A 57,996-nucleotide genomic window follows, 5' to 3' on the forward strand; every position below is an offset into this window, starting at 1 on the left:
AGGGACCCAGGCTTCTTCCATATTGTGGTTTCATCGTCTTCTAGGGTCTGAGTCCTCCACTGGATCCTCTCCATCCTCCAGCAAACAGAGAGATCATGGAGAAAGCAACGCACTCCTAACTGCCTTGCCCAGAAGTAACTCATATCGCTTTCATCCACATTTTATGGGTGAGAACTAGTTGTGTGGTCCTACCTAAATGCAGGGAGGCTAGAAACGGGGTCGTGCAGCATGTCCAGGAAGAAGAGGACAGCATGATATGAGTGAATCCTAGCAGGCTCTGCCGCAAAAATATAAATGATTTAAAAAATATAGCTAACAATCTCTGAATTCTTTCCATGGGCAAGGTCTGTGCTAAGTTCCCTATAGAGGTTACCTCATTTAACTCTCACTTAATCCTTGCAACAACCCTATGAGGTAGGTACAAATAGGGAGGGCTCCCCACTTACAGCCCAGGAAACTGGCAACCATCAATCTGCTTTCTCGCATTGAAGTTTTGTCTTTTCTAGAATTTCATAAATGGAATTATATAACACATTGTCTTTTATGTTTGGATTTTTTACTTAGCATGTTTTTGAAATTCATCCATGTTGTTGGTATGCTTAGTCTTTTATCCTTTCTAGTGGGTTTTGTTGTGGTATTTCATTGTGGTTTTAATTTGTGTTTCCTTAATTACTTATATTATTGAGCATCTTTTCATGTATTTCAGTTTACTTTTGATGAAGTCCCATTTATTAATTTTTTCTTGCATGGTTTGTGCTTTTTGTGTTCTATCTAAGAAATCTTTACCTAATCCAAGTTCACAAATCTTATCCAACCCAAGAATTTATCTTCTTTTTACTTCTAGAAGTTTTTTTATTATTAGCTCTCATGTTTAGGTTTTTGACCTACTTAGGGTTAATTTTTATGTATGGTGTGAGGAAAGGGCTCAGGTTCCTTTTTCCCCTCCATATCCAATTGTTCCAGGACCATTTAATGAAAAAAAACCATCCTTTACCCATTTATTTACCCTACATCTTTGTCAAAAATCAACTGACACCATATGTGTGGGTTTATTTCTGGATTTTCTATCCTGTTCTGTTGATCTGTTGTCTATTCCTATACCAATACCACATCTTTTTGATTATAGTAGTTTATAGTAAGTCCTTAAAATAGGTAGTGTATGTCCTCCAACCTACTTCTTTTTCGAGGAATATTGCATTTTTAACTAAGTTTCAGTCAGCTGGATAATTTCTACCCAAAAAGCCTGCTGGGATTTTAAAATTGTGATTGTATTTAAATCTATATATATTTAACTTATGTTGTATTTAATCTATAAATCAGAAGAATCAACATCTTAAAAACAATGAGTCTTAATATCCATGAATCTGGTATATCTTTTATTTGTTTAGATCTTCTTTAATTTCTCTCCACAATGTGTTGTACTTTTCAGGGTACAGATCTTACACATGTTGTTCAATTGATCCCTAGTTTTTCATAGTTTTGATGCTATTACAAATGGTACTTTAGAAATTCCAATACCAATTATCCTTTGTGGTATATAAAAATAAAGTTGATTTTTATACATTGACTTTGTAAGTTGAGATCTCATGAAATTCACTTATTAGTTCTAGTATCTCTTTATTTTGTAGATTCCTTAGAATTTTCTAAACGATCATGTAATCTGAGAATAAAGACCATTTGACTTCTTTCTTTACAAAGATGTATACCTTTTTTTTCTTGCCTCATTGCATTGTCCAGTAAAATGCTGAATAGAAGACATCCTTGCCTAATTCACCTTAAGTATAATGTTAGTGGTAGGATTTTTGTAAACATGCTTTATCAGATTGAAGTTCTCATCTATTCTTAGATTACTGAGAATTTTTAATCATGACTACATGTTGAATTTTATTAAATGCTTTTCTTGTATCTATTGAAATAATCATGTGGTTTTGATTTTCTAGTTACACCAAACTTGCACTTCTGGAATTATGCCCACTTAGTCATAATGTTCACTTCTGATAGAGGGGTATTGAAGTTTCCTACTGTAATAGTGGATACATCTTTCTCTCCTTGCAGTTTTATCAGTTTTTGCCTTACATATTTTGATGTTCTGTTAGATGCTTACACATTGATGATTGTTATATCTTCTTGGAGAATTGTTCCTTTAATTGTTATGTAATGCCCCTCTTTATCACCAGTAACTTTCCTTGCCCTGAAGTCTGCCCTGTCTGAAATTAATACAGCTGGTCCTACTTTCTTTTGATTAGTGTTAGCATGATACCTTTTTCTCCATCAACTTATTCTTAATCTATACTTAAAGTGGATTTCTTATAGACAACATATAGTTGGGTCTTATTTTGTGATCCATTCAGACAATAACTGTCTGTCTTTTTTCTTTTTGGCTGTGCCACATGGCTTGCAGGATATTAGTTCCCTGACTAGGGATTGAACCTGGGCCCTGGCAGTGAAGAAACTGAGTCCTAATCACTGGATCACCAGGGAATTCCCAATAACTGTCTTCTAATTGCTGTACTTACACCATTGATGTTTAAAGAGATTATTGTTATAGTTAGGTTATTATCTTCCATATTTGTTACTCTTTTCTATTTGTTGCCCTTGTTCTTTTTGTCTTCCACTCTTTTTCTGACTTTTGTGGTTTTAACTGAACAATTTTTTTGATTTTAATTACATTTTATTTAACCCCAAATATTACCATTCCAATATGTAAAGATTATGAAAAAAGTAACAAGATATTTTACATTCCTTTTTTATACTGTCTTTGAAATCCTAACTGAACATTTTTTTTTTTTTTTTTTTTGGCGGTATGCGGGCCTCTCACTATTGTGGCCTCTCCCAGCACAGGCTCTGGAGCACAGGCTCCGGACGTGCAGGCTCAGCGGCCATGGCCCATGGACCCAGCCGCTCTGTGGCATGTGGGATCTTCCCGGACCGGGGCACGAACCCGTGTCCCCTGCATTGGCAGGCGGACTCTCAACCACTGCGCCACCAGGGAAACCCCTAACTGAACATTTTTATATGATTCCATCTTCTTTGTTTTCTTAGCATATCAGTTATATTTCTTTTAACATTTTTTAGTAGTTGCTCTAGAGCTTGCAATATATATTTACAACTAATCCAAGTCTACTTTTGGATAATACTATGCAACTTCATGGGTAGTATGAATACCTTATAATAACAAAATAATCCTAATTCCTCCCTACTGTTCATTGTTTCGTCACTTTCATTTATTTCTCTTATGCATAAATGCACATACACTCAAATACATATTTGCTATTATTTTTGAACAAACTGTTATCTGCTAGAGCAACAAGTGTAAAAATAAGTTTTTATTTTAGCTTCACTTATTCTTTCTCTGATGCTATTCCTTTCTTTATGTAGGTCTGAGTTTCTGGTCTATATAATTTTCCTTCTCTCTAAAGAACTTCTTTTAACATTTCTTGAAAGGCAGATCTACAGGCAACAAGTTTCCTCAATTTTTGTTTGTCTGGGAAGTCTTTATTTCTCCTTCATTTTGAAGAATAATTTTGCTAGGTACAGAATTCTAGGTTGGTAACTTTTTTCTCTCAGTACTTTATTTCACTTTACTTTCTTCTTGCTTGCATAGTTTCTGAGGAGAGGTAGATGTAATTCTTATCTTTACTCCTCTATAGGTAAGGTGTTTTTTCCCTCTGAATTCTTTCAGGATTTTTTCTTTGTTTTTGATTTTCTGCAATTTGAATATGATATGCCTGGGTTTAGTATTTCTGGCATTTATCCTGCTTGTTGTTTCCTGAGCTTCTTAGGTCTGTGATTTGGTATCAGACATTAATTTTGGGGAAATTCTGAGTCATTATTGCTTCAAATATTTCTTCTGTTCCTTTCTCTTTTTCTTCTTCTTGTATTCCCATTTTGTGTATATTATACTTTTTGTAGTTATCCCATAGCTCTTGGATATTCTGTTCCATTTTCTTTTGTTTTTTCTTTGTTTTGTTTTTCTAGTTTAGGTTTTTTGTTCTTTTTTTCATTTTTGGAATTTTCTATTGAGGTATCTTCAAGCTCAGAGATTCTTTCCTCAGCTGTGTCCACTCTACTTATAAGCCCCTCAAAGGCATTCTTCAATTCTACACTTTTTTTTTAATCTCTAGTATTTCTTTTTGATTCTTTCTTAGAATTTCTGTCTCTCTGCTTACATTGACCATCTGTTCTTGCATCTTGTCTCTTTTATCCAATACAGCCCTTATCATATTAATCATAGTTGTTTTAAATTCCCTGGCTGATAAATCCGACATCCCTTTCATATCTGTGTCTGGTTCTGATGTTTGCTCTGTCTCCTCAAACTGTATTTTTGCCTTTTAGTATGCCTTGTAATTTTTTTTTGCTAGCTGGTCATAATGTACTGGGTGAAAGGAACTGCTATAAATAGGACCTTAGTAATGTGGTGGTAAGGTGTGGGGACAGGGAAGTGTTCTCTACCCCTATGATTAGTCTCAGTCTTTTAATGAGCCTGTGTTTCTGGACTGTGAGCTTCATAAGTTCTTCTTAGATATTTCCTCCCTCCCTCCCTTTGGTGAGACAAGTTGGCAATAAGGGGCCAGAGTTGAGTATTTCCCTTCCCCCCAGGTCAGTTAGGCTCTGATAAATCTCCAGCAGGTTAGCCTCTGGTTAAATCGTTTCTCCTGAGGTCAGTCCTTGATAAGAAGAATAGAATGCTCTGATGTATTTCGAAATGGCTACTTTCCCCCTCCCTCTGCCAGAAGGGGGACTTTTTCTTCTGATATTTATTGTGAGAACCTAGGTGAGATCCTGAATGTAAAACTCAAAGGAGTGTGAGGACCCTCCTTCCCCATGATGGGTTCCCCTGGTTTTTGACTCTCAGACCTGTCTACACGGAGACTCCAGGATTCATCAATTGCAGTTTAGGTTTCCTACCCCAGCACTGGTTCCCTCAGAGGTTTCAGCTCATGGGTCTGGAATGTTGTGATTTTTCTATACTTGCCTGTTGGTCTCTCCTTTTGTGGGGATAGTGGTTTACTTCTCTTACAGATCCAGGAAGAGTCGTTGATTTTTCAGTTTGTTCAACTTTTTACTTGTTGTTAGGAAGGAGTGGAGCTCTAAGCTCCTTACATACTGAATAAGAAACCGGATGAGTGGAATCCAGAAGTCTCACTTATTTTTGAAATATATTTTCCCTGGGATTAGAGTTCTAGATTGATCTTTTTAAAAAAACTTAAAAAAACTATTGCTCCATCTTGTTTTGGCTTGCTCAGTTTTTTTTTAACTTATTTATTTTATTTTTTATTTATTTTTGGCTGCATTGGGTCTTTGTTGCTGGTGCGAGCTTTTCTCTAGTTGCGGCGAGTGGGGGCTACTCTTTGTTGCGGTGCGCGGGCTTCTCATTGCAGTGGCTTCTCTTGTTGTGGAGCACAGGCTCTAGGCACATGGGCTTCAGTAGTTGTGGCACGCAGGCTCAGTAGTTGTGGCTCACGGGCTCTAGAGCACAGGCTCAGTATTTGTGGTGCATGGGCTTAGTTGCTCCAGGGCATGTGGGATCTTCCCAGACCAGGGGTCGAACCCGTGTCCTCTGCGTTGGCAGGTAGATGCTTAACCACTGCGCCACCAGGTAAGTCCAAATGTCTTCCATTGTTGTCTTCAGTATGTTCATGTTTTTCTTTATATCCTAGAGCATAATTTTTATATATATATATATATACATATATATATATATATATATGTATATATATATATATAAAATAACTCTTTTAACTTGCTTTTTGCTAATTTCATCATCTCTGTCATTCTTGGGTTTGTTTCCTTTGGTTAAATTTCCTCCTGGTTCTGAGTTACATTCTCCTGCTTCTTTGCATTTCTGGTAATGTTTATTGAGTGCTGGACATTGTGAGTTGTACATTTTGGATGCTGGATTTTATTGTATTTATTTTTAAAATGTTAAAATGCCCTAGCATGGAACTAACTTACTTGGGATTAGTTAGAACCTCTTGAGGCTTGTTTTTAAGTTTTGTTAGGGGAAGTCCAGAGGATCCTTTAGTTTGTGGCTAATTTAGCCCCGCTACTACATGATACTCATGTCAGGACTATTCAACACCCCATATATTATGTGGTCTCTCACTCTGGCAGGTGGGAACACAAACTATTCCCAGACCTTTGGAGCTCCAGGATTTGTTCAGCTCATAGTTTTCCAGTGATTCTTGCTCTGTCTTCATGGAGTTTCACCATGGACTCAAGGGGAATTTTCTAAACATCTCTGGAGCTCTCTGTGAAGTTCCATCTTCTGTGGCACTGTACCCCAGAAAGTCTAATTGTCTTGGCTTTCTTGAACTCTGATCTCTTTCTCTTCAATTCAGCAAGACTGTTGGTCTCTGTTTGGGTTCCCCTTCCCTGCTTTGCAGCCAGGAAACTGTTCCCACGTAGTAAACTGGGGTAATTGCAGTGCTCACCTTGTTTATTTCCCTTCAGAGATCATAGCCCTTCGCTGCCTATTGCCCAGTGTCCAAAGGAGTTATTTCATATATTTTGTCTGTATTTTCTAGTTGTTTATGATGGGAGGAAAATTTTCATAGCAGTTAATCCTTTGTGAGTAGAAGCACAGTTCTCCATTAGTTTTAAACTTCAATAACTTCTAAAAATTTTCTGTAAGTTTGATTTAGTTCTTTTTCTAAAATGCATGGACCTTTATTTCTTAAAAATCTTTCTTTCTCACTTTTTTATTCCTTCTTTTTTTCTTAGTCATTTAAAACATACTTGTTTGTATAACTTAGCTATTTCCATAATAATATTGGATAACACATCATCCAAAAAAACTCAGTAGCCTACAACAAAAATCACTTATTCTTATGCATCTGTTTATTGGCGTGGGCAGCTCTGCAGAACTAGGCTAGGTTCAGTTGGGAGCCTCTGGCAGCTGGCATGGCTCTACTTCTCACTGCAGATCTGTGGTCAGCTCTGCTTCTAGAGTGTTAGTTCAGGGGCAACCACCACTCAGGGGAAAATCTCATAATGATCGCAGAGGCACAAAAGAACAAACAGAAACACTTGAGGCTTCTTAAGGCTTAGTCTGGGGACTGATCTATGGTCACTTCCTCCCCATGCCTCTGGTCAAAACAAGGCATCTAGGCAAGCTCTAAGTTAAGGGGTGTATAAACACACTGCCTACAATGAAACCATAGCAAGGGTATGGATGCAAGGAAGGATAAGTACTGGGTCAGTAATTCAGTCTATCACAATTCGATCTACTGAATCTATCCCATGGTTCAATGATTCGAAGTTTTTGGAGGTCAAATTCTTCTGTATGTTGTTTTGCTCACCCTTATTCATAGTGCATTACTTTCTTGTGTGTTTTGTAATTCTGTGTTGTGTGTTCGTATATGGTGGTGCTATTTTTATGGGACTTCCATGTGGCTTTGCTTGAGGAAACATTCCTCAAGCATGACTTTCTTTCAATTTCTACCAGGTGCCCTAAGTTTCATTAGCTAAGGACTACTTATTATGTTAATTTCTGAGCTTAGGGGTACCTGGATATTGCAAGGAGAACTCCATACTCATGAGAACAGGTTTGTGGTTACTAAATCTCAAGGGAGGCATTTTTTTTCCTACTAGCACTAGGGCTGAGAGAAAGAAAGTACTGGCTTTATGCAGGAGTCTCAATTCCAGCTCTGCCACAGGTGGGCCCAAAGCCTTGTCTCCTATTCCCACATCGTTGTTAAGAGCCAATCCCCTGTTACCAAAAGCAGGACAACAAAAGCATTGGTACGCACATACTCACTTTGATTTTAAGTTTTCCTCCTTACTTTTGATGTCTCTTTTCAGCTCAGCTCTCCACTTGAAAAGTTGTTTGTAAAATTTTATCCAGCATTTCTGTTTTATATTGTATCGCATCAGCTATATTGTCATTTTGTACAAGCTTTTCTCTTCCCCTGGATTTCTCCTTTCCTGTTCCCCAATCCTTTGGCTGATACCCTCTTATCCTTCAGGCCTCATTTCCTCTGAAACCTCCAGTAAATAAGATATCCCTGTTATTCCCCCTTATAGGGAAGTTATTTTCCTTTATAGCATTTATTCACAATTTGTAATCTTATATTTATATGCTTTATTTAACTTCTGTCTCCCCCATTAGACTATTAAGTTCCTTGTAGACAGAGACTAGATCTATTTCATTTTCTACTGATCCCCAGAGCTTAGTTCAATGTTTGGAATATGGCAGGCTATTTATTGAGGATAAATATTTGTTGAATGAACAGTCATGATATTTGCAAATACCATATTAAAGTCGTGTATGTGATATTATGTTAGTCAAAATAACTTCCAAAGTGTTCATCAAGTGTGGTTTCCCAAAGCTTGGGAAATATGAATGAGGGAGGGGCTCTAGTGGCCTGCTGTAGAGCTGAATCCTAGACTCTGTTCTGGTCAACATTTTAACCAATGATGGGATGATGACGTCTATGGAGTACGTCAGAGAATTATATAGGCTTTGTCAAGCTCTTGGTTGAAATCAGTATTTGATTAATTATTAATTATTAAATCATTTATGATTAATCTAAACAGAAAAGGAATTTAATTGGGAAGGTATTAAGTAGCTCATAGAATTGACCCAGAAGGCTGAGAACTGCGCTTGAACAAGCTCTAGGGAAGACAAAGCCCAGCTAAGATCCAAGCATGGAAATGGTTTGCTTAGGACTCCTCAGCTAGGGCTGATGTGTCACTGGACACATCCTACCGTTGTTCTTGGATTCAGTAGTCCCTGGGCACTTACCATCTGCTATGGACTGAAAGTTTGTGTCCCCCCCCAAAATTTATATGTTGAAACCTTACTCCTGAAGATGATAGCATTTGGAGATTGGGCCTTTGAGAGGTGATTAGGTCATGAGTGTGGAACCCTTGTGCTGGGATTAGTGAACTTATAAGAAGAGACAGGAGGAGCTTGCTCCACACCCACTCCCTACTCCTTGCTACCCTCTCTCTGCCATGTGAAGAAACCAGGAGGAGGGTTCCCACCAGAAACCGACTGTGCTGGCACTCTGACCTCTGACTTCCAGTCTCTAGAACTGTGAGAAACAAATTGTTGTTTAAGCTACCCAGTTTTTTAGTACTTTCATTATAATATAGCAGCCTGAACTAAGACATCCTCACACCAGTGGGCTCATCTCTAAGTGCCCTGTGTCTTGGCAGCCCTTCCTGAAGAGTCTTGGGTAGAAACATCTGATTGGCTGAACTTAAGTCATGGGCTTAAGCTCTGCTTGCTAGGTTCCAGGAGCGAGGTCCTATCTCCTCACTTCAGCTTCCATGTTGGGAGGTAGACCCTGCCCTCAATTTATCTTAGGACTCCTTCCCCACTGGGAAGAGGTTCAGATGCTTGTTCAGACCCCGCTGCTGACCCCCAGAGAAGATACTTCCCTTATCTGCCTAGGTCTCTGTTTGCCACATTTCCTCAACCCCTGCTCCAGGCTCCAGGGATATAGCTTCATTTCCTTTTGTGACACTTACCTGCCTTCCAGGCAGCATTTTGGAGCTTTCTTCTCCTAAATTGTCTGTGGATTGGGTAGGTCTCCCCTGCTCTCTACTTCTTCATATCCTATAAATAAGCTCATGGACTTTACTCTTTTGAAAGTGTTCTCTGCTGAGCCCTACCAGAATCTCTGAGTTCGGTTCAGTTAAATTCTATAAACCTGAACGAACCCATTCTCCTGGTTCAAAACGTGGTTACTCTGTGTGAGAGTTTCCTGATTCTGGGTATTGAGGATGCATACTCCAGGCCCTTAGGGAACTCATGGGCCAGTGGAGGAGGCCTCGAAAACCAGACTATCAAAATATTTAGTCCAGGTTTCTCTTTTCAAAGCCTTTCAGGTGTTGAAATGCTTGGGCCACTTTCATTTTTTGAGGCTCTCACTATATTAAATAGCTAAGAATTGTATAGAGAGAGTTAGAAAAATTGTGGTATGTTTCAAATATGTCAATATTGAATGCTTTTTAACATACACACTGAAACGCAATTGTGTGTGTAACCTCATTTGGAAGTAATGTCAAAACTCCCATTGATGTCGCTGCTGGGTTGGTAGAGTTCTCCGTCTTGGTTGTCCCTCGTTATCTCTACTCCAGGCATGTCTGGCTCTGACACAGCTTGCTGTCATCGCCTCAGTCCTGGAGGCCTCTCTAGAGCCAATCTTGGGAAGCCATCCTGGGCTCCCTACCTTACTGAGTTCTGTTCTCTGCAGGGACCAACCACTGTAAGGCTGAGAATGGGGCTTCCAGTGGCTAACACTTGGCTTGTGCACCTGTGGTCCTAACCTAACACCTGCACGTCTCGTCTTGGGAAGCTTTTGGGCCCTGTGCTGGACTTGGCTTCCTGTGTCTGCCCCTCATTCCCCCTTGTAGAATTCACCCTCTGTCCACCCTCGAGTTTCTGTTTCTGGTTTTAGAGCTCCTCTGGGTCACAGCCAAGCTGGACTGACTGCCGTTCTTTGAGCTCAGGGCATGACCTGGGTAATCAGGTCCCCCCACACACTCAGGTTCTCTGTGATACTTTGCTCTGCTGCCTCCCCACCTGTGGAGTGGGGTGGAGCAAGGAATATGTGTTTTAGAAATAGCAGTTTGCACTTAACAAAGACCCCAAACATACAGATGCAGGAATAAACATAGTCTTCACCAGGAAGGGCCACTTAATTGCATTAAACTCTCAGATTTGCCAGATGAAAAATAAATCCAATTTATGGAAGCTAGAAGTGGCTAATATTCCGGATGACAAGAGTCCAGATTTAAGAGGATGGTTCTTGTCAGTTGGAGCAATGGGCTGAAGTGGACATGACGGAATTTCGCTGGTACAGATATAAGTCAGATGTGTTATTTTTAATTCCCAAATTCCCAGTTACATAAGCTCATGCTTAGTAATAGCTTAGTGGCAGGCCACATGTAAATGGCTTGGGGGTTTTATCTGGAAAGCTTTCCAGTTATATTTTACCAAACTAGCATGACCCTGATTATGAAACGTCTCCACATGGCACACAAAGAAGCCAAGGAACAATTTTACTAAGGCTTTTAGTTGAAGTGTAAGCAAAGTGAGAATATATGGTCTGATGACAAAAGTCTGCTCAAACAATCAAATAGGCAAAAATTTTTTTGTGGGAAAATATAAATTACTAAGATTCATGGAGAAGAAAATCTGAGTAGACAAATAGTCACTGAGTGACAGTGAAAAAATTTTTAAAGAATGACATAGAGAAGGCATTGAATCCAACTGGCTTTACAGGCAAGTTTGTTCAAACCTTCAGGGAATCATGCTGTTAAAACAATTGCAGAGCACGTAGTCTGCTTTAGTTGATCATTGTCCTGGATATAGAATTTCTGTTGCAAATCACTTTACTCAGAATTTTGAAGGCTTTGATCCATTTTCTTGTAGCCTTGAGGATTGCTGCAAAGTGTGATGCCATTCTGATTCTTGAGACTGTGTTCTCCCTCTCTGGAAACTTGTAGGCTCATCTCTTTGTCTCAGGTATTTTGAAAAATTTCAGAGGTGTGGACCTATATTGTCCATTGATCTGGGCACTTAGTAGCCCTCTCAATCTAAGATTTTCTCTGATTACTTCCACTCCTTTTTTTTTCTTCCTCTTCCCCTTTCTAGAACTCCTGTTAATTGGACCTCCTGTACTGATCCTCTAACTTAAAAAATTTTTTTTTGTAATGTCTATATCTTTGTCTTTTACTCTATTTTCTGGGGTGATTGCCTAGCTATCTTCCAAAATGTTTATTGACGTTTTCAATTCTGCTCTCATGTTTTTCATTTTCCAAGAACTTGATTTTGTTGTTATTCTCTGCATATTTCTTCTTCTTTTTTTTTTTAAAGACTCATTTTTAAAAAAATTTATTTATTTTTTGGCTGCGTTGGGTCTTTGTTGCTGCACGCGGACTTTCTCTAGTTGCGGGGAGCGGGGGCTACTCTTCGTTGCGGTGCGCCGGCTTCTCATTGCGGTGGCTTCTCTTGTTGTGGAGCACAGGCTCTAGGGTGCGCAGGCTTCAGTAGTTGTTTGCACACGGTCCCAGTAGTTTTGGTTCGCAGGCTCTAGAGTGCAGACTCAGTAGTTGTGGCGCACGGGCTTAGTTGCTCTGCGGCATGTGGGATCCTCCCGGACCAGGGCTCGAACCCGTGTTCCCCGCATTGGCAGGCGGATTCTTAACCACTGAGCCACCAGGGAAGTCCCTTATTTCTTCTTTAGAGCATCATCTTCTTTTTTCATGGATGCAATACACTCTTTTATCTTTCTGAAGAAAGCAGTGATAGTTAAAAAAAGTTTTATTCTCCATACATAATCTCTATTTCCTCTAGAAAACTTTATTGTTTGTTTCAGACTCTTTCACATAAGGCGCTTCCCTTGAATACCTGACATCCTTGGCTGCGCACTCATATTTGAGAGTGGGTCACTAAAAAGCTGCTCTGAGTGAATGGGTGGGGCTTGGCCATCTAGCTGTCAGTTTTCTTGGGGAACATCTAGTGCCGTATCTTTAGCTCTTTTCTTTTGGGTCTGTCAGATTCCACTTAGAAGACTCTTTCAAACACCTGCCCCGAGAATATATACCTGGCTTCCAAGATTCTCAAGAAAAGTAAAAACAATAAAGGGAGAATGTATTCTAGCAGACATTAAAATGTGTTACACAGGCACACTCATGAAAAGGGTGGTAGTATCATATAATTTGACAGGTTGATGGAATATAATTTTAGGAAGTCCAGAAATAGACTGTTTTATGTATAAAAAGGTAGTATACAGTCAAGCTGATATCACAAATTAGTGTGGGAAGGATTATTCAATAAGTGCTGATGGAATCATTAATTATTGGGGGAAAAATTAGCACCTCAGCTTACATTGTATGCTAAAATTAATTTATTTGTTCATGCTTTATTTCATTCAATAATTATTTATTTGTCTCATTATTTTCAAGACAGGTTACAGTATTAAATATCAAAGAGGAAAAATAGTCTTAGAAAGTGGGAAACAGTATAAGTATAAAAATATTGTAAAGGAAAAAATTGACAAATTTGACTACATAGAAATTTAAAAGGACAAAATCACACACTGTGAAATTTTAAAGATAATAAATATGCCAGATAAAGAGTTGAAATCTCTCTGTAAAGAGGTTGCCCAAGTTAATCAGAAAGCACCAGAACATGAGCGAAAAATGGGCAAAAACATTCACAGAAGAAATGTATTAAAGACGCACGTGTTAAAATGTTTAGGCTCACTAGTAATCAAGGCTTATGCATTGAAAGGTGATATATATTTTTTTCTGATTAATAAACATGGGAATTGAAATTTTTAATAGTGCTAGCATGGGTGCTTTGAAACGGGCACTTTCATATGATGCTATTGAATATACAAGACATTTTTACTGGAAAGAAGCTTGTTTCATATCTAAAATAATCCTGAACAATGAATATGTCGATCCCCTTTGTTCGTCAGGTCCTTTCTTCTTCAGCTGTTCCCTCTATCTAGGATGCTCTTCCCCATTCCCCATCTCTTCCCTGGAGCCTTCCTCCTCACCTTTCAGGTGCTGAAGCTCACCTCCTCAAGGAGCCTTCCCTGCCTGCAGTCTTATAGTCTTATCTATCATCCAGCGCTCTGGGAGCCATCTCAGGGGAGATGGCTGAGCGTCTTCGCCATTCAGTATGTAAATTTCCACTTCATTCCTCCATGATCTTCATGGCGCTGCCACCCTCTACTCGGCGTGGTGTTTCCCCGTCCATCGCTGTTCTATCCTCTCCAGAGAACGAGCTCCCATCGCTCCACAGGGTAGGGGAAGGGTGGTCACCTAGCTGCTCAGAATGGAGGAGGGGACCCATGAGCCCACCGCCTTCAGTCAGCTCTCCTGTTTTCAGCTCCACCTTCTCTCCACCCTCAGAGGTAGCTGATGCCTTCACTTATGATTTGCTTGTGCTTTTCTGAATCATTCACAATGGATTACTTTCATAATCAGTAATCCATTAAAAACATTTTTTTAATTAAAAAAATTAAATTAAAAAAAATTTTGGGCTTCCCTGGTGGCACAGTGGTTGAGAATCTGCCTGCTAATTCAGGGGACACGGGTGCGAGCCCTGGTCTGGGAGGATCCCACGTGCCGCGGAGCAACTAGGCCCGTGAGTCACAACTACTGAGCCTGCGCGTCTGGAGCCTGTGCTCCGCAACAAGAGGGGCCGCGATAGTGAGAGGCCCACGAACCACGATGAAGAGTGGCCCCCACTTGCCACAACTAGAGAAAGCCCTCGCACAGAAATGAAGACCCAACACTGCAAAAATAAATTAATTAATTAATAAAATCCTACCCCCAACATCTTCTTTAAAAAAAAATTTTTTTTTTAAATTTAAAAAATTTTTTAAATTTTAAATTTCATGCCTTTTGACCCAGTAATTTCACTTCTTGGAATGTCTTTCTTTTAAGGAAATAGGCAATTTGGAAAACTTATGTACATTCACATCACAGTACAATTTTTTTTTTTTTTTTTTTTTTTTTTTTTGCGGTACGCGGGCCTCTCACTGCTGCGGCCCCTCCCGTTGCGGAGCACAGGCTCCGGACGCGCAGGCTCAGCGGCCATGGCTCACAGGCCCAGCCGCCCCGCGGCACGTGGGATCCTCCCGGACCGGGGCACGAACCCGCGTCCCCTGCATCGGCAGGCAAACTCTCAACCACTGCGCCACCAGGGAAGCCCCACAGGACAATTTATAATAGAGGATAATTAGTTGCAAACACTCTAAAAATCCAATATCAGGGTCATGGTTAAGTAGATAATGATAAAGCCATATGATAAAGCCATTAAATGGTGTTTCCTAGGATACTTGATAACATGGTGAAAAGCCTTGTGATTTAATGTAAAATTTAAAAAGCAGAATACAAAATTATAGGTACACCTTTACTCCGATTTTATTTAAATATATGCATGGAAGAGTCTGGAAGGAGTTACTTCTGAATATTATCAGTTGTTACCCCAAGATGGTGGGATCTCATTGTCTATAATGAACATGCATTACCTTTGTTATACCCCCCAAATTCTATATATGAAAAAGAGACGAAAAGAGAAAAGCTAATGTAACCCTAGGTTGCATTAATAGAGGTAGAAGTTTTGAGACAAGAGAGGTGATAATCTGGATTCTGACCACCTGGAGTATCATGTCCAGCACCCAGGGGAGTGTGGCACATGTTGAGAGGAAACTAGACTAACTGCAGGTTGGCCAGAGACTTCTGGAATCAGAGTCAGCTGGAGGAATAGGAGAAAAGCAGGCTCAGGACCAGCCTGGTGGCTATATCTGTGTGTGGCTTGGATGAGAAGGGCAGAACTGTTGAGCCTCATGTGACCCTTGAAGTCTGAGCCAGGACTGGTGGGAGAAGCTGTAAGGTAGAAAAAGAAGTTCCAACAATCCTGAGATGAATTCCTCTTCCTGCAAACATCAGTAGTCATGCTGACGTTAGTGTGAAAAGGAAATGAAGGACCTCCAGTCAACGCACTGGAGGTCAGTGGTAAATTCATGAGGTCAGCAACCCAGTGGTCAGTGAGCCAGCATGTTAGATGGGGAAGAAGTTTTGACATCACCCAGCCCACGAGCTCTCTGTCTTGTTTATGTGTGGCCCATGACGTTCACTGCTCCCATGGGCTGCAGATAAGATGACCTTGGGTTATGAAAAATTCCCAGTGCCCTCCACATAACCCCATCCCTTTCTTTTCTACTCAGGAAGGCAATGTGGATTCAAGTGACTGGAATTGACCTTATAGAAATAACCTTGAATCTGTTCTGATTCTTGAAAAATAGCACATCGCTTGTGAGCTGCAGATCAATGATCAGTGGCAAGTTATTCCTTGCGATGCTCCTCATGCCTAGTTGCCACATGCCTGTTTCTCATCCAATCCTTTCATTTCACAGTGGTGACACTGAGGCCCAGAGAGGGGAAAGGACCACAGTCAAGTGAGGGGGTGGGGGCGGGGAGGTAGGGGTCAAGCCTCCTATGGCTTTTTCTGTGACCAAGAGTTGCCTGTTACCAAGTTGAATTTTGGTGGTGACGAGGGATAGGCTGGTGGGAGGAAGAAGAATGTGATGGAAGACGTGAGATGTGAATCTGCTGTGTTCCATCCAGGCCACATCAGAAAGGAGATGCCTGAGTACAATATATAGTAGCCTTCTCCTTGACCCCCCTCCACCAGTGCTTGGAGGTGAAGTGGGGCCCATGGGGTGGTGGTATGGGTTGAATTGTGTGCCCCCAAAAGGTATTGCTAACCCCCAGCCACTCAGAATGTGACTTCATATGGAAACAGGATCTTTACAGAGGCGAGCAAGTTAAAACGAAGCCATTAGGGTGACACTAATCCAATAGGAATGGTATCTTTATAAAAAGAAGAAATTTGGACCTAGAGACAGACAGGCACACAGGGAGAATGCCATATGAAGATAAAGGCAGAGATGGGGGTGATGCTTCTGTAAGCTGAGGAATGCCAGGTATTGCCAGCAACCCATCGTAAGTCAGGAGAGAGGCATGTAACAGATTCTCCCTCACAGCCCTCAGAAGGAAATAACCCTGTGTACACCTTGATCTTGGACTTCTGGCCTCCAGAACTGTGAGACAATACATTTCTGTCATTGGAGCCACCCAGTCTGTGGTACTTTGTTATGACAGCTTTAGGAAGTGAATAGGGGTGGGCTGGGGCTTAGAGCCACTCTTCATTTCATAAGTCTTCACCGCACTGCCCCTGCCCTAATCTGTGTGGTCCCGTCCCCACTACACTATCCTCATCCTTAAACCCCCAGCCCATTTGCCCTTGTGTTTGAGTGGCCACCAGTCTAGGACCCAACCCCAGCCTTACCAAAGGCCCAAGTCCCAGCACCAAGCTCAGAGTGGGTAAGCTTTGAGGGAGGGGATGGACGCCCTCCTCACTCACCTAAACCTGTCTTCTCCCAGCTTTCCAAGCCAGGACAGGTAGGGGATACCAGAAACACAGGCTCCCAGGGCCCCCAGGTTGGGTTGGCTCTAAGAGACCAACCTCTGACCCCACAGATCTGGCCTCTCAGCCTGGCTTGGGGAGAATCCCTGGGAAGGGGACCTCAGCCTCCTGGAGTTATGCCCTTCCAACGTATGAACAGTCTACTTTCTGCCCAGTCTAACTTAATCCCTCACTTTATAGTCAAAGTGAATGCAGGGGCCTTCCCTGGTGGTGCAGCGGGTTGAGAGTCCGCCTGCCGATGCAGGGGACATGGGTTTGTGCCCCGGTCCGGGAGGATCCCACGTGCCACGGAGCGGCTGGGCCCGTGAGCCATGGCCGCTGAGCCTGCGTGTCCGGAGCCTGTGCTCCACAACGGGAGAGGCCACAACGGTAAGAGGCCTGTGTACCACAAAAAAAAAAAAAAACACTGAATGCAGGGCTAGGCCCATGGTAAATGAAGAACGTCTCCCCGGCGGTCCTTCGAGACTCACTGGGGAGATGAAATAGGCTCATACCAAGCAGTGATCCAGATTGCCGAAAGGTAGAGATCATCACTGGAGACTGGCTGGAGAAGTGGGGGAGGGCTTCCTAGAGGAGGAAGAACCTATGATAGCCTTGCTGGAGAGGGTGAGCTGAATTTTATTGCATGGCATTAGGAGCCAGGTGCACTCATATACTTTCTCTTGTTTTTATTTCTTGCACCTGTGAGGCAGGCAATATTATCTGCATTTTATAGCTGAGAAAACTCAGACTTGGAGAAGTGTAATGATTGACTTAAGACCACATGGCTTTATACGTATTACAGGCAGCATTTAATTTGAGGACCCTCTAACATCAAAACTCATCTTACTCTTTCTTCTGCTTCAGGCTCTGCCTTTTCCAGGGTACGGAAGTGTATAAAGGACTGGTGGGGTTTGGAAGTGTGGGGAAGAGGCACTCCAGGCTGGCAAAGGAGCAGGGTGAGAACATACCCAGTGAATCTGGGGAGCTGTGAGGAGGCTGGTCTGGTTGGATCTCAGGGATTCAGAGGGAACAATGGGAACCAAAGCTGGAAGAGTGAGGGCTGTAACTTATCAGGCCGAGCATTCAGACTTGATGGGTAAGCAGTGAGTGAGTGAATTCTGGGGTGAAGGATACAGAGCTGGTGTCTTGAAGACCTATCTTGATGGGACAGGGGAAGGTTGTTCACCCGCTATAATGGTTCTCAAGGAGAAGCATGTGGCCACGTGAGATGGACCCCATCCCCTCCTCCAGCCCCACCCCCAGATCTCCCTGGGTAGGGGAGGACAACCAGCAGGCAACAGCTTGTCTCCGAGGGCCACTGAGTGTTGCCTCCATCCGGGTCACCTTCCACGTCAACTCTGCCAACACTGGGCTTATCCTCAGCTGTACTTCCCACATCCTAGATGGCTCATCAGGCCCTAAGCACCCCCTCAGTCCCCAACGGTTCCCCTTCTCCATGCCTTTGCAGTTTTCTGTCCAAACAAGGTGTCCTCTTCCCTCCCCAGCAGACTCCTATTTATCTGTCAAGATCTAGTTCAATTGCTTATTTTTTTTTTCCTGCAACCTTTGTGACTCAGAGGCAGGATTCGATTCCTCCACTGGACCCTGGCCGTCCCTTCCACCTCTCTACACTGCCATTGTCTGTTCTCACTGTGTGAGTTTTAGGTGCATGGGGAGGATTTACGATGCAGGTCCTTGAGTTGCTCCTTCTGGTGGGCAGACTAGACAGGGCCAAGGTAGGAGGGGGCAAGTGATCTAGACCTGCCTCCCCAAATACTGAGGGGTGCAGGCCCATTTGAGCTGGACTCTGAAGGGCTTGGCTGGCATGCAGGCAGGGTGGGGAGCAGTGTCCAGTAAGGAAGCACACTGCAGTTGGGAGCGTGGCCGGGGCACTGGATGGCCATGGGGCAGGATGGGGACAGACTCTGCTTTGGCCACTGATTAAGGGGCAGGTTGAGGGGGCTGGTGCTGGGGCATTTCAAAAGGCAGTGTTTAGGACTCAGAGCTGCTGAGAGGCAGTATGTAGGAGTTTGAGGGTTGAAGGTGCTGCCTGGTGTTGGGATTGCTAAGGCCAAAGACAGATTATGCAGGACCAAAAAGGAAGCCTGGGTAAAGCAGCTGCCCCCCCACCCCAGGCACATCATGACAGTATCAATACACACCTCGCTTGTGGCCAAGTCCTGTTTATTTTAGAAGGATAAACAGCAGAACTAGGAAGGAGTGATGAGAACAAGACCCCAGTCCCCTTGACAGGGCCAGATCCAGCACAGGCTCTGTCTGTGTGTGGGATCAAGGCTGACCCAGCAGCCTCGACCAGCCTTCTTCTGTGAGGACAGGGTGTGTGGACAACCTGGGCAGAGGTGAATCTTCCAGGGGGTGGGGGTGGAGGAAGTTGTCTCCGAGTCCCTTTGAACACGGTGAAAAAGACCACAGGGCCCAAACACCCTTGGCCAAGAGCACCCCAAGCTGCCTCTGTCTGTGCCTGGGACAAAGCCACATTCTGGAGGGGAAACTATGGTGCCCTCTGGTCACCAGGAAGGCCCCAGGTGTTCAAGAACAACATGCAGTGAGGCCTTCTGGCCAGCAAGCACCTGCTTCCCCAGCCCCAGTCATCTCTGCAGAGTCTTGCACTAAAGGCAGCAAGACGTCCCGGGCTCTTATACATACTGTTTCTTGGAAGCAGAGCTGCTGGGGCGACTGGGGGATTTCCGGCCACTCTGGGGGGGCGGGTCCAGGAAGAGGGGGGGTCTGGAAGAAGCCAGCCTCTCCTCCGTAGTCAGGTTGGCCCAGTTCTGCTCACTGGACGAGAGCCCATTGTACGTGGGGCATGGCGGGGATGAGGGCCCCTCACCCATGGGGAGGTAGAAGAAGACCTGGTCAGCATAAGGCTCCGAGGAGGTGCCCTGGGCTGGGGGCGTGTCCTGGCTCTGCCGGGCCCTCATCCCCCGGTTGAGGCAGCGGCACAGCAGGTACGCCAGCTCCAGCAGGTTGAGCACCAGGGAGATGAGTCCAACCACCAGCATGAAGATGATGAAGATAGTCTTCTCCGTGGGGCGTGAGACAAAGCAGTCTACGAGGTAGGGGCAGGGAGAGCGCTGGCACACGAACACAGGCTCCATGGTCCAGCCATAGAGACGCCACTGGCCGTACAGGAAGCCTGCCTCCAGCACACTCTTGCAGAGCACGCTGGCCACATAGGTGCCCATCAGCGCCCCACGGATCCGCAGGTGACCGTCCTCCGCCACCGAGATCTTGGCCATCTGTCGCTCTATGGCTGCCAGTGCCCGCTCCACGCGTGGGTCCTTGGCCGGCAGTGCCCGCAGCTCCCCTTCTTTCTGCCGCAGCCGCTCCTCGCGCCGAGACAGGTAAATGACATGGCCCAGGTAGACCAGGGTGGGCGTGCTGACGAAGAGGAACTGCAGCACCCAGTAGCGGATGTGGGAGATGGGGAAGGCCTGGTCGTAGCAGACGTTGGTGCAGCCTGGCTGGGCCGTGTTACACTCGAAATCCGACTGCTCGTCGCCCCACACTGACTCGCCAGCCAGGCCCAGGATGAGGATGCGGAAGATGAAAAGGACCGTCAGCCAGATCTTGCCCACCACGGTCGAGTGCTCCTGGACCTGGTCCAGCAGCTTCTCAAGGAAGCCCCAGTCGCCCATGGCTCCTGGGCCTCCGTCTGCAGGGAGACAGAGGACACTGTCAGCATCCTTCTCAGCTGTCCTAGCAACAAGCCTGCAGGGAGGCCGGCCACACCCATTTTACCTACAGGGAAACTGAGCTCCAGGAGGGGAAGGGACTGGGAAGGGACTCATACCCAGATCTTTGGATGATGACTGCTAAGCTCTGGCAAGGGTACAGCTAGGGTCCCTGTCTAGTCACATCTGTGTCCCTCTTGTTCCCAGCTGCAGTCCCAGGGTGACCACAGCCGAAGGAGGTCTGGATCAAGGTGAGGCTCCTGAGCCTAAGGGAATAGAGAATTTGAGGAACTTATCCAAGGTCACAAGGCTGTGCCTTGCCCCTCCTCCCTTTTGCCCAGGACAGGCTGTCCCCCCCCAGCCAGTGGGGGAGTGGGTGGTGGTGGTGATATCTTCAGCTTCTCAGGGGGCCGAAAGCCTCAGGTCCCCACTCCCCACCCCACCAGCTCTCACCCAGCTGGCCTCACTCTAACCTCTGAGTTTATGGTGGGGTGGGTGAAGGCATGCTAGACACTCAAGGCAGCATCCTGCATTAGCTCCACCTGTCAGCGATACTGACCACCTGCCGCTCAAGTACCGACACTTGATCCTGTCCCCTTTCTCCATCCCCTCCCCCTGCCAAAGCTGTCGCTGCCAAATTCTAGACTCTTGAAAGGAATTGTCATGGCAGGGTGGAGGCACAGGCCACAAAGTTCCCAGAACACCACGGGGAGAGTGGGGGGAGGAAGGTAGGGGAAAGGGGCAGGGGTGGTGCTTCTCCCCAGCAGCAAAGCTGTTTAGAGCCAGGCTCTGGAACCAGGCCTGGGTTCAAATCCTGACTCTTCTACAAACTGGGACCTTGGATAAGTGACGACCTCTGAGCACTCCTCTCCTGTAAAATGGAAATGATACTATTCCTACTAACAAGGGTTCTAAGGATGCGACCGAAGGAGGCAGGAGCCTGGCTTAGCGCAGAGGCTGGCCCAGCAGGCTGGGTGAGCGCGGCCGCGGTGGGTCCCCCAGCAGCCACCCTCAGCCCCTGGCACGTGGCAACCTGTCCCTGCCCGCTCGTCAGCTGGCAGGTGGCGCCCCAGCCCAACTCACCGCCTGCCTGCCGGCGGCCCAGGTGGCAGTGGGGACGCGCGTCGGCCGGAGCGGCGCCCGTGGGAGCCCTGCCTGCTGGACGGCGCCTGGCGGCGGGGGCGCCTTAAATAGCACGCGGGGCGGGGTGGGGTCAGGAAGCGGCGGGAGGGCGGCGGGCGCTGTTCCGAGCCGAGCGGGGGCGGGACGGGAGGTGCAGGCTCCCTGAAACCACACTCAAGGAAGGGGCCCGGGAGGTGGCGCTGGGGGTCGAAAGGGAAGAGGATGAGAAACCGCTGCTTTCCATGTCTGCCCTCCGAGGTCTTCAGGCCGACAGACTCTCCCAGCCTCAGCTTCCTTGGCTGTGGAACAGGTTCTCGCGGAGGGGGTTTCGGGGTTGTGAGTTTCCCAGGGTGGCTACATTTGAAAGGATTGCAGCCAGAACTTTCTGATCTCAGGCAACTGGCCTGAGAGGCTGTGAGAGATGGGCGGGTGGGGATGAGGGTGAGGGGGCCTCTAGGGAAGGACATCTCCTTGACCCCTTGGTGAGAAGGGAGAAGACCCCTCATTTGTGGGGTGGCCACGGGGTGCCCCCCGCAGTGCCCCCCCCCCCGGGACAAAGCCACATTCTGGAGGGGAAACTGTGGTGCCCTGCGGTCACCAGGAAAGCCACACTGGGTAATCAAGACTCGTTAGGGCATGGGGAACCACACTGGGAGAGAGGGGTTCTAATCTGCCCTCCCTGGCGTCTGTGGTGGAGCTGGGGTCTCTACCCAGCCCCTGTTCTTGCAGAATTCTCAAACATCCCCACTCCTGGGCAGGCTACACAATCAGAGGGCACTAAGAAGTGCCCGTGGACCATGTGAGACTGGGGAGGGGATGGCTGGCGGGGACTCTCCCGACCTTTAGCTTGGATCCCGTTCTCATGCCTCTAAATACGGGGTGGGGGGAGACATCCCAAGGAATTAGGGGTGGGCAGAGCCTGCCATTGCTCATTCAGGCATCATCCTGTGTGTGAACACTCGTGTGCTGCAGGCACTGTATGTGGAGCTGGGGACTTCACCACAAACCAGCCAGATGTGGTCTCTGGCCTGGGGCTCCCACTGGCTGGGGCAGAAGGCAGGAACTGAGCGTATCAGCCCTGGGGTTAGAGTAGATGCACGAAGTTCTCCTGAGAACTACCAGACTCAGAGGGACTTGGTTAGGAGCGTTTCCTGGAGGAGCCTGCGCTAGCCACGGTGATGGACACAATCAACAATCTATAGCAGGAATAGAAAAGAGTTCTATTTGGGCCACACTGAGGATTCTTGTCCAGGAGCCAGCCTCTCAGAACTCTGAGGAACTGCTCTGGAGAAGCGTGGTTTTCAGCACAGTTTATATCTCGTCAGAACAAAGAACATCAGACAAGTCAGGGATACATTCCTTCAAGGTTTCAAGAAAAGCAAAACCCAGAAAACCCCAAACCCCCAAAAAGCACAGCTCAGCAGCGCACAGTGAGTCAGTACGGCCTTGGCACCTGGGAAGGGAGTCATCATCGGAGGAGTAGCGGCACGGGCGTCCCAGGAAGGGAGGCATGTTGTGATCTTTATTTTTAACATGAACGTTCTTTACTTCTGGTCAATGCACCCTTTTCTTTAATAATTAAAGCAGATGAACAACGTAGGTTTGATAGGTCACAAACAGGCTGTTTTAGTTAGCATAAAATTCGAATTAACTCATGTACAAGCCAGAATGATTTTCCCATACTGCAATATGTGAAACTTGCTTTCGTCAGCCAGATGGGGGCTGGGGGGAGAGCATTCGAGGCAGAAGAACAGCGTGAGCAAAGGCCCAAGGACTGGGGGCCGCGACGTCCCGAGGCTTCACCGGCCTTGGTGGGAGAGGCAGTAGGGCCTAGAAGTTGAGACTTTTCTGTTTATCTCTGTGCCCTTAGGCACGTTGCTTAAACCCCTGTGCCTCAGTTTTTTCCTCTATAGATTGGGGAGGTAATAGTTCCTACTGTATCGGGCTGATGGGAGATCCAATCAAAGCACATAGCATAATATTAGTACACAGGAAGTTTTCCAATGGATGGTGGCTAAAAACGTAACAAACATTTTTGTGACAAAAAGGGTCAGTGGGTTGGTCTTGGTGGGAGCAGAAAGGGCTGAAAGGGAGGGAGCTGGGGTCAGAATGTTGGTGAAGGATAGGGCAGCTAAGGAAAGGGAATGTGGCAGGTGGGGTCCAAGGCCTGGGGCCGGTGTCAGAAAGGCCTGTGTTCCTCCACAACAGGATTCAATCTTTGGATTCCTGGTGCCCCAGGGTGGGTGCCCCAGGCTCCTGCCTTCAGCCCTCGCAGGAGGACCTCTGGGGCAGCAAGTGTGGTGGGCTCAGCCCAGACCTCAACTTCAGGAGGCTGAGCTAGCTTCCCCTTCCAGGACTGTCCCTCAGGGCCATGATGAGCTGAGCCTCCTGGATTTCCAAAGCTGACGAGGAGCCCACGAAATTCTGACCCCTGAGGGCATGAGAACCGAGGTCCCTGGAGGCGGGTTCTCACCACACCCCCACTACAGCTTCTGCTCCCAGAGTTCCTCTCCTGTGGCTGGGCCCAGGCCCTCCCAAAGCCTTTGTGATCCCAGCTACTGGGAAGGAGGGAGGAGCTGCCCTCACCCTCACCCCTTCCTTAGGGGCTCTGGAGGTTAGAGTTTGAATGATCCCTCCCCTTCCTGGAAAGGATGAGCCAGGGTCGGCCAAGACAATCCCACAGCCTGGCCATTCCACCTGGGAGACATCCTTAGACCCCCACACCTCCCTCTGTTCCCACTGTTTAGGCCTGTTCCCACTGTTTAGGTGACCCTATTTAGGCCACCATCTCAGTGGCCTCCCAACTGGTCTCCTGGCTTCCAGCCCAGCCCCACCCTTCCCCAGAAATCAGACCACACGCTGCCCTGCTTAGAACCCTTCTGTGGCTCTCCTTTGCCTCCTGGCCTCAAGCACCTCTCCAGCCTCCTCCCTCTTCCCCTTTCACTCAGTGATCCAGCCGTACTTGACTCTGGCCTTTGTCCGTGCTGTCCCCTCTGGCTGGGACACCCTCACATGCTCAGCCCTACAGTCGTTCAGGACTTTGCTCCACGTCCCTTCCCCCAGAAGTCCCCTTGCTGGCCTCCTCTGGATTAGATGAGCCTTTACGTTCTCAGCGGCTCACCTACTGCCCCTGGGTGCGCTGTTTAGTCGTGTTACATTTATTCACAATGTTGTGCGACAGATCTCCAGAGCATTTTCATCTTGCAAAACTGAAACTCTATACACATGAAACCATCCCCATTTCCCTTCTCCCCATCCAGGGTGCACTGTTTACTTGTCTTTACCCCCTCCCCTATTAGTCTGTGAGCCCCTTGAGGGCAGGCAGCTGAGTCCTGTTTACATGCCCAGCACCTAGCAGGGCCCCAGGCTCATATACGAATTTATGAATTCAACAAATTATTTACTGAGCGCTGAGCACTGCCTGGTGCTGCTGTCCTAGACACTGGAGATCAACCAGGAACCAGCGATAACAAAACTCCCTGTCTTGTGGGCTTTACATTCTAGCCGGAGGGAGACAGACAAAATATAGAATGTGTTAGCTGGTGATACCTGTTAGTACCTGTTAGGTGGAGAGTAAAGCAGGAAAGGAGGATGAGGGCGCAGGAGGTGGTGGTTTCATTTTTGAAGAGAAGAAGGGAGAAATTCTCATGAAGCAGCTGACCTTTGATGCAGGCCCTGAAGGAAGGGAGGGACCCCTGTGGCTCTCAGGAGGAAAGCACATTCCAGGCAGAGGGAGAGAGAGTGCAAAGGCCCTGAGGCAGAAATATGCCTGGTGTTTCCTGCCTGAGGGAGAGCAAGGAGGTCAGCGTGACTGAGTGAGGTCAGCAAGGAGAAGAGATGAGGGTTCAGAAAGGCAACAGGTGGGGCAGGTCTTGGAGGCCCCTAAAGGCCAGTGTGAGATGCCTTTGGAGGTTTGGGGCAGAGGAGTGACATGGCCTGATTTAGGTTTTATGGCATCACCCTGGCTGCTGTGCTGGGAATAGACTGTGGGAGTGGGTGGTGGATGCAGATCTCCCCCTTCAACGGAGGACTCGCTGCCCAGCTGTGCGGAGTCTGGCCAGCTGACAGCCTCCAGGTCTGCTTCAGCTGTGCAGGTGGCCAGGCTCTGCTTGGGGTGGCCCCAGGCAATGGCTGAGCCAAGCGTGGTCAAGGGCCCAGCCATTTCCATCCAATGTGACCATCTTTGTGTAACGGACACAGAGCTCCCACGAACGGGTCTTGTCACTCGGTCCTGCTTCCTCCCCTTTCCATTCACAGGTGTTCCTCCCCAGCAGGCCCTTTGCACCCCTCTCTTTTGCAGCATCTGCTTCCCAGAGTTGGAGCAGAAAGCAGGGAGATTATTGCAGTGAGCCAGGTGATAGATGATGCAGGTGTCTCAGCTCGGACTGCTGTAAAAATACTACAGACTGGGTGGCTTAAACAACAGAACTTTATTTCTCATAGTCCTGGAGGCTGGAAGTCCAAGATCAGGGTGCCAGCCTGGTTGGGTTCTTGGTGAAGGCCCTTTTCCTGGTTTATATCGGGCTGTCTTCTGAGTATGTTTTCACATGGCAGAGAGAGAAAGACCATCCCCCTCATGTCTCTTCTCATAAGAGCACAAATCCATCCTCATGAGCCCACTTCCCAAAGGCCCCACCTTTTAATAACATCACACTGGAAGTTAGCGTTTCAACATATGAATTTTGGGGGAGACACAAACATTTAGTCCCTACCAAGGGGCTTGGATCAGGGTGATGAATACAAAATAATCTATTTGCCTTGGGCTGCAGGGTGGCTGTCACATCATGAAGTAGATGTGGACTCGAAAGTGTGTATATGAAATCTAAATCGTAATCATAAGCACTATCGAAGGAAGCTTGCAGTGACTCCTCACGTGGTTGGGGGAAGAGGAGGTAGAGGTGTGTACCCTCATAAGAGAAGACCAGGGGACATGAGATGTGTGCTGGGGACTCTCCATGGTGAACAGTAGCTCAATACATGCTGGATGGAAAGCATGAGCGGCACTGCTGGGGACAGCTCTCAGGCCAAATGTGGGATGCTTAGAGCTGGAATATTCCCTCATCTGTGGTCCTGGCCCGCAGCTTGGAGAAGCGGGACCAGGACTGGAGGCTCAGTCCCTGCTGGGATAGCTGATGTTGTTCTCTGGTTGCTCTGACCTCAAAGCCATCCTTATCCAGGCAGTGGGAACTATCCTGGAAGGTGCTGGAATGCAAGACAGCAAATAGGTAGCGATCAGCCCTCCCTGGGACCTTGGCAACCATCCACTCCAAGCTGGGACTGACACACCAGATGGCCTGGGCGGCAGGCAGAGACTTTCCTACGCATGGTTGTGCATGGATATTTACTGGATATGTTAGCGCTGAACTAACATGTTATGACACTGTCTCCTTTTATCTCTGCAACAATCCTAGGAGTGGATACTGTCCTGAGTGCTGGGCTGAATATGTTCCTTTTGCCCCTCAGATCTGCTCTGTGCGCTGGGAGGCTGACCCGTACTGACCGTCTCAATAGGCTTCTGTGCCCTCTGGTTTCTGGTTGTGTTGGGTCAGTGGGAGCCACTGGCAGGTGGGTAGGAGGTGGTAGAGTGAAGTCATGGTACTTATTTGATTGCTGCGGTTGGATGCCTCCTTGCAGCCTTTGTGTGGCAACCCGTCCATTGCTACCCTGGTACCAGCCCCAGGGCACCTTTTATGGGTTTCCTTCAGCATGCCTATACCTTCAAAAACAGTCCCTCAAGGAGACTCTTTGAAGTTCCTTGGTTTGAATGTGCCATCTGTTTCCTGTTGAGACCCTGACTGATAAAATTCCCATTGTATTGATGACAAGACTGAGGTTCTGAAAGCCTGTCCAAGGTGCAGCATGGTGAAGCTGTGGTCATGAAGTGGTTAAGCTATGATTTAACCTGGGAGGTGAGTGTCAGCCCAGCCCGGGCCCTTTAAACTTGGCTGGCTTATCCACCACAGTAACGACCACACGTGAGAGCAAAGGTGAACCCCAGCCTGTCCTGTTGACACAATGACCTGTCCTTTCCCCGCCTGCACTGGCTCTTGGCTCACTGCCTCCTGGATTTCTGGCTCCTGGCCTTGGCTTTGATAGTTACTAAATGTTCCTCTGCGTGAGTATAGTCTTGCACCCCCTTTTGCTTTCCATCCTGTCCTGGCTTGGATGTTGGTGTTCCTGAAATTTCAGGTCATCACACAGTGCTGGGAGTGGGGCTGGGATCCACCTGGGGTTGGTTAGTGCAGGAGATGAGTGTGTCTCTGTCTCCCCCAGGCTCTGAGCTCCTTGGGCTCAGGTCCTATTCCCCTGTGCAGTCCTCATGTCTGCCAGGGGCCTGGGGTGGAGAAAATGCTCAGGGAAAGTGGAAGGAGCTGGATAGCGCTTGGGTGAGGCTGGGGCTTCATGCCTTTAGAGGAGCCTGTTGTGAGCATACAGGAGTGAGAGTATGAATAACAGGGATTTTGTGTACACAGGGTGGGGTGCACGTTGTGGATGGCAGTGACTGGGTTACAAAGGAGGAAGGAGCGTGGTTTGTCTGCAACCAGAGGGCTGTGACTGTGTGCGCTCAGGGCAGGGCCTCACTATGAAGGGCTAGCGCTGCTGTTAGAGGGAGCACAGCGCCCTCTTGTGACCACATCTACAATCACAGCATGTATATCTGTAGGTTCCACCCCAGATCCCTCCTGGGTCAACCCCAGCCCCAGCCTAAATTCAGCTCGAGCCATGGAGCTCTCTCCCCTTCTGAGGGGCTACCTTCTCTGCCCTCAGGGTCTTGTGGGTGGGAGTGTGGGAGAAAAGAAGAGAGTCAACCTGTATAAAAGACAGCCTTTATTGATTTAAAAGAAATTGCCTCGGGGATGTTCCTATCAGCACATCCACCTCAAGTCCCTGAGAGTAGGGTCTGAAAGGCTGGCAACAGACTGAGTACACTTGTGGGAGGAAGATGGGAGCAAAGCTGCCTGAGGGTGGAGGAATAAGATGGGGGGCGGGTTCCCAAAGGGCAGTGGTGAGCCAGAGGATCTCTGGGTGTCTCAAGCCGGGGTTGGTGTCACCAGAGCTTACCCCTCCTCTTCCCAGGCTCACTCGCAGCCTCCAGACCTCCACTGCTGGGAGGATACTTCCTTTCCATCCCAGGAATCTGGGTGCTTCTCCCGAAGGAATGAAGATTCCCTTTGGTCTGGTACATCTCACCAGACCCAGGGCAAGCATCTTTCCCTTTGTGGCCTCCAGGCCTCTGCACCTGCTTTTGTGTGCTAGGAAGCACTTCTCACCTCTCTTAGACATTCCTCCCTCAGGGAAGGCTCTCCCCATCATCCCCTCCTGGCTTAGGTGAAGCCCAGCAGAGTCCTCTAAGTGTCCCCTTGCAGGCAGTAGTTAACTTGCTTGTCTTTCTCCCAGGAGGGCTGCCAGTGGGCCTGTGGTGTGACCTATACCAGACAGACAGCACAGTGCCCAGCGCTCAAAACAATCTACTAAAGGTGAAATTGAATAGTGTAGTGAATTCAGAGTGGGGCCCCCCAGCCCCGGGAGGACCCCTCCACCGGCACAATACCTCCCTGCCTGTCCCCACGGGCAGCCCAGGATCGCTCCCCAGCCCGTGGTCAGATGGGGGTCATGTTGGGTGCCGAAGCATGTATCTTGTCGTCGCTGGAATCCGGGCCCAACTCCCCGGCCTCCACCAGCTTGTGGTGGCAGCGGCAGGTGGAGGCCTGGCTGGCGGAGGACGGGGGGCCGCGGCCCCGGAGGCCGCTCTTTCTGGGAAGGCTTCGCACGACCCTGTGGAAGATGAGGTAGCAGATCTCGCAGAAGGTGAGCACGATGCAGACGGCGGAGGCGCCCACCATGAAGTAGGTGAAGAGCTTCTTCTCGGTGGGCCGGGCGATGTAGCAGTCCACGATGTTGGGGCAGGGGGCCACGTTGGCGCACTGGACCAGGCGGGGCATGCTGAAGCCGTACCAGAGAGTGTGCAGCAAGTAGAGGAAGAGGAATTCGATGAGGAGCTTGAAGATGAGGCTGAACAGGTAGGTCCACCAGAGGCCACCGTGCTTCTTGCCCGCGTTGTCGTACAGCTTGGCGCACTGGTCGCCGTGTTTCTCGCGGTGCCGCCGCTCCCGCTCCTCGCGGTAGGCCACGTGCAGGATGACCAGCAGCGACGGGCACGTGACGAAGATGAGCTGCAGGGCCCAGAGGCGGATGTTGGAGATGGGGAAGAACTCGTCGTAGCAGACGTTGGTGCAGCCTGGCTGCTTAGTGTTGCAGTCAAAGTCCTTCTGCTCGTCCCCCCACACGCGCTCCGCTGCCACCACGTACACCAGCACGCGGAAGACGAACACCACCGACAGCCAGATGCGTCCGAAGGCTGTGGAGTACTTGTTCACCCCGCTCAGTAGGGCCTGGAGCGTCTTCCAGTCCATGGTGCCTGGTGGGGGCGCTGTGGGCCGTGCCCGCCTGACAGGATGGGAAAACCGGTCTGACAACGGGTAGATGACATTTACAGAGCATTTACTATGTGCCAGGCGCTGTTCTGAGTTCTCTATGTGGATGGATTCGTTTGATCATCCCAACGACCCTATGAGATCAGGACTGTTATTCTTCCTAAGCTACAGAGAGGAAACGGGCACAGAGAGGCTAAGTAACCTGCCCAAAGTCACAGAGCTATATGCCGGAAGGAAGGGAATGTGCATTTGCTGATAATAACAGTTATTATTTATTGAGCATTTACAACGAGCCAGGCAAGGAGCTAAATACTTTATGTGCTGGATCTCATTTAATCCTTATAAGGACCTTGGGAGGTAGACACTATTATGCTTCTCATTGACAGATGAAGAAACTGCTAATCAAATGAGAAAAGGATTGCAAAGCACTCAGTACACAGTAAGTGCTCAATAAATGCTGGCTATCCATTGTGAAATCTAGAGCGGTCAAGTCACTCATTTAAAACTAGAATTGGGGCTTCCCTGGTGGCGCAGTGGTTGAGAGTCCACCTGCCGATGCAGGGGACACGGGTTCGTGCCCCGATCCGGGAAGATCCCACATGCTGCAGAGCGGCTGGGCCTGTGAGCCATGGCCGCTGAGCCTGCGCATCCGGAGCCTGTGCTCCGCAACAGGAGAGGCCACAACAGTAAGAGGCCCATGTACCGCAAAAAAAAAAAAAAAAAAAATTAAAACTAGAATTGAATTCAAGGCTGGGCTGTCCACCGCCTGCTCTCCATTTCTCTGCTGGATGCCTGCCCCAGACCAGCTTCTCAAAACTTACCTCGTTGATGCCTTGCTATCATCCTGTGAAGTTGGGGTGATGAACCCCAGATAGGAAACTGGGGCTTGGAGAGGGGAAATAATCTCCCCAAGGTCCCACAGGCAGTGGGTGGTGAAGTTGGGAGACCAGTTCAGGTTGTGGGGGGAGGCACATGGAGAGGGTAATGGTCTGGTTCCTGCGGACACCAGATCCAGGAAAAATCTAGGGACACCCTCCTTCCCTGTGCCAGGACCTGAGGGAGCCCCAGACACACCAGCAATCGGGATGCCGGAGCTTTGTGGTGGGGAGTCATGCTTTGTTCAGGTCCCCAGATCACACATCCTCCTCCTAGTCCTGGAATGACTCAGAGGGTGTGGACAGGTGGGTCTGCCTGAGTGCACCTAGTGTCTACATGCTGCAAAGGGTGTTGGGAGCATGTGCCTCTCCGTGTGTACGTGTGGGCTTGTGTGCACATGTGAGTGCTCCTGGAGCCGCTCTGTGACTCTGAGCATGCATGCTGACTGAGGGTCCACCCCTGCATCACCACTTCTCACCCCTCCACCACCACCCCCTGCTCCAAATCACCATCACCCTTGCTGGTATTATTACCAAAGCTTCCTGGCTGGCCTTCAAGTGTCTGCTCCTATGCCCGCAGAGTCCATTAAATTGAATCATGTCACGCCCTTGTTTAAAACTTTCTACTAGCTTCCACTACACTGAGAATAAAACCCCAGTTTCTACATTCTTGCCCTACTCTCCTACACTCTCCACCTGCCTCTCTGCTCAGGCCGCAATGGGGGCCTCTGGGGCTTTGTAATTATTCCTGCTGCCTAGAATGCTCTTCCTCCAGAAACTTGCATGGCTGCATCCTTCTCATTACTGAGGCCTCTGCTAAAACATCCTCTTCTTAGAGGCCACCCTAGATTACCCTGGACCTGGAAGCCCCTGCCCTCCCAGTCACTCTGCTCCTGTCCCCTTTATTTTCTCCCCGGAATTTAATTACCAGTGGGAATTAAAGTATTTGTTTAATCCTCTACCTCTCTGAATTTTCATGAACTTCTGTTTCACAAGGGTGCTTATTTTATATGCACTGGCAGCAGCATACAGTAACATACTTAGAATAAAAAAAAACGTGTCTGCCTCAACTCAGCTCCTTCTAAGACCTGTCCTTTGGGGAGTGGGATGTGTATTGAGCGTGGAGTCACATCTGGATTCAAGCCTCAGCTCTACCCCTTCTACCTGGGTGACTTCCAATTTCTCCTAATCTCTTTGACCTTCCTTCCTTATCTCTAAAGAGAAATAATTCCTACTTTCTTGAGCTGTGGTAAGAGTAGTAAAAGGCCATTCCTTCCCCAGCCTGGCACTCACCTGGCGAGAGTTCAAGAAGACTGGAGTGGAGGTTGGAACCCTGTCTGCCAGCCCCGGAGGAGAAGGGCCCTGACAGGTGCTTCCACCTGAGCCTTCTCAGGGCGGCCCACCTGGGGGCTGCCCCCTCCTGGGCCCCCACCTTCCACCTTCCAGTCCTGTCTGCCCAGTCCTGTCAAACACACCCTAGGGACGCGACTCACCGGCAAAGAATTTCCCTCCAAGCCCAGGCTCGGGACTGGTGGAGCCGGATCTGGCCCCCCATGCGGCCCCCCAGCAGCAGCTCCCAGCTATCCGCTTTTCCCCTGCCCCGGGACCAAGGCGCGCCCAGCTTTCACCGCCACTCCACAGTGCCGGCCGGCCCCCTCCTCGGGGCAGAACTCCCCTCCCCTCTCCACCCCCCACCCCAGCCTTCACCAGCACCAAGTTTCCGTCCATTCCAGGCAGCTTGGGAGCCTGCCGATGGGGGAGGGGGTTGTCCGGGAACCTTCAGCAGCTGGAGCCCCCTCCCCGCCCAGAACCGAGGGGTGAGAAGGCAGGTGGGGAGTGGGGTGGGTCTAGTTCCCTCGACCTCCTCCCATCCCCTCACCTGCCAGTCTCAGCCTGGCCCGAAGGCAGGATCAAGCCCCCGCCCCGCCCCGCCCGGGGTCGCCGGGGAGCGCTCAGCGGCCGTGGGCGCGGGGTGGGGAGGCGCCCCGCACTCACCAGCAGCGGCGCGGCCAGCGGGGGGCCGGGACCCCGCGTCCTCGAGGCCCGCAGCGGAGGCGAGCGGGACCGGAGCCGCGTCTCTGCAGTGGCGGCGAGGCGCGTGGCGGCAGGCAACGCCGGGGGCGGCGTGGAGGAGGGAGGGTCAGGGGAGGAGCTCTGGAGCCGCCCGCCGCAGAGGGTCGGGTTTTAGTCCAGACACTGTCACTCGTTCCCCCGGCAACCTTCTCCCGGGCTTGACGCCCGTCTGAGCCTGGGCTTCTTCTTCATGTGTGAAACGGGGGCATCTGTGGCCCTGGGCAGGGCTGTGGCAAAGGGTCCGATGAGATTCGGAGCATGAAGGGCTCTAACCTGGTTAAGTGTCAAGTGGTCCCCGGACGGACTGCAATCAGGACTAGCCCACGTACGTTACCACGGGTACTGTGTCCGCGCCCTGCGGGTCACTGTCCCCGCCTGGCGCTTGGTCTCGACCACTCCCGGAGGCTGCCCTCCCCGCGTAGGTGCGTGGCTCAGGCTCCGCGTCCTGGAATGCGTGGCTCAGGCTCACTTTGGAGAAGTGGGGGGCAGGTTGGGGGGCAGACCCTGTGCCCGCAGCAGGAAGGGGCACTGCGCCTGGAAAGGAGATGGGGGGATCCTTCGTCCAGGGGTGAGGGCCGGATGGGGAGAGGCCGTTGCCTGGAGTTACTGCAGGGGGCAAATCCCATGTGCGGTGTGGGGCGGGAGTAAGAGAGAAGTGAAGGAGCGGAGGCTGCGCTTTAGACCTCCTGCGGAGGGAGGCGGGGCCTGCGGTTGGGCCGGGCTGGGCTGGGCTCTGAAGGCAAGGACGCTTTGTCTTATTTACTAGTGTGCCACGACTAGGAACGTAATGAGGGAGCCCCGGGGCCGCAGCCTGGTCGGGGAACCCCCAGGGTTTCCAGCCTCCCGGGGAGTCCTGGTGTCTTAGTCACCAAAGGGCCTGAGCACTCCCTGTCTGGACAGAGATGATGTTGCTAGCTGAAGGGTGATTATACGTGGCATCTTCCCAGGACTGTACTGGTTTATGCCTGTGGCCCTGGTGTAATTAACAGCATCCCCGTTTACTCTCAAAAGTAACTCCAAACTTGGAAAGATCAATTACACCATCACCCTACCTACTACTTCTGGTAGAAAACTAACACTGCATTGGGGGCTCAGAGACATCTTTGGTCCCTGCACTGTCCCGCAGGCTTTATTTCATCATCACAGTGCCAGATGAGGAAGGTACAATCCTTCTCACTTTTATGAGTGAGAAAGCCAGAGAGGTTGTGTGACTTGCCCTGGGTCACACAGATAATAAGGAGCAGAGCTGGCTCTGGAGGCCTCAGCCATGCTGAGTTTCTGGATAGGGCAAAGCCACAGGGCAGAGGCCATCTTTTACTTTGAAAATCATTGCTGAGACTGACCAGTGCTGGGGTGGGCCGGGTGCTTCTGTGCATGTGTCAGTGTGGGACTATGTGTGAGTATGATGGTGTCCTGTGGGGTGTCCATGACTGCCACCTGCACCTTACCTTCTCCGGCTCTGCTGCATTTCAGAGCAAAACCCGTTCCCCACTTCCTCACCTCCTAGTCAGCCTTCAACCCGTTGAACAATGTTTTCACCCAACCATGTAACTAAAGACAGCCCTATCAAGGGTGCTAAAAACGACAGTAATGTCTCTGTCCTCCTCCTGCACCTTCAGAAGTACCTGACACAGCTGACTGCTCCTTCCCTCTCAAAACACTTTCTTCTCTTGGCTTCCTTGACGCCCCACTCCTGGTTTCCTTGTACCTCGGAGGCCTCACATCCTGGTCTCAGCCTCTTCTCTCCTGGGTGAGCTCATCCAGTCCTCGGGTTTCCAGTACTATCCATTGGCTGCTGAGTCCCACATTTCTAGTGCTTCTCCCTGAACACCAGACTATGTATCAGGGCTGCCCACCTGACCACTCGGTTTCCAGTTACTGGTTTTTCCTTCCTGAGATCAACTGCGTATTCGACTCTGTAGGTATTTATTTTTCCATTTACCCTATGGAGGTGTGCTGTGTACATGGTTCTGTACTTGGCTATTTTCATGTCCTTTCACGTAACAAAATATAGGACATTTCCTCTATCAGTAGATATAGAGTTATCTCATTTTTTTTTTAATGCTTGAATAGTATTTCATTTTCCCCTTAGTAGATGGGGAGCTGTCTCTTAAAACAAACAAAAACAGCTGAATAGCATAGGTACTATAATATATTTAATCACTCCCATATTGATGAAAATTAAGGGTGTTTTCAATCTTGTATTTCTTTCTGTTGTAAACATCATTGCAAGAAATACACTTGGATAAGTATCACTGAACACATTTTTTTAAAATTGTATCTATAAGATATATTCTTAGAAGTGGAATTTTGGGGTTAAAGTATGCTCATTTAAAGTTTTGATAGATATTGCCAAATCCCCTCCATAGATGTATCAGTTTATGCTACCATCAGACATAAAGTGTGTGTTTCCCCATATTCTTGCCAATACAGAGCATTAGCAAACCTTATCTTTGCCAGTGGTATCTCATTATATTTTATTTTGCATTTCTTTTATTATGAGCGAGAATCAGCATATTTTCATACACTTAAGGGCCACTTGTGTTTCTTTTTCTGTGAACTGTCTTTTGCTTTTGCCCATTTTTCTGTTGGGTGGTTGCCTTTTTAAAATTATTGATTTCTTAGGGGCTCTTTACATATTAAAGAAATATACCCTGTGTCTATGATGCAAATAACAAGGATTTCACCCTCCCCTCCAAGTTTGACACTTGTATTTTGACTTTGCTTATGGGGGTTTTGCTTTGCAGAATTAAACATTTTTTTACGTAGTCAAGTGTATCAATCTTATCTTTTATGGCCTCTAGGATTGGTCTTAATTAGAAATGCCTTCCCCCCCTCTGACAACTGGAAAAAGTTTTTCTCCCATGGTTCCTTCTAGCTAAACTAGTGCTTTAATGATGTAAATCAGATCATGTCCCTCGCCTATTTTATCCTGGCACCCACTCTCCTGACATTGCCCTACAGAACCCCAAGTGACCTAGTCCTGCCTCACCTCCCATCACACGTCCCCTTGATCACTGCTCCCCAGTCACACTGGCCTGCTTTCTGTTCCACAAACAGCATGTTCAGTCCATGTTGTGTCCAGCCTTCTGGGCTTTGCATTTGCTGTTCCCTTTGCCTGGACTGCGCTTCAGCTGGCAGGTTCTTCCTCCTTATTCACGTCTCACCTTCCCACCGGGGTATTCCCTGGTCACCCCACCTGAAGAGACCTCACCCACTTCCTCAGCAGTCACTCTTCAGAACAGTATTTGAAATTATTTCCAGGAGAGTAGGGAGCTCACTGGTTGTAGACATCAGTTCCTATTTGTAAAGTAAAAGTTGGGCGCGCATAAGGTTGTGTGTGAGGACTGTCTGTTACCGTGTGGGGTTGGGTAGCTGGGGGTCGAGGGGGTAGCATGAGGCATAGGTGTGTATGGTTGGTGTGTGTGGTTGTGAACGTGCATGCTCGTGGAAGTGGCTGCTAGGGTTTTGTGAGGTTGTGTGCATGTCAGGCTGTGTGTGTGGTTGGGTGAATGTGCTCTGGTGACCAGGTGATTTGATTGCCCAGGTCCTAGTGAAACAGGAGGGAAGGGGGCAGGGCACAACATGTGAAAGGATGACATAGCCTGAGGCCATGACATAAACTGATTAGAACCAAATGGGTCCAAGATGGCGGACAAGTCTACTTACACTAGACCTCGAGCCTCAGGATATGCTCACTGTAACACGTCAGCACACTAAATGACACACCCACAGGCGCCATGACAGTTCCAAGGCCGACCATAAGGATCAAAAAGTAGGCGGTGGCCCAATTCCTGGAAATCCCCGCACCTTCCTGAAATAGCTGGAATACTCCTCCCACTCAGCCTATGAAATCACCCACCCCTATAAAAACTGACAACCCCATACCCTGGTGCCTTTCTCCCTTTCTGAGATGGCCCACACTCTGTCTGTGGAGTGAGTTTCTCCCAAGGCTGCACGCCCCCCCCGCCTTCTGAGATGGCCCACACTCTGTGGAGTGTGTTTCTCTCAAAATAAATCCACTTCTTACCTATCACTTTGTCTCTCACTGAATTCTTTCTGCCATGAGACATCAAAAACCTGAGCTTCATTAAGTCCTGAAACCAGGTGTGTGATCTCAGTTGGAAGACTGTGGGTTTTGTCTGGGTTCGAGTCCCGGCATGTGGGTTCACGAGTCGCAGTCTGAGGTGCACGGTTTCCCTATCACTCCGACCTTGCCAGATGCCACCACTCATTCCTGACATCAGGCAGCGCCCCCAACAGCCGGCCTTTGCTTTTTCTGGAGTGAGCTGGAAGAGTCCCCATTCCAGGAAGAGGCTCTGAGGACCCCCAGGCCCTGTTGGCCCACTCCGAGTTTCTGCTTCCTGAGCAGGCGAGTATGTGGGAGGCCATCTAGGCCATCCTCCCGCCTCAGGGCAGGGCTGTGTTGCACCAGGGCTTAGCAGCTGCCCCGGCCACCCCACTCCCCTCAGGGCCTGCACCTGCTCTCTGGGGCAGCAGGCCTGAAGCCTGCCACTGTGTTCTTCCTGCTCAGGCCTTGGCCCAGCTGGTCTTGCTGCCAGGCAAGAGCCCCTGTGTCTGAAACTCTGCCCAGGCCTCGGGCAAGGGCTTCCCTCTCCTGCTGGAATTTTCTTGTGTTTGTGTGTGTGTGTGTGTGCACACACGGCAGGGACCTGGGCCCTCTCCTGGGCCTGAAGGCCCTTTCTACCTTTGAGCACAGAGATGGGGCAGGCAGAATCCTCTGGAAAGCAGGTTGGCGGAAGCATGGGGCCTTTCCAGTCCTGCTGCAGTGTGTCTGGGGCTGTGGGTAGGAAGAGATGCCCCAGGATCTGGGCTAGAACGTTGCTTTCCTTCCAAGACATCCCAAGGGACATGGAACTTCTGCCCAGCTCTATCCTCAGATAGAGGTAATCCAGGACTTTTCTGAGTTGAAGTCAGGATTCAGTCATTCTACATGTGTCCTGGGATCCCACCCTTTCTCACCGCCCCCAGACCTTACGCCATGTCATCACCCTTTTGCTCTTTAAAAAAATTGTTTTTTTTATTTTTAAAATTTATTTATTTATTTTTTGGCTGCATTGGGTCTTCGTTGCGGTGCGTGGACTTTCTCTAGTTGCGGCGAGTGGGGGCTACTCTTTGTTGCGGTGCGCGGGCTTCTCATTGCAGTGTCTTCTCTTTGTTGCGGAGCACAGGCTCTAGGCGCGCGGGCTCAGTAGTTGTGGCTCACGGGCTCTAGAGTGCAGGCTCAGTAGTTGTGGCACACGGGCTTAGTTGCTCCGCGGTATGTGGGATCTTCTCGGACCAGGTCTCGAACCCGTGTCCCCTGCATTGGCAGGTGGACTCCCAACCACTGGACCACCAGGGAAGTCCCACCCTTTTGCTCTTTACCGGGTCTTTCCCATGACAATAGATACTCTGGTATTTCTCTATCTTAACAAACAAAAGTCCCTTGACCCCACATCATCCAGCATCTGCCTCGTTTCTTTCCATTCCTTTATAGCAAAACTTCTCGGATGAGTTGTCTTGATTCCTCGCTTCCTTTTACTTTCTCTCTGGAACTCTAATCAGGCTTTTGCTCCATATAGTCCACCTACACCGCTCTTGCCAAGGTTCCCGCAGCTAAATCCCACAGTCAAGTTTCAACCCTTATCTTTCCCTGCACTCCCAGCAGCGTTTGGCGGCCAGCACACCACATCCCCTGACTTTTCACCTTCTTTTCTGGCCTTTCTTTCTAGGTCTCCTTTGCTGGTTCCCCCTGATCTCCCTGACCTCTAAATATTGGGGTGCCCGGGGGCTTAGTCCTAGGACTCCTTCTCTGTCCTCACTCACTCTCTTGGTAATGCCATCCCTCTCAGGGTTCAAAATATCAAAATTAGGCTGACAACTCCTAAATACTTATCTCCAGCCCAGACCTTTTACCTGAACTCCAGACCCCTGTATACAGCTGCCACTCAACTTATCCCTCAGGACGTCTAGCAGGTATCGCAAACTTCTCACATCCCAAATTCATCTTCTTAATAGGATTGCCAGATTTAGAAACGAAGCAAAACAAAAGCAAAAACGAAAAACCAAACCCAGGACACTCAGTTAAATTTAAGTTTCACATAGTCCATGAGACATACTTAAAACTAAAAAAAAAAATTTGTTGTTTTTTATCTGAAATTGGAATTTCACTGGGTGTCCTGTATTCTATCTAGCAACCTCCTCCTCAGATTCCTCTCCACCTTCTCTACTCATGTACTCCTGGAGTAAACAGCAATGTTACTCATCTACCTGTTCAGGCCCCATACAGAGTCATGTTGACTCATTTTTCTCATACCTCACATTCAATGGCAGTGAATCATTTTTCTCTTCTCTTCTCTTCTTTTCTTTCCCTTTCTTTTCTATTTCCTCCCTTCCTTCCTTCCACTCTTCCTTCCTTCGTTTCTCTTTTTCTTTCTTTCTTTCTTTCTTTCTTCCTTCCTTCCTTCCGTTCTTTCTTTCTTTTTCACTCTTTCTTTCTTTTTCTTTCTCTCTGTCTCTCCTCCTTTCTTCTTTCCTCCCTCCCTCCCTTCCTTCCTTCCTTTCTCTATCTCTCTCTTTCTTTCTCTCTCTATTTCTTCCTTTCTCTCTCTCTCTCTCTCTCCTCTCTTTCTTTCTTGACTTTGGAGCAGAGAAAGGTTTATTGCAAGGTCTGAGCAAGGAGAACGGGCAGCTCGGGCTCAAAGAGCCCACAATTTCAATGTCACTGAATTATTTTGTCTCTACTTTCAGATTATTTTCAGAATCTGGACACTACTCACTGACTCCATTAGTGTTATTCTGGTAACATTAAAGTCACGAATCATTTCTTTCCTGCATCACTGCAATAGCCTTACAGCTGGTCACCCTGCTTTATTCCTTGCCCTATCTATCTATTGCTAGAAATGCTCCACAGGCTTCCTGCTCACTCAGAGTGACAGCCAAAGGCATCAGGATGGCTTTTAGGACCCTATGTGAGCTGGTCCTTCTCAGCCTCACCAGTGTGCTCTGGCCTCATATTCCACACCTCTTGACTCTCCCCCTGCTCTGCCTCATTGACTTCCTTGCTGTCCTGGGTCCACACTGGGTCTTCCGTAGCCTCAGCACCTGTGAACTTGCCCTTCCTTCTAGCTGACACACATTCCCCCAAACCTCTGCCTGTCTTGCCCCCTCACCTTGCCTAGCCTCCCCATTCAAATTGCAGTTCCCGTCCCTGTGCTCCTTCCATCCCTTCCTGCTTTATCTTTCTCCTTAGCACTAGAATCATGTAGCGTATTTTATATTTTGCTTATGCTTCCTGTTAATTGTCTCCCCATCACTAGAATCTACAGTCATCTTTGTCTGTTGCATCCACTAGTGTATTCCCAATGCCTGAAACAGTGCCTGGCACTTTGTGGACAAAAGTACTCACCAAATGAGCGAATGGTACCCTCAAGCACAGTTAGCTCCTGTCCCAGGCCAGCACATAGCAGCTGTTTAATCAGCCCCTTCCAGCTTAGCCTCCCACCCTCCGACCCTCCAGAAGTCTCTCCCTGACTGCCTGCCCTCCTCCAGGAAGCCTTTACTGACCGAGCCTTGTCTGTCTCCCTTTCTTCTTGCCACCAGGCCCAAATCCCTGGAATTCAAGGGTCAGGTGGGCTGTGTGTCTGGCTGAGTCTGTCTGTCCTCGTCCAGACACTGCTGTCCTTCTGGATGGGAGGAAGCTCTTTGCTTGGGCATCAGGGCGGCCAGAGAAGCCAGCCTGGGGTGCGGCGTGTGCAATATGCCTGAAGCCAACCAGCCGCCTACAGTGTGGGAGGTTCTGGGGCCTTGGTCCTGGGCCAACTAGGTGATGGGCACTGGGCACCGGGGACTAGAGCCTGGACTGGGTCTGGCTGCAGGACTGTGTTTCCTGAACTCACTGTTCCTGCGAACTGGGGAGGTCACAATCTTGGCACCTGTGTAGGTGGTTCGCCATTAGCTGAGCTGGGAGCACAAGAGGAGCAGACAGGATGGGGAAGAAGAAAATTGGGGGGGGGCTTGTGCCTGGAGTTTGCTAAATGATATTTGTGTTTGTAAATGATATTCCCTTGCAGCCACTTTGACAGGGGCCATCAGGACGTTCTGACATGGCTGTAAAAACCCTTTCTTGCAATGCAAGCATGTAGAAGACAGTTTTGCCCCGTTTGCCTCTCCATCCCTGAGCCTCACCGGAAGCCCAACACATGGCCTCTCCCAGGTCCTCAGGGCTGGGGCATGGCTCAGGAATGGTTGTTTCTATACAGCCAAACTGTCCTCTGCATCCAAGTGCCCTGCCAGGTGGTCTGAGCTCCCTGTGGGACGACACGCATGTGGATGTCCGGAGGCAGTTGTCTGGGCCTCGGGAAAGAGAACACTGGGAACTCTCGTGCTTTGCTAGTGCAAATGCAAAACGGTGCAGCCGCTGAAGAATACAGCTTGGTGGTTACTCAGAAAGTTAAGCATAGAATTACCACTTGACCCAGCAAGTTCCCGCCTAGGTGTATACCCGAAAGATCTGGGAACAGGGACTCAAATACCTGTGCGTGAATGTTCATAGCAGCACTGCTCACAATAGCCAGTGTTTGAAGACAACCTGAATGTCCATCAAAGGAAGAATGGATGAACAAAATGTAGTCTGTCCATACAGTAGAATATTATTCAGCCATAAAAAGGAATCAAGTTCTGATACATGCTACAACATGGATGAATCTTGAAAACATTATGCTAAGTGAAATACACCAGACACAAAGGACAAATATCGTGTAATTTCACTTATATGAAATATCTAGGATAGGTGAATTCATAGAGACAGTAAGTTGTCAGAGGTTACCAGGGGCTAGGTGGAAGGGTGGCTGGGGGTTAGTGTTTAATGGGTATAGACTTTTTTTCAGAAGTGATGAAAAAGTTCTGGAAATAGTAGTGACGGTTGTACACCTTGTGAATGTAATTAACACTCTTGAATTTTACACTTAAAAATGATTAAAATGGTAATTTCATTTTGTATATATTTTATCACAATTAAAAAAATGAAGGAAAAAGAAAAAGGGGATGGAAATATGGGTTTGGGAGTCAGTGGTGTCCAGATGGTAATGAAGGCCATGGGGGAGGACAAGTTCACCCAGGGACGGCTGAGGACTGTGGATGGACGGCCTGGGACAGAGCCCTGAGGACCTCCCCAACCAAGTGGGCAGGTGAAGGAGATTGAGGGGAGTGGCTGGAAAGCTGGAAGAGTGGTGTCCTAGAAGCCTGGGTGTATTAGTCGGCACCCTGGATTGCAAATGACAGAAACCCACCTTGAGTTAGTTTGGGCACAAAGGGGAATTGATTGGTTTGCAGAAACGTGGGAAGGGCAGGGGTACCTTGGGACCCCACCAGCACCTGGCCCAAGTCAGGTCTGCTTTCTAGGATGTCTCTCCTGCTTGCCTCCCTCTGCTCCTCCGGGACTGCTGGCTTCCTCTCTCCTCGTACGGACGGGCTTCTGCAACAAGGATTTTTTTTTTTAATTTTTAAAATTTATTTATTTATTATTTATTTTTGGTTGCATTGGGTCTTTGTTGCTGTGCACGGGCTTTCTCTAGTTGTGGCGAGCGGGGGCTGCTCTTTGTTGCAGTGCGTGGGCTTCTCATTGCGGTGGCTTCTCTTGTTGCGGAGCACAGGCTCTAGGTGTGTGGGCTTCAGTAGTTGTGGCACGCGGCCTCAGTAGTTGTGGCTCGTGGCCTCTAGAGCGCAGGCTCAGTAGTTGAGGCGCATGGGCTTAGTTGCTCTGTGGCATGTGGGATCTTCCCAGACCAGGGCTCAAACCTGTGTCCCCAACACTGGCAGGCGGATTCTTAACCACTGCGCCACCAGGGAAGCCTCTGCACAAGGCTTTTGCTCATGGCCTGCAGCAACCTGAGCACACATCTCCCCAGGTTTTGCTGCTACATGCTTCCTTTAGGAAGGATTCAAGTAACCTGGAGAAGACACCTGACTGACCCCACTTCGAGCACATATCCACTCTGAGGTCAGGGGGCCAGGATGCATATGTTGATAGTTGCTTTTGTTACCGAGTCTAAGCTCATACTGCTCGCTCCACGCAGGCCAATAATTGAGCGTTGTTGGGGCAAGGGATAACGACTTTTTTCAGAAAGCCAGCAAACTGAGAAAGATGGTGGGCTCATGCCCCAAAGAACCATCTTGCTTGAGTTAGAACTCAGGCTTCTTTTATACCAGAAGGGGAAGGAGTAAAGTCAAACACTTCCTGGTTCCCATCAGCCACCGTAGGGGATGTGTTAATTTCTTCCTCCCTGCAGTCATTCACAGGTGAACCTGGCCAGGATGTTTCCTGTGAGCTAAACAAAGGTATTTTAGCTTAATGCTCATTACTTGGGTAACAGGGTTCCCAGAGATGGGCCGTTATGTATAATTTGAGCTTATAGGCAACATCCCTTTAGTGATTAACTTGTAATAGAATACAAAATGTTCTTCCCTATTATACCTTTAGCACCCCAGTTTAGAGGGAGGGGAGAATCCTGGGTGCACAGACACATAGGGGAAGAGGCTCAAGAAGGAAGGCTGTTGAACCTGTAAGATGACTCGTGGTTTAAGAGGAGGACTGTGAACACCTGCTGGGCTTTAGCAGCAAAAGACTCTTAGGTGTGCTTGGCAAGGACAAGTCTGAGTGCTGGGGCAGAGACTGGCTCATAGCTGGTGGGAGTGAGCGGGAGGTGACGACATCGAGTCAGTACATGAAGACCAAGACCTCTGACTCAGGAGGCACAGTTGTGAGAGCCAGGAGAGATATGAGGAGGTAGCTGCGGGAGATGGGGTCAAGGAAGGATTTTGTTTTTGTTTTTTGGATGGAGCGAGGTGAGCATGTTTGGATGCTGGGAGAGCCTGGAGAGAAGCAGAGGTTGAAGAAACAGGAGAGAGTAAGGGGGTGGGGAGGGAGGGCATCTGAGCATGGGGTGAGGGGCAGATTAGAACCTTGGCTGGAGCAGGCTCACGCCTTTTTCTGTGCTGGGGGAAAGGAGGAGGACCCATGTGGATACGATTGGTGTATAGGTCTGGTGGCTGTAGACGGGAGAGCGTTCTTCTCAGGCAGCTTTTATTTTCTTGGAGAGGTAGAATGAAAACAAGATGGAACTGACTAGAAGGAGAGTAGAGAAAGTTGAGAAGCCTACCAGCATGAACAACAGCAGAGAGACCGAAGCAGGGAAGAATGAGGACAGTCAGACTGGACTGGAGAACATGAATTTGCAGTGGCCTCATGCTGCTGGCTTGATTCACACCAGCAGAGCCCATCACAGGGTGTAGCGGTGGGAAAACAAGCAGGAGGGGCAGAGGGACAATGGGGGTATTAGTACGATGGCAATCCATTCCAGTTTTATCTCAGCAAATATTTCTTACCCCTTGACGGTATATCAGGTGTGGTGTAGGGCCTGAGGATACATTGGCAAGCCAGGCAGATTCTGTTCGTGCCCTCGGAGAGCTTGCCCTCTAGTAGGGAGGGCAGACATCAATTTATTTTATTTATTTATTTAAAAAATTTTGGGGGGGTATAATTGATTTACAATGTTGTGTTAGTTTCATGTGTACAACAAAGTGAATCTGTTATACAAATACATATATCCACTCTTTTTAAGATTCTTTCCCCATATAGGCCATTATAGAGTATTGAGTAGAGTTCCCTGTGCTATAGAGTAGGTCCATATTAGTTATCTATTTCAGCGGTCCCCAACATTTTTGGCACCAGGGACTGGTTTCGTGGAAGACAATTTCTCCATGGACCAGGGTGGGGGTGGGGGTGCTTTCGGGATGATTCAAGCACATTACATTTATTGTGCACTTTATTTCTATTATTACTACATTGTAATATATAATGAAATAATTATACAACTCACCATCATGCAGAATCAGTGGGAGCTCTGAGCTTGTTTTCCTGCAACTAGATGGTCCCGTCTGGGGGCGATGGGAGATAGTGACACCCAAAGTGTGTTGCTTATGTCCAGTCTACTCCATAAGATGCAGCTTAATTGTCACTTGCCACCAACTGATAGGGTTTTGATATGAGTCTGCAAGCAATTGATTTATTATGGTCTCTGTGCAGTCAAACCTCTCTGCTAATGATAATCTGTGTTTGCAGCCGCTCCCCAGTGCTAGCATCATGGCCTCAGCTCCACTTCAGATCATCAAGCATTACATTCTCATAAGGAGTGCGCAGCCTAGATCCCACGCCTGCGCAGTTCACAGTAGGGTTTGCATTCCTATGAGAATCTAATGCTACCGATGACCTGACAGGAGGTGGAGCTCAGGCAGTAATGCGAGCAATGGGGAGCGGCTGTAAGTACAGATGAAGCTTCACCTCCTGCTGTGCGGCCCGTTTCCTAACAGGCCACAGACTGGTAGTGTGAGGGTTGGGGACACCTGGTCTATTTTATATATAGTAGTGTGTATGTGTCAATCCCAATCTTCCAATGTATCCCTCTCCTCCCCGTGCCCCCCAGTTAACCATAAGTTTATTTTCTTTATTTTTTTTAGAATTTTATTTATTTTTTTATACAGCAGGTTCTTATTAGTTATCCATTTTATACATATTAGTGTATATATATCAATCCCAATCTCCCAGTTCATCACACCACATCCCCTCACCACTTTCCCTCCTTTGTGTCCATACATTTGTTCTCTACATCTGTGTCCCTATTTCTGCCCTGCAAACCAGTTCATCTGTACCAGTTTTCTAGGTTCCACATATATGTGTTAATATAGGATATTTGTTTTTCTCTTTCTGCCATTTCACTCTGTATGACAGTCTCTAGATCCATCCATGTCTCTACAAATGACCCAATTTCATTCCTTTTTATCGCTGACTAGTATTCCATTGTATATATGTACCACATCTTTATCCATTCGTCTGTCGATGGGCATTTAGGTTGCTTCCATGACCTGGCTGTTGTAAATAGTGCTGCAATGAACACTGGGGTGTATGTGTCTTTTTGAATTATGGTTTTCTCTGGGTATATGCCCAGTAGTGGGATTGCTGGGTCATATGGCAATTCTATTTTTAGTTTTTTAAGGAACCTCCATACTGTTCTTCATAGTGGCTGTATCAATTTACATTCCCACCAACAGTGCAAGAGGGTTCCCTTTTCTCCACACCCTCTCCAGCATTTATCGTTTGTAGATTTTCTGATGCTGCCCATTCTAACTGGTGTGAGGTGATCCCTCATTGTAGTTTTGATTTGCATTTCTCTAATAATTAGTGATGTTGAGCAGCTTTTCATGTGCTTCTTGGCCATCTGTATGTCTTCTTTGGAGAAATGTCTGTTTAGGTCTTCTGCCCATTTTTTGATTGGGTTGTTTGTTTTTTTAATATTGAGCTGCATGAGGGGTTTATGTATTTTGGAGATTAAGCCTTTGTCTGTTGATTTGTTTGCAAATATTTTCTCCCATTCTGAGAGTTGTCTTCTCATTTTGTTTGTAGTCTCCTTTGCTGTGCAAAAGCTTTGAAGTTTCATTAGGTCCCATTTGTTTATTTTTGTTTTCATTTCCATTACTCTAGGAGGTGGATCAAAAAAGATCTTGCTGTGATTTATGTCAAAGAGTGTTCTTCCTATGTTTTCCTCTAAGAGTTTTATAGTATCCTTTCTTACATTTAGGTCTCTAATCAATGTTGAGTTTATTTTTGTGTATGGTGTTTGGGAGTGTTCTAATTTCATTCTTTTACATGTAGCTGTCCAGTTTTCCCAGCACCACTTATCGAAGAGACTGTCTTTTCTCCATTATATATCCTTGCCTCCTTTGTCATAGATTAGTTGACCATAGGTGCGTGGGTTTATCTCTGGGCTTTCTATCCTGTTCCATTGATCTATATTTCTGTTTTTGTTCAAGTACCATATTGTCTTGATTACTGTAGCTTTGTAGTATAGTCTGAAGTCAGGGAGTCTGATTCCTCCAGCTCCATTTTTTCCCCTCAAGACTGCTTTGGCTATTCGGGGTCTTTTGTGTCTCCATACAAATTTTAAGATTTTTTGTTCTAGTTCTGTAAAAAATGCCATTGGTAATTTGATAGGGATTGCACTGAATCTGTAGATTGCTCTGGGTAGTATAGTCATTTTCACAATATTGATTCTTCCAATCCAAGAACATGGTATATCTCTCCATCTGTTTGTATCAACTTTAATTTCTTTCATCAGTGTCTTATAATTTTCTGCATACAGGTCTTTTGTCTCCCTAGGTAGGTTTATTCCTAGGTAGTTTATTCTTTTTGTTGCAATTGTAAATGGGAGTGCTTCCTTAATATTTATTTCAGATTTTTCATCATTAGTGTATAGGAATGCAAGAGATTTCTGTGCATTAATTTTGTATCATGCAACTTTGCCAAATTCATTGATTAGCTCTAGTAGTTTTCTGGTGGCCTCTTTAGGATTCTCTATGTATAGTATCATGTCATCTGCAAACAGTGACAGTTTTACTTCTTCTTTTCCAGTTTGTATTCCTTTTATTTCTTTTTCTTTTCTGATTGCTGTGGCCAGGACTTCCAAAACTATGTTGAATAATAGTGGTGAGAGTGGACATCCTTGTCTTGTTCCTGATCTTAGAGGAAATGCTTTCAGTTTTTCACCATTGAGAATGATGTTTGCTGTGGGTTTGTTGTACATGGCCTTTACTACGTTGAGGTAGATTCCCTCTATGCCCACTTTCTGGAGAGTTTTTATCATAAATGGGTGTTGAATTTTGTCAAAAGCTTTTTCTGCATCTATTGAGATGATCATATGGTTTTTCTTCTTCAGTTTGTTAATATGGTGTGTTGCATTGATTGATTTGCATATATTGAAGAATCCTTGCATCCCTGGGATAAATCCCACTTGATCATGGTGTATGATTCTTTTAATGTGTTGTTGGATTCTGTTTGCTAGTATTTTGTTGATGATTTTTGTATCTATATTCATCAGTTTTATTGGTCTGTAATTTTCCTTTTTTGTAGTACCTTTGTCTGGTTTTGGTATCAGGGTGATGGTGGCCTCATAGAATGAGTTTGAGAGTGTTCTTTCCTCTGTAATTTTTTGGAAGAGTTTGAGGAGGATGGGTGTTAGCTCTTCTCTAAATGTTTGATAGAATTCACCTGTGAAGCCATCTGGTCCTGGACTTTTGTTTGCTGGAAGATTTTTAATCGCAGTATCAATTTCATTACTTGTGATCAGTCTGTTCATATTTTCTATTTCTTCCTGGTTCAGTCTTGGAAGGTGATACCTTTCTAGGAATTTGTCCATTTCTTCCAGGTTGTCCATTTTATTGGCATAGAGTTGCTTGTAGTAGTCTCTTAGGATGCTTTGTATTTCTGAGGTGTCTGTTGTAACTTCTCCTTTTTCATTTCTAATTTTATTGATTTGAGTCGTCTCCCTCTTTTTCTTGATGAGTCTGGCTAATGGTTTATCAATTTTGTTTATCTTCTTGAAGAACCAGCCTGTAGTTTTATTGATCTTTGTTATTGTTTTCTTTGTTTCTATTTCATTTACTTCTGCTCTGATTTTTATGATTTCTTTCCTTCTACTAACTTTGGGTTTTGTTTGTTCTTCTTTCTCTAGTTCCTTTAGGTGTAAGTTTAGATTGTTTATTTAAGATTTTTCTTGTTTCTTGAGGTAGGCTTGTATTGCTCTAAACTTCCCTCTTAGAACTGCTTTTGCTGCATCCCATAGGTTTTGGATCATTGTGTTTTCGTTATAATTTGTCTCTAGGTATTTTTGATTTCCTCTTTGATTTCTTCAGTGATCTCTTGGTTATTTAGTAACATATTGTTTAGCCTCCATGTGTTTGTGTTTTTTACATTTTTTTCCCTGTAATTGATTTCTAATCTCATAGCATTGTGGTCAGAAAAGATGCTTGATATGATTTCAACTTTCTTAAGTTTACTGAGGCTTGATTTGTGACCCAAGGTGTGATCTATCCTGGAGAATGTTCCGTGAGCACTTGAGAAGAAAGTGTAATCTGCTGTTTTTGGATGGAATGTCCTATAAATATCAATTAAATCTATCTGGCCTATTTTGTCATTTAAATCTTCTGTTTCCTTATTTATTTTCATTTTGGATGATCTGTCCATTGGTGTAAGTGAGGTGTTAAAGTCCCCCACTATTACTGTGTTACTGTCGATTTCCTGTTTTATAGCTGTTAGCAGTTGCCTTATGTATTGAGGTGCTCCTATGTTGGGTGCATATATATTTATAATTGTTATATTTTCTTCTTGGATTGATCTCTTGATCATTATATAGTGTCCTTCCTTGTCTCTTGTAACATTCTTTATTTTAAAGTCTATTTTATCTGGTGTGAGTATTGCTACTCCAGCTTTCTTCTGATTTCCATTTGAATGGAATATCTTTTTTCATCCCCTTACTTTAAGTCTGTATGTGTCCCTAGGTCTGAATTGTGTCTCTTGTAGACAGCATATATATGGGTCTTGTTTTTGTATCCATTCAGTGAGCCTGTGTCTTTTGGTTGGAGCATTTAATCCATTGACATTTAAGGTAATTATCGATAGGTATGTTCCTATTACCATTTTCTTAATTGTTATGGGTTTGTTTTTGTAGGTCCTTTTCTTCTCTTGTGTTTCCCACTTAGAGAAGTTCCTTTAGCATTTGCTGTAGAGCTGGTTTGGTGGTGCTGAATTCTCTTAGCTTTTGCTTGTCTGTAAAGCTTTTGATTTCTCCATCGAATCTGAATGAGATCCTTGCCGGGTAGAGTAATCTTGGTTGTAGGTTCTTCCCTTTCATCACTTTAAATATATCATGCCATTCCCTTCTGGTGTGTAAAATTTCTGCTGAGAAATCAGCTGTTAACCTTATGAGAGTTCCCTTTTATGTTATTTGCCATTTTTTCCTTGTTGCTTTCAATAATTTTTCTTTGTCTGTAATTTTTGTCAGTTTGATTACTCTGTGTCTCAGTGTGTTTCCCCTTGGGTTTATCCTGCTTGGGCCTCTCTGTACTTCCTGTACTTGGGTGACTATTTCCTTTACCATATTGACGATGTTTTCGACTATAATCTCTTCAAATATTTTCTCGGGTCCTTTCTGTCTCTCTTCTCCTTCTGGGACCTCTATAATGCAAATGTTGTTGTGTTTAATGTTGTCCCAGATGTCTCTTAGGCTGTCTTCATTTCCTTTCATTGTTTTTTCTTTATTCTGCTCTGTGGCAGTCAATTCCACCATTCTGTCTTCCAGGTCTCTAATCCGTTCTTCTGCCTCAGTTATTCTGCTATTGATTCCTTCTAGTGTATTTTTCATTTTAGTTATTGTATTGTTCATCTCTGTTCATTTGTTCTTTAATTCTTTTTCTTTTGTTTGTTTAACATCTTTATTGGGGTATTATTGCTTTACAATGGTGTGTTAGTTTCTACTTTATAACAAAGTGAATCAGTTATACATATACATATGTTCCCATATCTCTTCCCTCTTGCGTCTCCCTCCCTCCCACCCTCCCTATCCCACCCCTCCAGGCGGTCACAAAGCACCGAGCTGATATCCCTGTGCCATGCGGCTGCTTCCCACTAGCTATCTACCTTACGTTTGTTACTGTATATATGTCCATGCCTCTCTCTCGCCCTGTCACAGCTCACCCTTCCCCCTCCCCATATCCTCAAGTCCGTTCTCCAGTAGGTCTGTGTCTTTATTCCTGTCTTACCCCTAGGTTCTTCAGAACCATTTTTTTCTTAAATTCCATGTATATGTGTTAGCATACAGTATTTGTCTTTTTCTTTCTGACTTACTTCACTCTGTATGACAGACTTTAGGTCTATCCACCTCATTACAAATATCTCAATTTCGTTTCTTTTTATGGCTGAGTAATATTCCATTGTATATATGTGCCACATCTTCTTTATCCATTCATCCGATGATGGGCACTTAGGTTGTTTCCATCTCCGGGCTATTGTAAATAGAGCTGCAATGAACATTGTGGTATATGACTCTTTTTGAATTATGGTTTTCTCAGGGTATATGCCCAGTAGTGGGATTGCTGGGTCATATGGTAGTTCTATTTGTAGTTTTTTAAGGAACCTCCATACTGTTCTCCATAGTGGCTGTATCAATTTACATTCCCACCAACAGTGCAAGAGGGTTCCCTTTTCTCCACACCCTCTCCAGCATTTATTGTTTCTAGATTTTTTGATGATGGCCATTCTGACTGGTGTGAGATGATATCTCATTGTAGTTTTGATTTGCGTTTCTCTAATGATTAATGATGTTAAGCATTCTTTCATGTGTTTGTTGGCAGTCTGTATATCTTCTTTGGAGAAATGTCTATTTAGGTCTTCTGCCCATTTTTGGATTGGGTTGTTTGATTTTTGTTTTTGAGCTGCATGAGCTGCTTGTAAATTTTGGAGATTAATCCTTTGTCAGTTTCTTTATTTACAAATATTTTCTCCTATTCTGAGGGTTGTCTTTTGGTCTTGTTTATGGTTTCCTTTGCTGTGCAAAAGCTTTGAAGTTTCATTAGGTCCCATTTGTTTATTTTTGTTTTTATTTCCATTTCTCTAGGAGGAGGGTCAGAAAGGATCTTGCTGTGATTTATGTCATAGAGTGTTCTGCCTATGTTTTCCTCTAAGAGTTTGATAGTTTCTGGCCTTACATTTAGGTCTTTAATCCATTTTGAGCTTATTTTTGTGTATGGTGTTAGGGAGTGATCTAATCTCATACTTTTACATGTACCTGCCCAGTTTTCCCAGCACCACTTATTGAAGAGGCTGTCCTTTCTCCACTGTACATTCCTGCCACCTTTATCAAAGATAAGGTGTCCATATGTGCGTGGGTTTATCTCTGGGCTTTCTATCCTGTTCCATTGATCTATCTTTCTGTTTTTGTGCCAGTACCATACTGTCTTGATTCCTGTAGCTTTGTAGTATAGTCTGAAGTGAGGGAGCCTGATTCCTCCAGCTCCGTTTTTCGTTCTCAAGATTGCTTTGGCTATTCGGGGTCTTTTGTGTTTCCATACAAATTGTGAAATTTTTTGTTCTAGTTCTGTGAAAAATGCCAGTGGTAGTTTGATAGGGATTGCATTGAATCTATAGATTGCTTTGGGTAGTAGAGTCATTTTCACAATGTTGATTCTTCCAATCCAAGAACATGGTATATCTCTCCATCTATTTGTATCATCTTTAATTTCTTTCATCAGTGTCTTATAATTTTCTGCATACAGGTCTTTTGTCTCCTTAGGTAGGTTTATTCCTAGATATTTTATTCTTTTTGTTGCAATGGTAAATGGGAGTGTTTTCTTGATTTCACTTTCAGATTTTACATCATTAGTATATAGGAATGCCAGAGATTTCTGTGCATTAATTTGTTGTTTAATTCTTCTAGATCTTTGTTAAACATTTCTTGCATCTTCCAGATCTTTGCCTCCATTCTTCTTCCGAGGTCCTGGATCATCTTCACTATCATTATTCTGAATTCTTTTTCTGGAAGGTTTCCTATCTCCACTTCATTTAGTTGTTTTTCTGGGCCTTTATCTTGTTCCTTCATGCGGTACATAGCCCTCTGCCTTTTCATCTTGTCTATCTTTCTGTGAATGTGGTTTTTGTTCCACAGGCTGCAGGATTATAGTTCTTCTTGCTTCTGCTGTCTGCCCTCTGGTGGATGAGGCTATCTAAAAGGTTTCTATTTTAAAAAATTATTTATTTATTTTAAAAATTATTTATTTAGCTGCATTGGTTCTTGTTTGCGGCAGGTGCAGGTGGGATCTTTCATTGCAGTGTGCAGACTCTCTAGTTGTGGTGCGTGGGCTCTAGAGTGCATGGGCTTAGTTGCCCCATGGTATGTGGGATCTTAGTTCCCTGATCAGGGATTTACGTGTCCCCTGAATCAGAAGGCAGATTCTTAACCATTGGACCACAGGGAAGTCCCCATAAGTTTATTTTCTACATCTGTAACTCTATTTCAATTTTGTAGATAAGTTCATTTGTAGCCTTGTTTTAGATTCCACATATAAGTGATATCATATGATATTAGACATCAATTTAGAAGCTCCCATGTGAGAGGAGGGTGGTGGGAGGAATTCTGTGGAGCCCGAATGTAGGCTGGATACAGATGGAAGGGAATGTAGGCAGGAGAGGGTCACAGGCTCAGCTCTGGCGGTGCCCGTGAGATCAACAAACATGGGCAGATGTTGAGGGAGAGAGAAGTGAGAGGGCTGGGGTAACTGTGGTTAGAGAGTGGGTTGACTCATACCTGCCTCACCCTTTCCTCCTCTCCTCCTGTTACAATAACTGAACTGTACTTTTCCTGTTGAAGTCTGAGCCTCCATCTGGGCTCTGCACCCCATTCCCTCTGGCTCTCTTGGGGAACTTGACCTCCTTTCCCTTCTACTGGTTTCATCTCACCACTTTTAAATATTCCCAAGCCTCTCTCATTATAAAAAAAGAAAAAAACTTGCTTGACTGCCCCCTTTCTTTTGCAGCCAGTACCCTTTAATTTTCTATTGTTCCCACAGCCACCATTTTCCAACCAGTCGTCTGCTCTTGCTATCTCCATTTGCTTGACCTTCACTGTCCCTCACTTTGTTGGGACCTGGTTTCTGCACCCCATTCTCTACAGATATTCCTTCCATGGGTATCAATGACCATCTTTGTTAATCCAAAGAACACTTTTCAGTCTTTATGTGATTTGACCCATGACAGTGTTTGGCACCGATGATCACTTTCTCCTCTTCCTAGAAACTCTTCTAGAAACTTCTCTTAGCTTCCGTGACATCAACTTTCTCCTCTGTGACATTGTTTCCCTTGGCTTATATGATACCAGTTTATCCCACAGGCCCACTCCATTTGGTCTTTAGGCCTCCACCCTAGGGCATCTTCTTATCTCTCCCCCAAACAGTCTCTGTACAGTATTAGACAGTCTCAGGGCTTAAGTTACCACCTACCATAGAGGCCCAGATATAAGATAAAAACCAAATTAAAAGCAATCCCCTAGATTCCCAATGAGGAGACTCTCCAAAAAGTTTGGAGCCTAATTTGAATACATAAACTTTTAGTGTGGTTGAAGTACTTTATTAACTTAGTTTGCTATATGTTAAAAAAATCACATATTATATAAGACATTGTAGTAATACATTATTTTTTTTCTCCCCTCATATTTTATGAAGCAATTTTATTTAAACTTTTAACATTTCTCTTTAACACCTGGGTCAGTACCATTAGAGCTTTTGGTTGTTATCATTAACCTTTTATAGAACATACAAACTTTATTTTTGCCCAAGTTATTTGTGTCATAGTGCTTTCTGAATCTGTGTGTGATGCTGGAAACTTTATTCTTTGCCACAAAAACCTGATTGCATAATATTAGGTTACATAAACTAAAAAAAAAAAAAAATCATCTGGTAGGTGTGTATTTGTCGTCTCCACAACATAACCAATTTCTTTATTGTTCTTGAAGTGATTTTTTTTAGAAAGCCTTGCTTAAAAAGATGAATACTTGAAATTATAAGGTCATACCCGTAGGAATAATGATTGAATCTGTGTGAAATGTCCTTGCCTCCATTTTTTTTTGATTCTACCAGCGACCTCCATGAATATCCAAAACTTCATTGATTGAGGTTATTTCAGGCTAACGAGTTTTCCCCAAAGAGCATTTTGTTGTTCAAAACGTAGTAATTGAGAGCCTGCCCCATAATTCAGGAGGCTTTGTAAGGACTGGAATATAAGACAAATCTTTCCTACCTCAGAGATAATTTTGGAGCAAAATCTTATCTCATATGTAGATGTTTTGCTGACAACTCCCAAATTGATATCTCCTGGCCAGGGCTTTTCCCTCTTATACCCAACAGCTTGCTAGACGTCTCCACCTGGGTGCCGATCACTCAGTGGGTCAACGCGTTTTTACTGAGTGCTTACTATGTGTCAAGCACTGTTCTGGGTGCTGGTGGATAAAGGGGTGAACATGACAGAGTCCCTGTTTTCAAGGAGCTCATCCTAGTGGGATGATACAGAGAATAAACATGTAAACAAATAAGAAAATTTCATATACTAGTAAATGCCATGAAGACGATAAAATGGGGTCATATGGTAGAGGGCGACTGTGTGGCCTGTGTGTTTCATTGGGGGTAGGTGGGCCACAAAGGGCCGCCTGGAGGAGAGGATGTTGATTTGAGATGAGAATGCTAAGGAGGCAGTTGTGTGAAGCTCTGGGGAAGAGCACTGGCAGCAGAAATCAGAGCAAAGACACCGAGGTGGGAGAAGGCTGGTGTGTGTGCACGCGTGGGGGTGGGGGGTGGGCGGGGGAGAGCTGGGTGATGGTGGTGGAGGGGTGCGTGTGAGAAGGGGAGGGGCGGGCTTAGGAAGATGAGTTTGGAGAGGTAACCAGGGCCTAACCAGGTAGGGACTTGCGGGCATGGCAAAGAGTTTATCTTCATGTTTTACGGCCCTGATGGGAAGTCACTTGGAGGGTTTTAAGCAAGGGAGTGAATTGGCCTGATTTACATGATAGAAAGATCTCTCAGGCTGCCGCGTGGAGGAGGAATTGAAGAGGAGCAAGAGTGGGGGCAGGGAGCCAACTGCAGGTATCCAGTGTTCAGCGAGGTGGCACTTGGAGATGGTAGGAAGGGAACGGACTTTGAGCATATTTTGGAATTATATCCAACTTGACTCACTAATGGTGTGGATGTGATTATGCGGAAAGAGACATCTAGGTCTTTGAATCGAGCAGCTGGGTGGACAGGAATGACATCTTCCAAGGTGGAGAAGACCAAGAGGAAGCATAAATCCGTTCTCTGTTGCGGGATTAAGAGTTCTATTTTGGGTGACCAACGGGAAGTTGGATGCATGAGTCTAACACTCATGGGAGTGGTTAGGTCTGAACTTAAAAATGTGAGCGTCAGCAGCTTATAGATGATTTTATGGATGATTCTGGACAAGATCACAGAGGGGAAGTGTAGATAGAGGAGAAAAGAGGGTAGAGAACTGGCCCCTGGGGCATCCTGCGTTCAGAGATCAGCAAGAGGAAGAGGAATCCATGGAGGTCAAGAAAGACCCGTCAGTGAGGTGGATTCAGGAGAGGGTGCTGCCCGGGAGCCAAGGGAAGATGGGGTTTAAGGAGGGAGCTCTCAACACCCAAATGTTGCTGACAGGGTTAAGATGAGGATGACCAGTGGATCTGACAATGTGTCGGCCATTCGTGACCTTGACAAGAGCAGTCCTGACTGCAGTGGTTAAAGTGGTGAGGAAGGGGAGCTGTCGAGTGTAGACAACTTTTAGAGGATTTTGGTTTTTTTGTAAACAGGGTAGTAGCTGGAGAAGGATGTGATGTCAAGAGGGAATTTTAAAGAAGAGAGAGGGACTTCCCTGGTGGCGCAGGGGTTAAGAATCCACCTTCCAATGTAGGTGACGTGAGTTCGATCCCCGGTTGGGGAACTAAGATGCCACATGCCACAGGGCAGCTAAGCCCATGTGCTACAATCAAGACCCAACACAGCCAAAAATAAATAAACAAATATTAGAAAATAAAAAAAGGAAAAAAAAAAAGAAGAAAAAAAAGGAGAGAGAGGAAAACCTTATAGGATATATTTATAGAAAGGAATCGTGACGCAGTGGAGGTGAGAGGTGATGGCGTCCAGTGCCCACATACAGTTGGGGGCGGGGGTACCAGGAGCAGGGATGCTTCATCCATGTTATACGGGAGAAGGCAGAGTGAAGGGGCACTCATGCCAGGAGGCTGGCAGACTTGGTGGTAGGGGATAAGTTAGTGCTTGCCTACTGCTTCTATTGCCCAATGGCACAGGATGCCTGGCTCTCGGCTGAAATGGGGGATTAGGAGAATGGGGGCTGGAGGTCTGGGGAAAGAGAAGGTATGATATAGTTATCTTGGAGAATAGAGTTAAAGTTTTAGGAAAACGTAGAATTTCTTAGAGATGCTGAGTGCCCACTTGATCTTTGTGGCTAGAAGTTGCACCTGAAACCAGCCGGTCCAGTGGTATTATTCTCCTGGTGTTCTGGAACAGGGGCCACATGAAGAGTTGGGTTTACTTGAAGTTAGGGTCTTGCCTGGGGAGTGATCATAGAAGCACAGAAAGGCAAGGGAGTGAGGATAACTACGAGTCGGCAATTACGTGGGGGCCCATGGACTCTAGCTGGGGAAGGAGGGAAGGTGGGGATATGAAGGGGGTGACGGACATTGAGGTAATGGGGTTATTGACTAATAGAGGGGGCAGAAGGATTGCTGGAGTGGTAACGAGAGAGAGTGAGCTACACAGATAGGAGGTTGTGCAGCTCTCGGTACACACAGGGTCTAGGGTGTGAGCACACATGTGGACAGGTTCAATGGGTGGAGAAAAAGATTGTTGGAAACAAGGAAGTCCAGGAACTGAGAGGTCAAGGTTTTGGGTGTGAAGTCACCAAGAATGATAATAAGTGTCTTAGTAGCGAGCCAGGGTTATAAGGCAGTCCATGAATGAGAGGGGATAACCACCTTATTTGTGTCTCAGTCTAATTCGTCTGAAACGGAAGTTATCAGAAGTTATCAGGTGGAAGTTATCACACCTGCTCCTCCACTTGGTAAACGGCACCACCACCCAGAGCCAGAAACCCGGGAGTCACTTTGATTCCTCTCTCTACCTGATCCCCACACCCAACCAAGTCACCAAATCATTTCGATTCTATCTTGTAAGCGTCTCTTAAATCCAGCTACTTCTTTCCATCACCACTGTGCGCACCCTAGTTGAGTCCACTGTTGTTTCTCACTTGGACTATTGTGTCAGGCTCTAAACAGAGAGCCCTGCCTCGGCCCCTCCACACTGTGACCAGACACTGTGAAATTAGATCATGTCGCTTCTGTACGAAGTCTCCCCAGTGACTTTTCATTGTTCTTAGGATAAAGTCCAAAATCATTAATGGAGAT

General features: G+C 46.7%; 2 protein-coding genes across 7 annotated transcripts; both read right to left on the reverse strand.

The window, feature by feature from the left end:
• Nucleotides 1-19,111: 19,111 nt before the first annotated feature.
• On the reverse strand, nucleotides 19,112-21,863 carry GJA4 (gap junction protein alpha 4). Of its 2 annotated transcripts, XM_073792315.1 has the most exons (3): nucleotides 21,724-21,819; nucleotides 20,760-20,906; nucleotides 19,112-20,621 (listed from the first exon to the last, which is right to left on the reverse strand). In XM_073792315.1, exon 3 carries the CDS (start codon nucleotides 20,602-20,604, stop codon nucleotides 19,603-19,605), a length of 1,002 nt encoding a protein of 333 aa, XP_073648416.1. In that variant the 5' UTR covers nucleotides 20,605-20,621; nucleotides 20,760-20,906; nucleotides 21,724-21,819; the 3' UTR covers nucleotides 19,112-19,602. The 2 variants fall into 2 exon arrangements, with proteins under 2 accessions (XP_073648416.1, XP_019793713.1); XM_019938154.3 differs by lacking the exon at nucleotides 20,760-20,906 and having other exon boundaries at nucleotides 21,724-21,863.
• A 6,709-nt stretch (nucleotides 21,864-28,572) lies between these two features.
• GJB3 (gap junction protein beta 3) lies at nucleotides 28,573-33,718 on the reverse strand. 5 transcript variants are annotated; one of them, XM_019938157.2, is made up of 2 exons: nucleotides 33,068-33,718; nucleotides 28,573-30,232 (listed from the first exon to the last, which is right to left on the reverse strand). In XM_019938157.2, exon 2 carries the CDS (start codon nucleotides 30,174-30,176, stop codon nucleotides 29,364-29,366), a length of 813 nt encoding a protein of 270 aa, XP_019793716.1. In that variant the 5' UTR covers nucleotides 30,177-30,232; nucleotides 33,068-33,718; the 3' UTR covers nucleotides 28,573-29,363. The 5 variants fall into 5 exon arrangements, with proteins under 5 accessions (XP_019793716.1, XP_019793714.1, XP_019793715.1 ...); XM_019938155.2 differs by having other exon boundaries at nucleotides 28,573-30,210; nucleotides 33,068-33,717; XM_019938156.2 differs by having other exon boundaries at nucleotides 28,573-30,331; nucleotides 33,068-33,717.
• Between the last annotated feature and the right edge of the window lie 24,278 nt (nucleotides 33,719-57,996).

Source organism: Tursiops truncatus, chromosome 1, assembly GCF_011762595.2.
Source record: "Tursiops truncatus isolate mTurTru1 chromosome 1, mTurTru1.mat.Y, whole genome shotgun sequence".
Classification (NCBI taxonomy): Eukaryota; Metazoa; Chordata; class Mammalia; order Artiodactyla; family Delphinidae; genus Tursiops; species Tursiops truncatus.

Coding starts and splice junctions, on each gene's coding strand:
- GJA4 (XM_019938154.3), bottom strand. CDS start 20,604: ATGGGCGACTGGGGCTTCCTTGAGAAGCTGCTGGACCAGGTCCAGGAG.
- GJB3 (XM_019938157.2), bottom strand. CDS start 30,176: ATGGACTGGAAGACGCTCCAGGCCCTACTGAGCGGGGTGAACAAGTAC.